Source organism: Aquarana catesbeiana, linkage group LG01, assembly GCF_042186555.1.
Source record: "Aquarana catesbeiana isolate 2022-GZ linkage group LG01, ASM4218655v1, whole genome shotgun sequence".
Classification (NCBI taxonomy): Eukaryota; Metazoa; Chordata; class Amphibia; order Anura; family Ranidae; genus Aquarana; species Aquarana catesbeiana.
The window spans coordinates 308,338,078-308,410,166 of NC_133324.1; positions in this window are offsets into that span (position 1 = coordinate 308,338,078).

Sequence of the window (72,089 nt, forward strand, 5' to 3'; positions counted from 1 at the left end):
TGCAGTATAAAAAAAAAACCTGCATTGTCAGACAGCTAAGACAAACCATTTTGAAGCATTGCTCTATTTCTATGTTATTTACTTTACAGTGCTACTAATGACATCATTGTGCTAAATGAATCTCACAAAGGGTAACAGAGAAACAAAGAAAGCTGAATGCTTGGATAAGCCTCAGAGTTTGCTTCTTGTGCAGACAGTGACTGAGCTCTGTGAAATCTGGAATATATAATAAATATAGACATTATAATAAGATTTGGCTCGGCTGTGACTAGCAGCTCAGTAAATGCACAGTGGAACTGTTCAACTGTGCCTGGCCCTCACTGAAAGTGAATGAATAATTCAGCAGCCGCCCACGCTGCCTGCAGGTGAAGAAATGAGAGCAAGAAGCAAGGACTTGTGAGGTGCTGCTTTGCCCAAAAAAATGAAGAGTCAGATGCACTCGAGAGACTGCAGTAAAGGATAAAACACAGTTCATAAGAAAGTGGTGTGGGGCTTATATATTTATACTGAGCAAGGAATTTGTTTAAGAAACCTGCTAGGACAGAAATATGGAAGCTTCTATTGGCAACTTTTATTTTTGAACGTGCATGCATTGGGGTTGTAATCCATAGTTTTCCTTCACTACCTGATGATACACTGACAGTAAAGTGCTGTGATACCGGATAAGCACATGCTTCCTACGGGTCACTGACTAGCAGTACAAAAAAGGAACAAAGCCTTGCATCCTACATGGTGAAACTGTTGTACACAGTGGTAGCTACCAGATTTCTACCCTCAGATTTCTGCTGATCATGGACTAAATAAGTTTGAATTCCCCTACTCATAAAGCTGTTGAGTTTCTGTAAAGGTTCCAGTAGACAGGAAATGGCAGTCAGAAGGTCCAATCACTAAGAAAATGTTAGAATGATTGTGACATAAAGATATAAACTTGTGCCATGCATGAACGCTCATACGCTGAAGCTGGAACCGGTGTTATCTGAGCAAATTAATAACAAACAAAATCTAGTCCAACCAATTAATCCTTCCACAAGAAAAGTTGACCAGATTATGGAGATGCACGTATGGAGATGCATAAACCTCATCAATACACATTATCATTTCCTGATCAGACTAGAATTGATCAGATGCTTATCAGAACAGATCCTATCTCTACATGTACAAAACTGTGCTTTGCCCATGCAGGTGGATGTATTCCCGACTCCCCAACAGCACATGCTCAAATTTCCTTCTCTTCCTTAGTGCACCATCCAGCCTCCGGGACACAGATACATAAGCTCTGAGTCACTAAAGTCAGAATTTACACCGAGCTGAAGTCTCTCTCTTTTCCATAAGACTGCATTGGACCAGTCACCAAAGACCACTATCATATTAAAGGAAATTGGACTAACTTACATGCTCCACTTCATCCAAAAGCAAAAAGAGCATTTTTGTTGAGTATTTTATTTGCTCCTGAAAACCAATGAAGGAATGAAGCAGGGGACAATAATATCGGCAAAGGACAGGTTTACTTTAAGCCTTTCATGCTCTGAAGTGTATTCAAAACATAATATTTAATAGACGCTAGAAGTGCAGTAATGATGATGATGATTTTTTTTTTTTTTGGCAGTAATGATAATGATTTTTATTTTTTATTTTCATGAATTGCTATTTTTTTTTATTTCCAAGACTCTGCCAATGTATGTATGAAAATCAGAGATAACCATAAAGAAATGTTTGTTTAATATCTTTTTTTGATGGTCTGAGCCACCTGCCGGCTTCTTATAAAGGATTTTAAAGGAGCTAGGAACACCAGACACAATGAACACTGCACCAGCCGCAGGCAGTATAAAGTTAATTTTCTTCACAACAGAGGTACATGCTTACATTTACTTTACTGCTGCAGAAAAACCCTGTTTTCTTTATTTTAAAGAAAACCAGTTACAATTGGGCTCACTCAAGAATATGAATATCCTGGCTTAAAATACTATATGTGTGCAAACTTACTAATAAAAGAGGTATATTTAGCTATTTATTTAGCCATTTAGTCTGAGTTTGATGCTTCAGTCATAAGATCAGCATTACAGCATGGCAACTAACATTTTTAAAAGAGTCTTTATATTTTAAGTAGTACAGTAGCATGAATTTGTTATAATGCAAACATGGTTGTTGACATTATTGACCTTACAAAAATACTATTTACCTGACTTGCCACTGATTTTGGTACTTTAGAACTGGTCAGCAATGGGAGCCGCCACATTCCCTCAGTATATGTTTTAAATGGTGTCACTGGTTCTTCCTGTTCTCCTCCAGCAGTGGTGAGGAGTCGACCTTACAGCTGCACTGAATGGCATTTAGTTAATGTAATGTGAGCACCATGCAGTGCAGTAACACTCTAATCGTTTCCTTTTATGGTGATGCTTCCTCCAGGAGAGCAAGTCCATGACAGCCTCAGAAGCAGTGGTTGGATTAATGCTGTTCAATGTCAGATTGATGTTAAAGGCTTTTTTTTTACTTTTTTAAAACAAACATGTTATACTTACCTGCTCTGTATAATGGTTTTGCACAGAGCAGCCCCGATCCTCCTCTTCTTGGGTCCCCCGTCGGTACTCCTGGCTCCTTCTTCTTGCAGAGTGCCCTACAGCAAGAAGCTTGCTATGGGGACACCCAAGAAGGCTCACTCCTGAGCCACTGCTCTGTGTGTCCATTCACACATGGAGCACAGCTCTGCCCAGCTCTTTCCTCATTGGTTCACTGGCTCTGATTGACAGTAGCAGGAGCCAATGGCTATCGTTGTTGTCTCAGCCAATAAGGAAGGATAGACCCGGGAAAGACAGCGTTCTTGTGCACATCGCTGGATGAGGATGGGGCTCTGGTAAGTTTTAGTGGGGGGGGGGGGAGCTGGGAGCACTGCTGAACATGGAAAATCAGGACTAGTGATAGGTGAATCTGCCCAGATTCATAGAAGGTTCATCAAATCCCCTTTAAATTAATAAAAACCCAAAACTTGATAGCAAATTTCATTTAAGTTTTTAGGAAAGGGTGATTCTTAATATTAAATTCTGGCCATTATCAGGGCTAATAGGCAGGCTTTGTCCAGTAAGGAAAAATAGCAAAAATATTTTTTAAAACACTGTACAGCAGAGTAAGGGTCTTGTAAATGTAACTTCGAGGGTGACAAGGTGAAAAACAATCTTTACATGCTTGAGAGATGCCTTAAAACCGTGTGGGGTTATTGAATAGTATGACTGTCAGCAAGTTCATGATCTAGAATTACATAATTTTTATGTGTAATTGATTTTTTTATCTTTTATATTTAGCTTGGGTTAAATACAGCAACAGCACCCTAATCTGTTTAATTGTAATTTGAAAAACAAAAAATACTTTTTAGGCAATTTTGACTGTGGCACCTGATTTTATAGCAAAAAGTAATATGCCTGAATTGGCCAGTGAATGTAACAGCCAAAATGATCTAAAAGCTATAGGAAAGTTAAATTTTAAAAGTGGACTCCACTTTCACAAAAAAAAAAAATACAAAAATGTAATATAGAATATATATTTGCTACACAAGACATTTTGTAATTTAATGTTTTCAAAAAATACATCTCTATTTCATTCTGAAGTCACTGTAACTTTTTGAAAAATGTTCAAAAGGTTCAATGCAATATGTCAGCCTCTAAGACAGCACAATGGCTGTAGGGCTTAGCACACACAGTACAAGACTCTGAGAAGTGACACTGCCACCACTGCTCCTCTTTTCAGAAATGAGAGGATTAGAGGTATGTTGGTCATCAGAGGGAATCCTACCAAATGTGAGCTTCCTATGTGGCACCTCCTCAAAATTCCACATTCTGGGCTTATGTTGGGATCGTGAACCCTCACTTTGATGACCCATATCCTGGGCGGTCATTTGAATATTTGAAGAGGAAACAAACTGTTTCCACAAACTGCCAGCATTAGAGGACCCTGAGTCCTTGGTGTTGTGGACAACCTCACCCCACCCACTTACAAAGTGGTAAAACAACCTCACCCCATCCACTTGGAAGTGGTAAAACACTTCCCTTGAAGTCTGCCTTCCTCACCGCCAGCATCCCAACACTTCTCCTATTCTTCCTCTGCCTCCTACTGCCTCACAGGAATGGAGGCAGTAGGCAAAGGATCCTCCTGGCCCCAAGCCAGCAGCAAGTCTTACTCTTCTGTGCCTAAGTGCTTGGTTTTTCACGCTATGAAGTTTTTGCTCCAGGATGAACACAGGATGGATTGTACCCCTAATCCCTGCCTTGCCACAACTCACCATATTGGTGTCCTGATTGATAAGTGAATGGTGAAAAGAACCCCAGCTCCCCACAGCCTGTCCTCTTACTATAATCGCACAAGTATTTATTAATGGCAAGACTCTGCTTGTGTAGCCTCTGCAGCATGGCCAGCATTACTTTTCTTTTGTTTACAAACTATTTTTATTTGTGAATAAATAAAACTCACAAGTAACCCAAGAGGGTCATTATTATACAGTCAGTTACAAAAGAAATTATGAAGCTAAAGTTAACAGCATTAATGCTAGCCTATAATTGAAGGCATTAAGTCAGAACATCATCTGTGCAAAACATACCACAAAAAAATGAATAGTAGAGGCATGGATAATTATAAGATACATACAGATCTGCTACAAGGGTAATTATTATAATAATAAATGACTAGAAGCTTTCCAAGCATTACACTTAGCATCACAGAGGTGCATAGTATCAAACAGGGTAGGATGTATTCTCCCCATCAGCATTACAGAGTCAACCATGTCTATAACAAGGGAAAATGGAATGACAGTGGACTATCATTGAAGGGCTATATCCAAAACTGTGTCAACACAAAGGGTATGGATACATTTTCCCTCCTGGCATATAGCCCCAGGGACCAACTTAAACAGCAAGCACATCTTACCTCTTACTCAATAATTTCTACAATGTGCTACATTGTCCACACAAGTGTGACCAAAATGAGGTGCAGTCAGTTTTCCCTAAGCTTAGTGGTTAATTACTCCTGCCTGTCTCTAGAAGAAGCTTCATCACAATAGAGTTGGAGGGTCAACCATGGAAGTGATGAATATGTATCTGCTCTCAGCCAATCCCTGATAGTGGCACCCAGAAGGTGGCTGAGGGAGAAGATAAATGTTTGTGAGGCTTGTTCAGAGTGTTCTTGTCCTGGGGCTGCTACCCCTGGGATGCAGCCTGTGTATTGGAATTGCTATTTTGTCTTCAGCATGTGCTGGGCTGAGGGCCAGAAGGTTATCTGATTGGGAGACATTTGCTGGAGGGTATCACCTGCAGAGACTGGTCTTGAGAAGGACCATTTCTTCCTCACTGGAGAGTGTTGTATGGAGGCTGGGTTGCAGACAGCTGTCCTTGGACTTTGTAAGACTTTGATTAGGGATCCCAGGTGTGCTTGAGCTTGGTGATCTAAGTGCCAGGGGTTGCTGTAAAGACTGGGACTACTAATGTATAATGTTCCAGAACAGTTGGTCATTGACTTCTGCCCCAATCAAGGGCTGTTGCAAGAGAATTTTGGCTAAAGTTTGTCCCCCTGCTAATTTCTCATGACATTTTGGAGTATCCTGCAACCTATACCCCTCGCCTACACCCTGCATTACATCCATAAAAAGACATTTACGTTTAAACTTATTTTTTACACTGTTTATTTTTTATTTTATTTTTTTTTTCAGATATACAGGTACATCCTAAGAGCTGAAAGTGATTAAATAAGGATATGAAATGAGGATCATGTCAATGTGCATCTCTTATGGGAAGCTTGCAAAGCACTAATTTTAGATCTCTGGCTGGAGAGCCTTTTTAAATATTGCAAAGTTGTTAAAAAAATCAGTTTAACTAAATAAAAATTCTATTGTCACAATACATGAATGGTGAACTTGCCAGCAATGAAAATGGGATACCAGAGTGCTAAAAGTAAAATTTCCAATGAAATTTACAATGAAACATAAATGGCCCTTACAAAGTGCTATATACTTTTAGATATCTAATGTTACAGGATATATAATTGTCAACACACAATTCAGAATGTTGATCCAATGAGAAATCCATAGGTGGTAGAATTAACAATTGCTTCGAGAGGGAATGAATGAGCAAAATATGGCCTATTATAGTGAAAGGTTGAACTTGATTGACCCGTTTTTTTAAACTTTAACAACTTTATTTTCACAGCATGTTTTCCTTTGCTTTCAGTGCTATGGCAGATTCAAGCTATATTTCTCTTTTAGCTTTTTACAGTACCTTTATGTATATGTACTTGAAAACACTGTTGTAGCTGTGACTCCTCAATAGACTTTTTTATCAAGCACATCAGGAACTCAAACAATCTCTATTATTGTTTTTAAAGAAAAGGATCGCAATAACTGTTTAATTGAATTTTCTCGGTTAAGAAAACTGGAAAGCCTCTCAATAAAAAGTCTTTCAGAATTGCCTCCCATTTTCACTAGCACCAAGCTGTATTAAATAGAAACAAGACACTGAAAAATGTTTTAAAATACAAAAATTAATTTATTTAACTATGTATGTGTGTGTACAGATTGCAAGGAAAATTACAGCCCTCCATAATCTTTCTATAAACAGTCAGGTTGTGATCTGTCAGATCAATTGAATTTACCAACATTGGTGTAATGTGAGGGTGTACCTGATTAGATTTAATTTTAGGGGCCCATTCACATCTATATGTTGCAGTATTGCAAAGCACGCCAAGCAGTACATTGTGGTACCATTAATTTTCAACTGTATCCCTATGCACTAGAAGAACAAAAATTAGTCAACTGGTCTTGTTTTCTAATGTTAATATCATTTCACCACCGGTGGGGAAATATTCTGGCATTACTAAAGAAGTTCAGCTGAATGTAATTAACTACTACTAGGTTGACCAGGATAAATGTAAACCTTTACTGACATAGTAACAAACAGAGAAACAACAATACCGAGTATGGGTATGTAGCACCACCCCCGCAAGGGTGGCTGGTAACTGACTCCCCTATTCCTGCCCAGCTAGGTAACATGCATTTTCTACTTGCATCCACACAAAAGAAATCAGTCCCTGGGCTTGTTTTTGTTGTTTTTATTAGAGATAACAACTTGGATGGGGAAGAGGGGTTATGGGATGCCCAACTTGACTGAAACAACAGATGTGGACAACTTCCTTCCTATGTACAGAAAAAAGATCCTGGACTGTTCACCTTCCTGGACACAATCAGTGTTTAAGGATCAGTGGAAAAAGTCCCTTGCAGACTAGAAGCTCTCAGTTCCTTTTGGAAAATAGCACAAAATGTTGCAAACCTGCATGCAGGAGTATCTCCTTTCCGCTTTAGAACTGCTCCCAGCTCCTCTACCTGCAGGTGCCACCAGCCCTCCTGGCTGCTTGTCTACCAGCCCACCTAGCTGCTCTGAAGATCTCCCAGGACAGGGAATAAAAGAGTTAAGCATAGCACTGTCCTTTGAAAGCTTGCTACATGTGGCAGTCTCTTACATTGTGAACCCCTGGGCGTGCTCATGCACTCACTCTGTCCTCCTTGCTCCCTGCTGCTCTTATACAAGATTCCTTCTCAAACTGGATACTGAAATGATTCTTCCCAGCCAGCCCAAGCCCATCCTGGAGGCAAAGGGTCCCCTAGACCCAGCCTTCTCAGCACCCCATCTTCCACCTGACTCCCCCTGCTAGCTAGCCTCTGCCATATTTAAGGGCTCATCCATCCACCCTGCCAGGACATTTTGCCTGGGGATTGGTCAGACTCCCCTAAATATGAAGATCAGGACCTCCTGGCCTCGGCCCACTAACCTCCAGAAGCTTCTACGAGCTCCTAGATCCAGGGGGAGGTACCACAGACCTGCATCTGTAGAGCCATCTAGTCTGACCTGCAGTAACCCCACCCAAATTCAGACTAACACTAGTAACACACTAGAGGGTGCTACAGGTACATAGAAGGACATATCAATCTGCATAAATGTCAAACGATGTGAACCCCAGGGTGGAGGGGATTCTTAGGTTTTTTTACTTTCAACTAGATAATAGCAATCTCACTGTTTGTATTACTGGCAAAGGACCAACTGAAATCGTAGCAATAATACAGTACAGTTTCACGTTACTGAGTCTCTGAACCAATATGTAGTATTAATAGTTAGAGTTATAAATACATTACTTATGTCCAGAGAAAATTATTAAAAGGAGAAGTTGGGACTTTAAATGAAGCACCTGGGGAAAACGTGTAATTAACATCCCTGTTAATTGCAAAAAAGAAAGGGGTTTGGAACTTTGAATGAGGCACAGGAGAGGAACCGGATATGAAGTCAAAAACATTTATTAGACAAGTAAACACAACATGACATGTCCAATATAATAAATGCTACCATGTGGGTGGTTTGCTGGTATAATAACCATGGACCAATGCTAAACATCTATAAAACAAGGTAAAAACATTACACTGTACAGTATATGATATCATGAACCAATATTGCTCCATATAAAGGACCATTGGAAAGGCACAAATACATAGCGTAAATTACGTCATATGTTGAAAACTTATATGTATGCATCTTTGAAAGTTCAACACGTTTCGGGGATTGTTCCTCCTCATCAGGAGCAGGTGCATATGACATATCTGTAAAGAAAATATGTCTAAAAAACCAATATGGTCTAATATTAACCCCAATGACGGGGAAAAGAAAAGAGCAAGAGAAGCTAGGAGGAAGGAAAATATCTATCCCCCTACTTACATGGAGGCTCAGGGTAATAACATGCGGTACTAGGTGGATGAGAACCATCTCGAGTGTCTGTCCTGGGAGCTGTGGTGGTAAGGACCTCCAGGATAGAGCAAGCCCACAGCTTCCCATAGAGATGAGGACGTCCATGCTGTCGTCACTGATGGTGCACAATAATGACTCCAAAGTGTCTATAAAATAATAAATATGTGTAACTGTAGCGGAATAAATTGTGAATAACTACAATTTGTAGACCTGTCATAAATGGTGACTGAGACAGGAGCGAGTGTATATGAGAGACTATGGGTACACCAGACCGCAAGATAAAGAGCAAGGCGCCTACCAAACAGCCCCAGAATAAGAGAGAAATAGATAGTGTAAGCCAAGAAAAACAGAGTGACTGCAAGAACCACTGTAATAAAAGTAAGGTCCCAAACAGATACCTGTGTAGTTCCAAAAAAAAGAGATATCTGGTACAGAATAGGTGTGCAGCAACCCCACAGACAACAACAAATGATCAGCAGGACTGACTGATCTAAATTGGGATATTTGTAGGCATCTGGCCCGAATCAGGGTCCATCCCCAGCAACACGCTGTTGTGATTCGAAGGGAGGAGCACTCCCGCCAGAGCGGAAACCACCACCCGCAATGGCGTGCAGAGGTTCCCCAGGAACCAGCCAAAATGTGAAATGAACACACCGACGCTGCAGCGCCCACGAGGGCTTCACACGCCCAGCGTGATGTGTGGCTCCGATGCGCAGTAGGCCAGGCCCGCCCAGACCAATGCATGTTCGTGACAACGAGGGGAAAGGGGGGGCACATTGCAGCTCCCGGGCAAGACAGATGGAGAGACAGCCCCACCAAAATGAATCGCCTGTAGGTGAACAAGGGAGTAACAAGGACTAGTAGAAGTATGTTAATAAGGTAGATGTTAACTTGTAAATATCTGGATAGATGGAAGCTGGAGACCAGGTCTAAAACTAAAAGTAGTGGTATTATGATACCAACATTCCGGCCATTCATCTCTAGTATGTATATGATTAAAAGGAGAAGTTGGGACTTTAAATTGTAGTCACTCTGTTTTTCTTGGCTTACACTATCTATTCCTCTCTCAATCTGGGGCTACTGTTTGGTAGGCTCCATGTACACATATCTTTTCACTTACTCTGCACCTTGCTCTTTATCTTGCGGTCTAGTGTACCCATAGTCTCTCATATACACTTGCTGCTATGTCTCATTCACCATTTATGATAGGTCTACAAATGATGGTTGTTCACCATTTATTCCACTACAGCTACACATATTTATTAGTTTATAGACACTTTGGAGTCATTATTATGCAACATCAGCGACAACAGCATGGACATCCTCATCTCTATGGTTTGCTGTGGGCTTGCTCTATCCTGGGGGTCATTACCACCACAACTCCTGGGACAGACACTCAAGATGGTTCTCATCCACCTAGTACCACATGTTGATATCCTGGGCCTCCATGTAAGTAGGGGGATGGATATTTTCACTCCTCCTGGCTTCTCTTGCGCTTTTCTTTTCCCGTCATTGTGGTTAATATTAGCCCATATTTTTTTTAGATATATTTTCTTTACAGATATGTCGTATGCACCTGCTCTTGATGAGGGGGAACAATCCCCGAAATGCGTCAAGCTTTCAACGATGCATCCATATATGTTTTCAACATACAATGTAATTTACGCTATGTATATGTGCCTTTCCAATGGTCCTTTATATGGAGCAATATTGGTTCATGATACTGTGTCATGTTTTTACCTTGTTTTATAGATGTTTAGCATTGGTCCATGGTTATTATATCAGCAAACCACCCACATGGTAGCATCCATTATATTGAACATGCCATGTTTTGTATACCTGTCTAATAAATGTTTTTGACTTCATATCTGGTTCCTCTCATGTGCCTCATTCAAAGTCCCAAACACCTTTCTTTTTTGCATGTCCAGAGAAAAAGTATAACCCTTGAACAACTGCAAATGGTAATGTCAGGTAGATTCAGGACAAAATAGGAACTCTGCAGTATGGGGTTTCCTAAAGTGAGGCTTTCTTGACTTTTCCCGCAGTTGCTTCCTAGAAGGTCCCAATCACGTGTAGTGACTGCAGAGCGTTACATTTTCAGCATGTTTTTTGCCGTGTTTTTGGAGCAGCACCATTCATTTCAATGGGTTGCTCTCTGCTACAAAAACGTGCCAAAGTAGCTCCTGTGCCTTTTTTTGAAGCAGTCTTTGGCGCATTTTTGCAAACCACAGTTTTGAGCATTTTGCATTGTTGGAATACATTATTCATGTATTTTTGTACAACAACTACAGATATTTCTCATTCGTTCATTGACAGACACAGCCTTCTTTATTCAGAACGGTAGGGTTATATCATCTCTGCAGGAGTAGGACTAGGCAGAACAAAAAACCAACCCCTGGCTACGCCCATGGGCTGTCCTCCGTCAGTATATAACCCCCTCCCTGCTCTAGGTATTCAGTTTTTTTCTGCCTAGTCAGGAGTAAGGACCTACTTCCCTGCTGGGATCTCTAGTCCTGGGAATTTTTTGTTGTTTCTCTTTCCTGGATTTTTTCCGGTGAGATCTACAATCAACTGCCGGGCTGGGCGATGGGCTGGACGCTTGATCCAGTGGTCATCCCAGTCTGGCCGGTGAGTGCACGCAGACCACAGCTACGCGATAGGTCAGCCGCGACATAGCCCCACTGGACAGGGGCTGGCCCTGCGAGTTAAACGCCTCACAAGGTCACATACGACCGGGTCTCGGCCTGTGTCGCAGCATTCCTTATGGCCGACAGCCCCCCACTTCAGTGGTGAGGAGGATCTGTCTGGGAGCGTTACCCGCATTTTTCGCTGGAGAGGTAAGTAAGGGGTCCCCTCCTCTTTCCCTGGAGTGGTGTGGGGAGTGGGTACTCCCTGGGGTGGTCAGTCCTTCTCCACTCCCCTCCCCCCTTCCTTCCCCCCTTCCTCCCCCCCATCCTGGGTGAGGCCCAGGCTCCCGGCCTAGGGGCTTTGCGACAGGGTTCCCCTTTTCCACCATCGGGTTGTTACGGGGGCATCTAGAGTTGGGCCTGGGAGGTGGTGACTGCCGTAATTTAGGCCGCAACTTTGTGGCCTACCAGGTGGGGGCCGCTCTTGCGGCCGGTGGCTTTGCGGCCTACTGCGGCCTGCGGACAAAAATTTAGGCTGCGGCTTTGCGGCCTACCGCACTCACGGCCGGCGGCCAAAAATTTAGCCCGTGACCTTTGCGGGCTATTGGGCCCAGTTTTTGTACTATTGGGCAGGCTTCTGTGGCCTCCTGGATCGACGCCCCTGTGATGGGCCCCGGTATGTGCCCCCATGGGGGGCCCCGATATTTGAGGGGCCTGTGCCCTGGTTTTTGCCCCTGTGAGCAGCCCTGGTTTTTGCCTGTGAGGGGCCCCCGGTCTGTGCCCCCTGTTAGGGGCTATGTTTTGTGCCCCCTATAAAGGGGCCTTGGTCTGTGCCCCCTGTGAGGGGCCTCGGTCAACATCACATATGAGGACATCGGGCAGGGGTTCCAGTTGGTGGCCCCCTCCCCCTGTATTTTTTGGGTAGCGCTTAGGCATATAGCCTAGTATATGGCACCCCTGCCCTCCCCTCTGCCCTCTGTCTCCTATCTGGCTCTGAGGACATGGCCCACCTTGTGGGGTGGTGACCACGCTCCCTATCTTGTCAGGGAGTGAGGATGACTGCTGTAGGGGAACCTTTCAAGGATTCAACGGTGGCTGCGGCGGAGAGCCGATACCTCATAAGCCGTCCTGCACGGCGAAAGCATTCCCTTTTCCCTCTTATCTTGACAATTTTGTCCTTGAAGACTGGGAGGGTCTAGCGTGAATTTGTGTTTCTAGAAAAAGAAAAAAACCCTTGCTGTAAGGTACCCATTTGGGAATTCCCCTGCCTTTGCTGCATTGCCGGGCCTATGGTCTACGCACTGCAGTATGTCAGCTATGCCTCTTGGCCATAGTTCCCCTGGTTGCTGAGCTTCTAGGTCTCCTCAGTGGTGCTTAGACAGGTATTTTGGGGGCTACCCTGGATGTCAATACTTCCAAAGGGGGTCTACTGCCGGACCACTGGCTGTTCTCCACGGGGGGATGTGCAAGCTGCAGAGTGTGGTTGTCACGGTTCCTGTGTCAGGAACAGTTTAAGGCCCTGACCTGCCTTGTGTGGGTACAGAAGGTCCGGATGGAGTCCGTTAGCACAGAGATAGCACCCCTTCATCATAGGGACCTTCTGGTTTCTATCGACATCACGAATGCTTGTTTACACATTCCGTTATGTACCCGACTCCAGCACTTCCTCTGTTTTGCTGTGGGTGCGGCGCATGATCAGTGCATAGTCTGGCCACCACTCCTCAGGTATTCGCGAGGTATTGGCCCTGGATCGGGCGTGGTTGCTTCTGTTGAGGTTTGCGGTCCAGGCTGCCTGGACGATCTTCTTCTGCCACTCCTCAGCTACCCCGAGGGGCAATGTAGTTTCTATACAGACCTTGACTGATTTCAGTAGGCATCTATACTATCTGAAGTCTGCCTGGGCCCTTCCAGAACGTCGGATTATCTAAGCCCGAGCTTCAGCTCTGGCCAGCGTGTTTTCTTCTTTTGGACAAACTCCAGAAGTTTCATGCCATGTTTTTTATTTTTCTATCCAGCAGATAGACCCTCTGCGGACCTGCATGTGGGTGTTGGGTCTGAGAGTTTCTACCTTTTTTGAAACAATTCCATTTGCACAGTTCCATACAAGCTTCCTTCAGGGAGATCCTGGCATGAGACAAATGCCCAAGGTCTCGGGACAATCGGATTCGGCTGAGATAGAAAACCAGGGTTCCCTGGTCTGGTGTCTCCCTCTCCGGTTCTTCAACGGGATAAATCCATTCTCCCCTTGCATTAAACAGGGTGACCACCAATGCCAGTCGATCCAGGTAGGATGTCCTGGGACTGAGCTCTGCCCTGAGTCATTTTACGCTGGTGGAATCCGGACTACCAGGTACTATCCTGGAACTTTGAGCGATCAGGCTAAGTTTGGATCATGGACAGATCAACTTCGGAGGCTCCCGGTACAGTTCTAGTCGGACAAGGCAACCATGATGGCTTATGCCCTTCACCAGGGCAGGTCAAATAGGCTGTGGCGGCCCTGGCTGTTGCCAGTATTCCCTGGTTGGCAGAACTTTCATCTGGCCCTTTTCCGGTGTATGCATTCCAGGAGTGGAATGCTGACAGGTGGATACCTCAGTTGGCGAGGGTCATGTTTCTTCGGGTTTGTTCCCGCTGGGACACTCATGAGGTAGTTTTCTTGGTGTTCTGCTTCAACTGGACAGTACCAGGGTTTCTGGTAAATTCACGGCTTGCTCTGGCAGCTCTGGTGGCCCATGGGGCCAGTGACATTTCCGTATGCTTTTCCTCCTCTCCAGCTTCTGTTGTGGCTTTTATGCAGGATCATGGCTGCGGGGGTTCCGGTCATTCTATTATCACTGGATGGGTCCAGTCGGTCTGGGTACGCCGACCGGGTGCGTTCCTTGTCGACTACCTCTCAAGAAGGATCTATGGTCCCAAGGCCGTTCTTCCATCCTGCCTTAAAGTCACTGGTTTTAACAACCTGGCTGTGTTAAGCCAAGTGCAGCAGTTCTGACACTGTTGATGGCTAGGGAGTCCATCTTCTAGGAGATTTTAACCTCCAGGTGTGGAGAGCACATATATCCTGGTGTAATTCACCAGGAATTCATCCTTGTTCTTTCTAGGTGGCTAGAATTCCGACCGCCATTTACGGGGGGTTTAGCTGGAATGCGCCTCGAGTACCTTTGAGGGCCAGGTGTTAGGCTGGGTGGTCGTCTTCAGCATCCCCTGGTTTCGCGCTCCCTGATGTGTACCTCTTTTCAAGGGGTTAGACGTCTGTTGCCACCGGTGCATTTTTTTTATACCGCCGTGGGATCTGAACTTGGTGTTTTCGGTTCTCCAGTAGCCGCTCTCTCCCTCTCTCAAAATATCGGGAGATTCCACTGCTTACTCTGTCTCGGAAGGTTGCCTCTTGGTGGCTTTCACCTCTGCTCACAGGGTGTCAAAAAGGGTGGCGTTATCTTGTCGTTCACCTTACCCAGGTTTAGGCGGTGCTTCGCCCTTTTCTATAGTTCTGTCCCTGGGTTTCCATTTGAACAAAGACATTGTGTTTCCTTGCTTGTGTCTCTGGCACATCCCAAGGAATTTGCCTTATCTGGATGTGGACCTTCTTCTGGATGACTCTAGGCTATTCTGTCAGGAATCGGGTTACTACTTTCCCTTTTACGGGGCATTCTTCTCGGGTGCCTAGGGCGTCTTGGGCCTTCTGTCTTCAGGCGTTTGTGGCGCATTTTTTCACAAGTTCTACAAAGTGGATGGGTTGGCATCTGTGGGTGCCCTTTTTGGCCACAAGATTTTTGTAGGCTGCTGTTAAGAGGGTCTAATCCCATTTGAAGAGGTATCGTTCAGGTTGGGTTTCAGCTTGTCCTGGGTGAAGCTCCTGTTACCTGATTGGCTTTGTGTTAGCCTTGGGATTTTTTTGCTGTCCCAGCCCTCATGTTCAGCACTGCTTTGGGACGTCACTACCGTTCTGAATAAAGAAGGCTGTGTCTGTCAATGAACGAATGAGAAAATAGGATTTTTTACTTACCGTAAAATCTGTTTCTCCGAGTTCATTGACAGACACAGCACCCACCCCTCTATGGAGTCTTTTGATACTTCTATTACTGCTTGCTACTAAACTGAATACCTAGAGCATGGTGGGGGTCATATACTGACGGAGAACAGCCCATGGGCGTAGCCAGGGGTAGGGATGAGCTGAACACCCCCCTGTTCGGTTTGCACCAGAACATGCGAACGGGAAAAAAGTTCATTCGAACACGCAAACACCGTTAAAGTCTATGGGACACGAAAATGAATAATCAAAAGTGCAAATTTTAAAGGCTTATATGCAAGTTATTGTCATAAAAAGTTTTTGGGGACCTGGGTCCTGCCCCAGGGGACATGGATCAATGCAAAAAAGTTTTAAAAACGGAAGTTTTTTTGGGAGCAGTGATTTTAATAATGCTTAAAGTAAAACAATAAAAGTGTAATATCCCTTTAAATTTCGTACCTGGGGAGTGTCTATAGTATGCCTGTAAAGGGGCGCATGTTTCCTGTGTTTAGAACAGTCTGACAGCAAAATGACATTTCAAAGGAAAAAAAGTCATTTAAAACTACTCGCGGCTATTAATGCATTGCCGGTCCGACAATACACATAGAAGTTCATTGATAAAAACGGCATGGGAATTCCCCACAGGGGAACCTCGAACCAAAATTTTAAAAAAAAAATGACATGGGGGGTCCCCCTAAACTCCATACCAGGCCCTTCAGGTCTGGTATGGATATTAAGGGGAACCACGGCCAAAATTAAAAAAAAAATGATGTGGGAGGTCCCCCTAAATTCCATACCAGACCCTTCAGATCTGGTATGGATTTTAAGGGGAACCCCGCGCCAAAATTAAAAAAAAAAAGGCGTGGGGTCCCCCCAAAAATCCATACTAGACCCTTATCTGAGTACGCAACCTGGCAGGCCACAGGAAAAGAGGGGGGACGAGAGAGCAGCCCCCCCTCCTGAACCATACCAGGCCACATGCCCCCAAAACACCTTGTCCCCATGTTGATGAGAACAAGGGCCTCATCCCCACAACCCTGGCCGGTGGTTGTGGGGGTCTGCAGGCAGGGGGGCTTATTGGAATCTGGAAGCCCCCTTTAACAAGGGGACCCCCAGATCCCGGCCCTCCCCCCTGTGTGAAATGGTAAGGGGGTACAAAAGTACCCCTACCATTTCACTAAAAAACTCAAAAATGTTAAAAATGACAAGAGACAGTTTTTGACAATTCCTTTATTTAAATGCTTCTTCTTTCTTCTTTCTTCTATCTTCTATCTTCCTTCGGTTTCTTCCTCCATCTTCTTCTTCTTCTGGTTCTTCTGGCTCTTCTGGTTCTTTCTCCAGTGTTCTCGTCCAGCATCTCCTCCGCGGCGTCTTCTTCCCTTCTTCTCCTTGGGCCGCTCCGCATCCATTTTACGGTAAGTAAAAAATCCTAATATTCTTCAGCCAGTAGATGGCAGTTTATAAGTTTGTAGCTGCTCTATGTTAAAATCTATGTCTTTTTTCTGTATAATAAAGTTTCCTGCCTGCAGTTAAGCAGCAAATCCCATGTAGACTGTGCACCATCTGTTCTGTTAGGCTATATACAGAATTTCTAACATGCATATGTTTTGTTGTGCAACAAAAAGCCCATTTCTTTTGCAGGTTTGGGGTGACATTAACAATAATGGCATCCAAATGCGAGTTGTGCATTTTTCAATGATTTTCATGCATTCCAGAATTACAGGCCTTATTGAGTTATTCTGCCGGTGATTCTAAAATGCCAAGATGTGAAAGGGGCCTTAGTATTGCTTTTTAATTCCTAAACTAGAAAGCTAGATAGATTCTATTTTCAAACTTAGAACAGCAGAACAATAAACATCAATATTAGTCAATCAATAGCTGTCCTTCCTCTGAATCCCAAAACTCCCTCTGCTGGGTAATTATCCAACATTTGAATCTTCAAACAAATAATATTAGCTTTTATAGAGTTTTAAGCTGCTAGCTACAGTGGTGCTAATTAAGGCTATAGGAGGACATATGCTGTAATTTAAGTGGCTTACATATATCTCTTCAGAAAATGGCACGCAAAAAAGAGAATTCTAAAAACTGAATCCGTAAAAAGAATTTATTTGAGGTTTTCTCTGGGGCATCACAGGAACTGTCTGGGGAGCAGGGTAATACTAATAGGATATGTTGGGTTGGTGGTCCTGAGTGGAGATATTTCACTATTTATACATCAATCAGTGATGCATGCTGGACATTATATAGCCACATTCTCCCCATTCAAAGCTGTACTCACAGAGCATGACAGAGGTAAGTGCTCTAGCTCCAATTTCCTTTGCAGCTCTGTGACCAAAGCCAAGAGTAGGGATGAGCTTCGTGTTCGAATCGAACGCACGTTCGACTCGAACATCGCCTGTTCGGTCGTTCGCCAAATTACGAACAATATGGGCCGTTCGCGCCAAATTCGAGTGGCGCGTCATGGCCTATAATTCACTGCGGCATCGCAGTGCATTATTGGCTGATGATTGGCCAAGCATGCACTATGACCCGCATGCTTGGCCAATCACAGCGCCGTCTGTACAGAGAGCCGTAATTGGCCAAAGCCAGGGTGGCTTTGGCCAATTATGGCTCAGGGGGTTTAGTAAACGCCCCACACTATATAAGGCCGCCTGCACGGCGGCCCTGTGTAGTGTGTTCTGGCGTTGAGAGAGAGATAGATAGACAGAGAGACAGTGTCATTTGATTTAAGTTAGATAGAGTAGGCAGGCGAGTCAGTTAGCTGCACTTACAGTGTATTGTGTATATATATATATATATATATATATATATATATATACTGTATTCAGTTTAGCTAGATCCGTTCCTGTTATTCTCTTCCTACTACTGACAGGCAGGCAGGTGTTTTTACAGTATTTACAGCTACCTGAAGAAAATTGCTGGTTTTCTTCTGATCCTATTAGTCCTATTAGCTACAGTATTTACAGTTAGTGTAGTGCATCCTCTGCACAGTGTGTACCTAAAGCTACCTGAAGAAAATTAGTGTTCTTCTTATCCTACTAGTACAGTACCGCAGGCAGCTGCAGTATTTACAAGTTAGTGTAGTGCGTCCTCTGCACAGTGTGGACCTAAAGCTACCTGAAGAAAATTAGTGGTGTTCTTCTGATCCTATTAATACAGTACCACAGGCAGCTGTATTATTTACAAGTTAGTGTAGTGCGTCCTCTGCACAGTGTGCACCTAAAGCTACCTGAAGAAAATGAGTGGTGTTCTTCTGATCCTATTAGTACAGTACCTCAGGCAGCTGTAGTATTTACAAGTTAGTGTAGTGCGTCCCCTGCACAGTGTGCACTTAAAGCTACCTGAAGAAAATGAGTGGTGTTCTTCTGATCCTATTAGTACAGTACCGCAGGCAGCTGCAGTATTTACAAGTTAGTGTAGTGCGTCCTCTGCACAGTGTGCACCTAAAGCTACCTGAAGAAAATTAGTGGTGTTCTTCTGATCCTATTAGTACAGTACCACAGGCAGCTGTAGTATTTACAAGTTAGTGTAGTGCGTCCTCTGCACAGTGTGCACCTAAAGCTACCTGAAGAAAATTAGTGGTGTTCTGATCCTATTAGTACAGTACCGCTGGCAGCTGCAGTATTTACAATTTAGTGTAGTGCGTCCCCTGCACAGTGTGCACCTAAAGCTACCTGAAGAAAATTAGTGGTGTTCTTCTGATCCTATTAGTACAGTACCGCAGGCAGCTGCAGTATTTACAAGTTAGTGTAGTGCGTTTTCTGCACAGTGTGCACCTAAAGCTACCTGAAGAAAATAAGTGGTGTTCCTCTGATCCTATTAGTACAGTACCGCAGGCAGCTGCAGTATTTACAAGTTAGTGTAGTGCGTCCTCTAAACATTGTGCACCTAAAGCTACCTGAAGAAAATTAGTGGTGTTCTTCTGATCCTATTAGTACAGTACCACAGGCAGCTGTAGTATTTACACGTTAGTGTAGTGTATCCTCTGCACAGTGTGCACCTAAAGCTACCTGAAGAAAATTAGTGGTGTTCGTCTGATCCTATTAGTACAGTACCGCAAGCGGCTGCAGTATTTACAAGTTAGTGTAGTGCGTTCTTTGCACAGTGTGCACCTAAAGCTACCTGAAGAAAATTAGTGGTGTTCTTCTGATCCTATTAGTAAAGTACCGCAGGCAGCTACAGTATTTACAATTTAGTGTAGTGCGTCCCCTGCACAGTGTGCACCTAAAGCTACCTGAAGAAAATTAGTGGTGTTCTTCTGATCCTATTAATACCACAGGCAGGCAGCTACAGTATTTACAGTTAGTGTAGTGCGTCCTCTGCACAGTGTGCACCTAAAGCTACCTGAAGACAATTGCTGTTGTTCTGCTCCTATTAATACCACAGGCAGGCAGCTACAGTATTTACAGTTAGTGTACTGTGTCCTCTGCACAGTGTGCACCTAAAGCTACCTGAATAAAATTGGTGGTGTTCTTCTTATCCTATTAATACCACAGGCAGGCAGCTACAGTATTTACAGTTAGTGTACTGTGTCCTCTGCACAGTGTGCACCTAAAGCTACCTGAAGAAAATTAGTGGTGTTCTTCTGATCCTATTAATACTACTGCAGGCAGCTACAGTATTTACAGTTAGTGTAGTGCGTCCTCTGCACAGTGTGCACCTAAAGCTACCTGGAGACAATTGCTGTTGTTCTGCTCCTATTAATACCACAGGCAGGCAGCTACAGCATTTACAGTTAGTGTACTGTGTCCTCTGCACAGTGTGCACCTAAAGCTACCTAAAGAAAATTAGTGGTGTTCTTCTGATCCTATTAATACCACAGGCAGGCAGCTACAGCATTTACAGTTAGTGTAGTGCATCCTCTGCACAGTGTGCACCTAAAGCTACCTGGAGACAAATGCTGTTGTTCTGCTCCTATTAATACCACAGGCAGGCAGCTACAGTATTTACAGTTAGTGTAGTACGTCCTCTGCACAGTGTGCACCTAAAGCTACCTGGAGACAATTGCTGTTGTTCTGCTCCTATTAATACCGCAGGCAGGCAGCTACAGTATTTACAGTTAGTTTACTGTGTCCTCTGCACAGTGTGCACCTAAAGCTACCTGAATGAAATTGGTGGTGTTCTTCTGATCCTATATTAATACCACAAGCAGGCAGCTACAGTATTTACAGTTAGTGTACTGTGTCCTCTGCACAGTGTGCACCTAAAGCTACCTGAAGAAAATTGGTGGTGTTCTTCTGATCCTATTAGTACAGTACCGCAGGCAGCTGCAGTATTTACAAGTTAGTGTAGTGCGTCCTCTGCACAGTGTGAACCTAAAGCTACCTGAATAAAATTGGTGGTGTTCTTCTGATCCTATTAATACCACAGGCAGGCAGCTACAGTATTTACAGTTAGTGTAGGGCGTCCTCTGCACAGTGTGCACCTAAAGCTACCTGGAGACAATTTCTGTTGTTCTGCTCCTATTAATACCACAGGCAGCTACAGTATTTACAGTTAGTGTACTGTGTCCTCTGCACAGTGTGCACCTAAAGCTACCTGAATGAAATTGGTGGTGTTCTTCTGATCCTATATTAATACCACAAGCAGGCAGCTACAGTATTTACAGTTAGTGTACTGTGTCCTCTGCACAGTGTGCACCTAAAGCTACCTGAAGAAAATTGGTGGTGTTCTTCTGATCCTATTCATACCACAGGCAGGCAGCTAAAGTATTTACAGTTAGTGTAGGGCGTCCTCTGCACAGTGTGCACCTAAAGCTACCTGGAGACAATTTCTGTTGTTCTGCTCCTATTAATACCACAGGCAGCTACAGTATTTACAGTTAGTGTACTGGGTCCTCTGCACAGTGTGCACCTAAAGCTACCTGAATGAAATTGGTGGTGTTCTTCTGATCCTATTAATACCACAGGCAGGCAGCTACAGTATTTACCGTTAGTGTACTGTGTCCTCTGCACAGTGTGCACCTAAAGCTACCTTAATAAAATTGGTGGTGTTCTTCTGATCCTATTCATACCACAGGCAGGCATCTACAGTATTTACAGTTAGTGTACTGCATCCTCTGCACAGTGTGCACCTAAAGCTACCTGAAGAAAATTGCTGTTGTTCTGCTCCTTTTAATACCACAGGCAGGCATCTACAGTATTTACAGTTAGTGTACTGTGTCCTCTGCACAGTGTGCACCTAAAGCTACCTGAATAAAATTGGTGGTGTTCTTCTGATCCTATTAATACCACAGGCAGGCAGCTACAGTATTTACAGTTAGTGTACTGCGTCCTCTGCACAGTGTACACCTAAAGCTACCTGAAGACAATTGCTGTTGTTCTGCTCTTATTAATACCACAGGCAGGCAGCTACAGTATTTACAGTTAGTGTTCTGCGTCCTCTGCACAGTGTGCACCTAAAGCTACCTGAAGACAATTGCTGTTGTTCTGCTCCTATTAATACCACAGGCAGGCAGTTACAGTATTTACAGTTAGTGTACTGCGTCCTCTGCACAGTGTGCACCTACAGCTACCTGAAGACAATTGCTGGTGTTCTCATACTAATAATACTACAGGCAGGCAGTTAAATCTGCTAGCTTCAGTATCAGTATATACATACATCCCAGCTTTGTGCAGCTACATCTACATACATTAGTATGTCTGGAAGGCCAGCAAGGAGAGGCAGACAGTCACAAGCCAATAAAAGAGGGCAAGCAGGTTCTGTGTCTAGAGGCAACAGTGCTGGTCGTGGAGATGGTGCATCCTCATCAGTACGTGGCCGTGGGACACGCTTGTCCTTTTTTTTGGCAGCTGGCCTGGTAGAGTGGATGACCAAGCCGTCCTCATCCTCTCTCACCCAGGCTCAGGGTACTTTGTCTGGCAAAGCAGCTGCCTCTTCCCTCGGCTCAAAGGCATCAGTCACTCCTTCCCTAGCCCCACCATGTCCTCCTGAGGAGTCCCCCGAACTGTTTGACCACAGTGTTGGGTACATGCTCCAGGCGGATGCCCAGCGTTTTGAAAGCTCTGATGATGGTACCCAGCTAGAGGAAGGCAGTAACGTGAGCCCAGAGAGAGGGGGTGCCCAAGAAGGACAGCAATCTGGCAGTCATGTTCCTCCAGCTGCAGCATACTGCCAGCTTTGCTCCAGTGATGAGGAGGGAGGGGATGATGAGGTCACTGACTCCACGTGGGTGCCTGATAGGAGAGAGGAGGAGGAGGAGGCACATCACCAACGAGGCAGGATGGCCTCCAGGGGCCAGCTTATGGGCAGCACACTGACTGCATCACACCACAGAGCTCCGCATGTGCAGGGCACTGCTGTCTCTGCGCGTTATTCCAAAAGTTCTTTGGTGTGGGCCTTTTTTGAGACGAGTGTATCAGATCCCACCGCTGCTATTTGCAACATATGTCTCAAGCGTATCTCTCGTGGCCAAAACATCTCCCGCTTGGGCACCACATGCTTGACCAGACATATGTTGACCTGCCATGCAGTTCATTGGCAAGCGTACCTAAAAGAACAAAGAGGACCTCTCTTGATCCTCATCAGCTGGGATCTTCAACCCCACTATACCTTCAGTCCTCTCTGAGACCTGCACTGAGAGGAATGAAGGTGTAGAATTAGGTGTGTCACAGCCAAGTACTTGAGGGCAATCTGCTATCAGTACACCAACGTCAGATTGTACCAGGCAAATTTCCCTGCCCCAGCTGCTGCACCACCAAAAGAAGTTCGCTCCCAGCCATCCACATGCCCAGCGGTTAAATGCTAGCTTGGCTAAATTGCTAGCACTTCAACTGCTGCCTTTTCAGTTGGTAGACTCTGCCCCCTTCCGTGAGTTTGTGGAATATGCGGTTCCTCAGTGGCAGGTACCCAAATGCCACTTTTTCTCATGGAAGGCAATTCCGGCTCTCTACCGGCATGTGGAAGGCAATGTCTTGGCCTCGCTGGACAGGGCGGTCAGCGATAAGGTGCATATTACCGCTGACTCATGTTCCAGCAGGCATGAACAGGGACGTTACCTATCTTTAACCGTGCACTGGGTGACTCTTCTGGCAGCTGGGAAGGATGCTGGACAGGGTGCAGTAGTGTTGGAGGTTGTTCTGCCACCACGCCTCCAAAATACTACTAGTAGTGATTCTGCCACACCTCTCTCCTCCAACCCCTCCTCTTCTTCTTCCTCCATGGACTCTTCCTGTGCTGATTTGACTTCGGAACCAGCGGTGCTCCATAAGCGTTCAAGGGGCTATGCAAGCATGCAGGCCAAAAGATGCCATGCGGTGCTTGAGCTGGTGTGCTTGGCGGACAGGAGCCACACTGGGGCAGAGATTCTGTCAGCTCTGCAGGGGCAGGTTCAGAGGTGGTTGACACCATGCCAGCTTAAGGCAGGTATGGTGGTTTGCGACAATGGCATCAACCTCCTCTCCGCCCTCCGACAGGGACAACTGACCCATGTGCCCTGTTTGGCTCACGTCCTTAACTTGGTGGTACAGCGGTTCTTGGGCAGGTACCCAGGCTTATGGGATGTCCTGAGGCAGGCCAGGAAAGTCTGTGTGCATTTCCGCAGGTCATATAATGCCAGTGCTCGGCTGGCTGACCTCCAAAGGGAATTTAACCTGCCAAAAACCGCCTAATCTGTAACATGTCCACCAGGTGAAACTTAATGCTGACCATGCTGCAGCGGCTGCACACGCAGCAGAGGGCCTTCAATGAGTACCTGTGCGACTATGGCACCAGGACAGGGTCAGGGGGGCTTGTTTTTTTTCCCCACGCCAGTGGGCCATGATCAGGGATGCATGCACTGTCCTGTCACCATTTAAGGAGGCCACGAGGATGGTGAGCAGTGACAGTGCATGCATCAGTGACACTGTCCCCCTTGTCCACCTGTTGGAGCACACGCTGCGTGGAATAATGGACAGGGCACCTGAGGCAGAACAGAGGCAGGAAGAGGAGGACTTCCTTAGCTTTCAAGGCCCCCTTTATCCAGACAGTGTTCCTGCGTGCCCGCCGATCACACAGGAAGAGGAAGAGGAGGAGGAGGAAGAGGAGGATTGTGTCAGCATGGAGGTGGAGCCTGGCACTCAGCATCAGCAGCAGTCTTTAAGGGATCATTTACAGTCCCAAGAAACCCATGGACTTGTACATGGCTGGGGAGAGGTGGCTGCGGATCATGTTGTCCTTAGTGAACCAGAGGACTCCGGACCGAATGCCTCAGCAAACCTACGCTGCATGGCCTCCCTGATCCTGCAAAGCCTGCGGAAGGATCCTCGTATTTGTGGTATCAAGGAGAGAGATCAATACTGGCTGGCAACCCTCCTTGATCCACGTTACAAGGGTAAGGTTGCGGACCTTATTTTGCCATCGCAGAGGGAGCAGAGGATGAAACATCTTCGGGAGGCCTTGCATAAAGGTCTGTGCAACGCGTTCTCAGAGACTGGGAGGTTACAAACTCTTGTTCCTGGACAACGTGTTGCTGAGGCTTCGGTCAGTCAAAGAAGGAGCAGTGGAGAAGATGGCTGTCTGACCGATGCGTTCAGATCATTTTTTAGTCTGCAGCCCCAAGGTATGATCGGTTCCAGCAACCATCGCCAGCGTCTGTTTTACATGGTGCAGGAATACCTAGGGGCAAGATCTCACTTGAACACCTTTCCCACCAAAAATCCTCTGGGTTACTGGGTCTTGAGGATGGATCACTGGCCAGAGCTTGCAGAGTATGCAATTGAGCTACTGGCCTGTCCTGCATCCAGCGTTCTTTCGGAACGCACATTCAGTGCTGCTGGAGGTTTTGTAACCGATCACAGGGTGCGCCTGTCCACCGACTTGGTTGATTGACTGACCTTCATAAAAATGAATCAGTCTTGGATCACCACCAACTACCAAGCACCTGATGCTGATGTAACCGAATATTTTTTTTTGAAATGTCAGATCCCTTCAAGACTGCCTATGCTGATGCTGAGACTATCCTGTTATGCTGAGTGACTATCCTCTTCCTCCTCATCATGCTGATAGCTTGTAAGAATATTTTTGGTTCTGGGCACCGCCACCAGTGGCTAAGGCCCAGTTTTTCAGCCCCTGTTTAACAGCGGCATGTAATTACAATTTTTGATGCAATATTTTGCAAGGAGGGTTCATTGCTGCACTTAACTAGAGTATTTGTGAGGGGTTGCAGTGTTGTGGCACCAGTGCATAAGGCCCAATTTTTCAGCCCCTGTTTAACAGGGGTGTGTAATTACAATTTTTGATGCAATACTTTGCAGCAGGGCTCGTTCCTGCGCTCCAACTAGAGTATCTGTGAGGGGTTGCAGTGTTCTGGCACCAGCACCAGTGCCTAAGGACAATTTTTCAGCCCCTGTTTAACAGGGGCGTGTAATTACAATTTTTGATGCAATACTTTGCAGCAGGGCTCGTTCCTGTGCTCCAACTAGAGTATCTGTGAGGGGTTGCAGTGTTGTGGCACCAGCACCAGTGCCTAAGGCCTAATTTTTCAGCCCCTGTTTAACAGGGGTGTGTAATTACAATTTTTGATGCAATATTTTGCAAGGAGGGTTAATTGCTGCACTCAACTAGAGTATTTGTGAGGGGTTGCAGTGTTGTGGCACCAGCACCAGTGCCTAAGGCCCAATTTTTCAGCCCCTGTTTAACAGGGGCGTGTAATTACAATTTTTTAAACAATACTTTTCAGCAGGGCTCGTTCCTGCGCTCCAGGTAAAAAAGAGAGAGAGGAGCGCCACTAAGTAAAATCATTTATTCACCAATATAAAAACAAAGTATCAACTTACATTTAGGAGCGGTATATAGAACAGACAGATGTGATTCCTGATAGAAGAGGGGGAAGGGAACAGTCAGTGATTCCCCGGGGATGCCTCCAAACACAACGCAGTCTGGCGGGGAGGCCAGGACGGTACACAGCCTTTCTCTGCGGGAGGACAGAGCGGCAGCCCAGGAAGCCGCTGGCAATGTTGTCAATGAGGAGAAAAAACACAACGCATTTCTGAGCATGCGCAGGGTCTGTACGGCACATGTGCGCTCCTTAATCAAGTGTAAAGTAGGGAAAACAGTGAAGAGCTATTTATAGCAGATCAAAGGTAATGGGTGGACGTTCACAGCTGATTGTATCACAGCTGATTGTATCAATGCAGATAATGGGTGGACGTTCACAGCTGATTGTATCAATGCCGGAGTGTCAATATATGAACCACGGACAATAGAAATGTTATATAACAAGGCCAGAGCACATATCTGTATCTTTATAAGCAAGCTGGATGTCTGATAAAAGAAAGCTGGGGAAAAAAATTATTACTAGAGAACTATATATCTAAAAAGGGTGAATGATTAAAAGAAGATATGTCTCAAGAGTATATATATGCATATATATCAGAGCATTTATGATAAACTATCATAGAAGTATTATAAAAATATATTATGAAGACATGATCACAAGGTAAATTGGGTAATGAAAAAAAGGGGGGGGGTTTCAAAAAATGTAAAAGTTAATTAAAAATTGCATGAAAAGAATTATTCTATGACAATGTAAAAAATAAAAATTAAATAATAAAAAAATGGATGATAAAAGAAAAAGGATATATATATATATATATATATATATATATATATATATATATATATATATATATATATATGTAGAGAAATATATAAAAAAAAAATTGGAAAAATAATAATGAAAAAATAATAAAAAAAAATAAATAAAAAATAATGAAAAAAATGGATGTCACACCCCTGAATGATTGGTGCGACAATTAAAACAAAAGGTAAAATATATTGGATTGCGACTTATGGAGCACCCATAATCGCATACAAATGATATGTGCAAGAAATGCTTGAATAACATTATTAGATAGCCAATGGTAAGTAAACCAGCTAAACAAAGGTAAATGCAAGAGAAACCATCCTGAATATATATAGGAAGGTGTTGATTTCCAGTTCCTCGCATACATGATCGCATTTGTATGCGATTTGTTTGTATATATTGTTTGTATGTATTTGTTTGCATGAAAATGATATATGCAACAATGCGTGAATAACATTATTACCAAATAGCCGATAGTGGGCAGGCAAGCTAAACCAAGACAAATAAAACAGAAACCATTCTATACTAATGAAAAAATAATGAAAAAATAATGAAAAAATGGAAACAAAAATAAAAATAAAGGATTATTGCTATACATGATACATACAATATGCTGAATGTCAAACCACTGAATGATTGGTGCGACAATTAAAACAAAAGGTTAAATATATTGGATTGCGACTTATGGAGCACCCATAATCGCATACAAATGATATGTGCAAGAAATGCGTGAATAACATTATTAGATAGCCAATGGTAAGTAAACCAGCTAAACAAAGGTAAATGCCAGAGAAACCATTCTGAATATATATAGGAAGGTGTTGATTTCCAGTTCCACGCATACATGATCGCATTTGTATGCGATTTGTTTGTATATATTGTTTGTATGTATTTGTTTGCATGAAAATGATATATGCAACAATGCGTGAATAACATTATTACCAAATAGCCGAAAGTGGGCAGGCAAGCTAAACCAAGACAAATAAAACAGAAACCATTCTGAATGTTTAGAGGATAGTGTTAATTTCCAGTTCCTCATTGAGTCCATTAGGGGCAAGCGTGTCAAGGGTGTAAATGCAGAATGTTTCGCGCTCGCACAAACGCGAGAAACGCTCGGCTTCAGACAGATCTTTTGGTATGGACTCAATGACCCAAACTTGTAGGCCTCTAGTGGAGCGAGCATGATATTTTAAAAAGTGACGTGGTACACTGTGTTTGTCGCTACCTAATTCAACCAAACGACGGTGCTTACCAAAGCGCTGTCTTAATGGGCAAATGGTCCGGCCTACATACAAAAGTTTACAAGGGTATATAAGGCAATACACTACGTAGTCGCTGGAACAGTTGTGGAATTTGTCGAAAGTGAAGAGTCTACCTTTATGGTTAAAACTTTTTTGGCCATGGTTCACAAAGCCACAGGTTAAGCACAATGGTTTATTACACCTATACATTCCCACTAAGGGAATGAGACAAAGAGAATTATCTTTGGTTTTACATTTTAACTTACTGGGTGCTATTTTATTTTTCAAAGTAGGGGCCCTTCTGTAGGTGACTTTGGGTCTTTGGCGCAGGGAGGTGTTCAAGTGGGGGTCTTGTTTAAGGATATTCCAATGTTTGGAAAGTATATGTTCCATCTTTCTGTGTTGGCTATGAAAACCCATAATAAAGCGTACCTCCGGTTCTTCCGGGGGTTTGGTAATCTTGGGTTTCTTGCCCGGCAAGTACTGATTGTAGGCCTGTTCTATCAATGATGTAGGATAACCTTTCTCTAGAAACTTGTTTTTGAGGTGCGTACTTTGAGTGACATAATCGCAAGTTCTAGTGCAGTTCTGCCTGAGCCTGCAGAACTGCCCTTTCGGGATATTGTTCTTCCATAGAGGGTGGTGGCAGCTGTCATAGTGCAAATAAGAGTTTCCAGCAGTGGCCTTGGTGTAGTTACGAGAAAAAATATGATCACCTTCATGATTGAGTTCTAAATCAAGGAAAGCTAAGCTATCCCTGTTCCAGACTGCTGTAAAGGAAAGGCCCAGGTCATTGGTGTTACAATGGGCGACAAAGTCATCGATCCGGGAGGGGGACCAAAAAAGACTATGTGCTTGGCAAAGGGGTTGTTATTCCAGATGAATAAATTTTCCCAATGACCCATGGTCAGATTGGCATAAGACGGGGCAAAATTCGCGCCCATGGCAGTGCCATGGGTCTGTAGATAAAACTGATCTTCAAAGTGGAAATAATTGTGGGTGAGGCAAAATGACGTCGCTTCCAAAATGAAAGCAGCCTGTCTAGTATTGAGCATAGGGTCTGTTAATAGAAAGTTCTGTACAGCCAATAAACTCACCTCATGTGGGATAGACGTATATAACGAATTAACGTCAAGGGATAACCAGGAGTAATTTTCGGTCCATTTATAGGGAGACAAGAGTTCCATTAAGTGTGTAGAGTCACGTATGTAGGACTGTAAGACTTGGGCCAAGGGTTGCAAGAAGGAGTCTATATATAGCGAGAATCTGCTAGTGATGCTATTCATGGAGGCCACAATTGGTCTACCAGGTGGATTTTTTGCATCTTTATGTAATTTGGGCAAATGATAGAAATAAGGCGTGCTGTAAAAGTATTTACGTATAAAAGCGGCTTCCTTTTTGTCAAGAACATGATCATTAATGGCGTGTGTGATAAGGAGATCAGCTTCTGTGCGAAAGGAGGGTAGGGGGTCGCAAGACAATTTTTTATAGGTTTTACTGTCAGAGAGTAGCCTCATGGCTTCAGCTACATATGTGGATTTGCCTAAGATAACGATCCCCCCCGCCCTTATCGGCTTGTTTGATGACCAGCTCTGGATTATTCAAGAATTGTTTCAAGGACAATAATTCTCCGGAGGTTAGATTGTGTTTGCTGCATTTTTTGGCTGGTTTTTGGCAAAGTATTTGAAAATCAGCAAACACAACCCTATAGAAGGCCTCCAGATAAGGTCCCTTCGATTGGGTGGGATAAAAGGAAGACTTAGGTTTTAAAGAAGTGTGTACTACTGGGGGAGATGTTTGAAGGTGCTGCGTGTACAACTCATAATTAGGGTCTACATCCAATAAATCATCAGCCTCTACTGGATCATTATAAACACTAGAAGGGCTATCCATCTCTACCTCCAAGTTGGTGTCAGCTGAAATAGGGGGAAGCGATATCGGGGGTTCAATGCATTTTTTGGATTGTATCTGGAAGAACCTTTTTAAATTAAGGTTTCTGATGAACGTATTTAGATCCTTAAATAGCTGGAACGAGTTGGGTTGTGTAGTGGGAGAGAAAGTGAGGCCTCTACAAAGCAAAGAGGTGTCCTCTTTAGTTAATACATGAGACGATAATCTGCGCTCCAACTAGAGTATCTGTGAGGGGTTGCAGTGTTGTGGCACCAGCACTGGTGCCTAAGGCCCAATTTTTCAGCCCCTGTTTAACAGGGGCATCAATTTTTGATGCAATACTTTGCAGCAGAACTCGTTCCTGCACTCCAACTAGAGTATCTGTGAGGGGTTGCAGTGTTGTGGCACCAGCACCAGTGCCTAAGGCCCAATTTTTCAGCCCCTGTTTAACAGGGGCGTGTAATTACAATTTTTGATGCAATATTTTGCAGGTGGGCTCATTTCTGCGCTCCAACTAGGGTATCTGTGAGGGGTTGCAGTGTTGTGGCACCAGTGCCTAAGGCCACATTTTTCTGCCCCTGTTCAACAGGGACATGTAATTACAATCCTTGATCTAATATTTCACAGCAGGGTCCGTTTCTGCGCCCACCAAGAGTAACTGTGAGGACATACAGTTTTTGTGGCACCAGCGCCACCACCACCACCACCAAAGGCCCAATTTTTATGCCCCTGTTCAATAGTGGCATGTAATTACAATTCTTGATCTAATATTTCACAGCAGGGCCCGTTTCTGCGCCCACCAAGAGTAACTGTGAGGACTTACAGTGTTGTGGCAACACCACCACCACCAAAGGCCCAATTTTTATGCCCCTGTTCAATAGGGGCATGTAATTACAATTCTTGATCTAATATTTCACAGCAAAGCCCATTCCTGCACCCACCAAGAGTAACTGTGAGGGCTTACAGTGTTGTGGCAACACCAACACCTAAGGCCCCAATTTCTGCAGAATATATAAGGCAGGCCCCTACTTTCAAACATCCAACTTACAAACGACTCCTACTTGCAAACAGAAGGAAACAACAGGAAGTGAGATGAAATCTACCCCTAGGAAGGGAAATTCTCTCCTGTAAGAGTTAATATAGGAAAAACGTGTCTCCTCTCCACTGATGCTTTATCACCAATCCTTCTTTCACTAAAAACCCCAAATTGTCAAAAAACATTTGTCATTGGGACAGAAAGTGAGATAAAATCTTCTGAAGAGGTGCACAGACAGCAAAACAAATGTCACAGGGGTGATAAACCTTCCCTATGTTTTCCAAAAAGCTTAAAAATAGATTTTTTGGCTGGAGCTACACTTTAAAAATGTACCAGTTCAAAATTACAAACAGATTCTACTTAACAACAAACCTACAGTCCCTGTCTTGTTTGCACCGCCTGTATACTGCTGTTCAGAGGGCCTGGGGCCCGACGTCTTTCCTTTTTTTAATTTGGGTGTGGGGTTCTCCTAATATCCATACAAGACCCAAAGGGCCTGGTAATGGACTGGGGGGGGTATCCATGCCGTTTGTCTCACTGATTTTCATCCATATTACCGGGACCGGACATTACATTAAAGCCCTAAGCAGTTCTAAATGACTTTTATTACTTTAAAAATGTGATTTTGTGCAGGGACTGTTCTAAGCACGGGAAACACGCACCACTTTACAGGCATACTCTAGACACCCCCCCAGGTACGATATTTAAAGGAATATGTAACTTTTTTTTTTTTTACTTTAAGCATCATTAAAATCACTGCTCCCAAAAAAACAGCCATTTTTAAAACTTTTTTTGCGTTGATACATGTACCCTGGGGCAGGACCTGGGCCCCCAAACCCTTTTTAGGACAACACAATGCAAATTAGCCTTTAAAATTAGCACTTTTGGTTTTGAACGAGACCCATAGACTTCAACGGGGTTCTAACGTTCGTACAAATTTGGTCCGTTTGCAGGTTCTGGTGCGAACCGAACCGGGGGGGCGTTCGGCTCATCCCTAGCCAAGAGTCACAAAGGAGTTGAAACTGTAACATGTGAAAAGGTATCTCACAATAAATCAGGTCCTTCATGAAGCCACAACCTTTCACCATGCCCTCCAATCACTGCAGCAGTATGACACATATTACATGGTACATTTTCTTTTGCCTACACAGACCAGTCCCTAATAAGAAATGGCTAATTGATTGCATTTGGTCCCCAAACCATGGGTTCCATCCTCCTCTGACCATATAAATGGAGTTAATAAAACTCCTACCTCCAGCACCAATGCCTTATAAAATTTGTAAAGTTACCAGTTAGAGTGGAAATAGCAGGACCTGGATAAAGGGGAAGGCTGTAGTTCAGGTGTCCACCAGCAGGTGTCCTGCAGCAGCCAGCAGATCCCAGAAATTAGACTCCACCTAATGCTGGCTGCTGGGAGGGTATTTTATTGCTCTTCTACTATTCTTCTAAAAAAAACTTCAGTCTTTTTCCTCCTCGTCAAATTCTACGTGCTAATTATCCTGAGACTGATTTCTGCCTGATTCTGCTCTTGCATTTTACCTATATCCTGTGCCCTGCTGCCTTGTACCTGTTCCCCTTGTTCCTAATTCCAGTTCTGGCTCCCTTCCTGTCTTTTCCTTCCACCTCCAGTTTTACCCTGTTGATCTGTGTTCCCCATTTTGTATGTATTTGGTTTATGGTTCACTTATATCTTCATGTTTGCTGTGTTTCCTGTTTGTTGGTGTTTGGAAAGGTTTTATTTTACAGTTAATAAACTCAGTTTAACTTCTTCACAACCATGCTATAGCCGAATGATGGAAACAGTTTGGTCGCACATTGCTGGAAGGGTGTCATATGACGTCCTCCCATGATTGTGCTTCCCGCACGCCCCAGTGGCACGCATTGGCAGTGATCTGTGATGGGGTACAATCACAGTGACTCTTTACCATGTGACCATCTGTGTCCAATCACAGCTGACCACAGTGTAAACAGCATTTGCCAGTTATCGGCAATTCTCTCCTGACGTGCGCAAGGAAAAGAATCCACACAGGGGATCCTCATGCAGCCATCCCATCAGGGGACATCGACACTGATAATCAGGGCACTGATCATCAGTGTCCTGATTATCAGTCCAGCCCCAACAGTGCCCACCAGTGCTGCCAATCATTGTCCATCAGTGCTGCCTGTCAGCGCCTATCAGTGCTGCCTGTCAGCACCTATCAGTGATGCCTATCTGTGCCGCCTATCATTGCCACCTATCAATGCCACTTATTAGTGCCACCTATCAGTGGCCATTAGTGCCACCTATCAGTGCCCATCATTGCTGTCTATCAGTGCCCATCAGTGTAGCCTCATCACTGGCTCCTCATCAGTGCCCATCAGTGACGCCTCATCGGTGCGCATCAGTGCAGCCTATCAGTGCAGCTTATCAGTGCCCTTCAGTGTAGCCTAATCAGCGCACATCAGTGAAGAAGAAAAATTACTTATTTACAAAATTTTATAACAGAAACTAAGAAAAACGTCTTTTTTTTCAAAATTTTCAGTCTTTTTTCATATGTTTAGCAAAAAATATAAAACCCAGTGGCGAATTAATACCATCAAAAGAAAGTTCTATCTGTCGCAAAAAAAGATACAAATTTTGTTTGGGTACAGTGTTGCATGACCGCGCAATTGTCATTCAAAGTGCGACAGCACTGAAAGCTGAAAATTGGCCTGGGCAAGAAGGGGGTGAAAGTGTCCAGTAGGCAAGTGATTAATCTGGTTTTGGTTTTCTGAGTGCAGCATCACAGAACTGGTCATCCCTGCTGCTGGATGCTTGCATTCGGTATCCCTGACAGGGAATTTGTAAATCTCTATAATGGTAAATAAGACATACTGTAAATATTTATGGTGAGCAAGGTTGTATCAATGACCTTCTTACTTCTTCATGTGGCAAACCTTTGTTAGAGGCAGGATAGGGTGAGCCACTTGCCTAATATATACAGTATCTAAAAAGGAAGTTGAAAATGTTTTACTTGGATTTAAAGTGGCAACCTTGAAAGTGTTGTAGATAGTCCTGAATATAATAACTAATTCCTGCGGTAAATAATTTGCAATACATAAAAAAAGCCATAAATATGTGAGTTCTACCAAGGGTCAGGCTTTGAGGAAGGGGTAACAATTAGAAATGGGTGGAAACCAGTGGCCAGGTGACAGGAACTCACTCAGAAGTTGCTAATGGTACACAAATAACCTCTGTTAAATCTGAGGTTACTGCTTTTGCAACAAATAAACATGAAAACCACAGAAAAATCTTTGTAAAAAAACATAGCTATGCAATAGCTTTACTACCACTGCCAAGCATGTACAACATTAAAGGGTAAGTCCAGTTTTGTGGGAAAATAGCAAATAAAAAAAATAATATTGCATATATCATTGCTACACAAGCCATATTGTAATTGAATGTTATTAAAAATTTCCTTTTCAATCTGCAGCACTGTAACTTTCTGTAAAACTCAATGCAGTTGTCAGGAACGGGGCATCAGCCATTGGGGTTGGACATGTTGCTTGGCTAATACACGTGTGTATGGGCATAAGCATAAAAGACAGATTGCTCATTTGCTCGCATGTATGAGCATGCACACATGCACAAAGCAGCCTATTTAAACTTGAATCCTGCACTGGTCCTGTGCTGTATGGTCTTCTGCCTTATCCTGGTAATCCAGTCTTGATGTGCATCTATGATGCTGTTACTAACCTGGCTTCCGCCCTGATCTTGCTCTTGGATTATCCCTACCTGCTCATGTTTGCTGTCTGCCTCTGCTACTGACCCTGGCCTGGATTACTGACCCTGCTTCTGCCTAGTAATTATTTACCTTGCTGTCCGATTGTTAACGACCTCTGCCTGTTCCTGACTCTAACTCTGTGTACATCCTGGTGTATGCCATCCACTGAACATGGTGCTATCACAGTGCATCACCAACTGTATCTCTGCTCATCAAATACCAGCAACCTTAAGTTCCTGTTCACTCCGGCTACACCTTGGCCTTTCTTTTTTCCCTGCAGTCTCTGTCTCACTATCCAGAGATGCTTGGACAGGAACTGTGCAAGAGACCACCCTTGTCATCTCAGGCTCCACATACAGGTACGTGACAGTACCCTACAGCCAAATGGAGCCTCAAAGGGGGGCCTCACCTATGGACATTCTTTGTCAGCAACTAACAGCACTTACCCAAGCTGTCAAAGGGCTCCTGGAGGGTTACTTCCAGCCAGAGAGCTACCTTGAATCAATGTCTCTGATTCCATCCACTCCTCAGATGGCTACATCTTCCACTTCAGAAAGCACTGTTTCTGCACCTATGGCGGTGGTTCCTCCATCTGAACCTCAAGCCCTGACACAGGAAAATTCACTGGAGATTTCAGCAAGTTCTGTGCTTTTCGAAACACTTGCCAGCTTTACTTTACACTGCAAACACAGATTTTTGCGATAGAAAGAAAGGGGTACAACGTTTCATTGGCTTCGCAAACTTCTACAGGAAGTTCATTAGGGGAATTTCAGACATTATTGCACGGATCACCCAACTCAAACATGTCAGATTCCAGTGGACTGTGGAAGCACAATCTGTATTTGACAAGTTAAAGGGTCTTTTTACAACTGCACCTATCCTGAAACGCTCAAATCCTACCCTGGCATATACTGTGGAAGTAGATGCATCAGAGAATGCTGTGGGAGCCATCCTATCACAATGTCAAGGACCCAAATCTCTGATGCACCCAGTGGTATTCTTTTCTAGAAAATTAAGTGCAGCTGAGAAAATTACGATGTTGGGGATCAGGAACTTCTGTCAATTAAGTCAGCATGGGAAGAATGGTGCTACCTACTGGAGGGAGTGGCCCACCCAATATAAATTTTTACAGACCACAAGAACTTACCTCAGGGTGACAAGATGTCTGAGGCCTCGACAGGCAAGGTGGGCATTCTTTTTCACTTGTTTTAATTTTCATATTATGTACTGGCCTAGCTCTAAGAATGGTAAACCTGACACTCTTTCCCTCATGTTCTCTGAGTCTGAAGACCCAGTGCAACCAGATACCATTCTGCCAACCAGAAACTTCCTGTTGATGCAACCTGACCTATGTCTCACATTCGGCAAACATCAGTGGAAGATCCTTTGCAAAAAAGCATGAATCTGCAAGAGAAGGATGGCCTTTTCTGGCACGAAGGAAAAAAGTTCATACCACAAGACCTTCGTACAAGCATCTTGAAGATATGCTATGATTATCCTCTGGCCAGACACTTTGGGGAATATAAGACTTAGAACCTGGAGGACTGCAAGAGGTATGTTAACTCTTGTACTACCTGCATCCAAAACAAGGGCAGTAAGAATAAAGACTGGGGCTTACTAAAGTCACTACCCATTGCTGAGAGGCCTTGGGACATGATCTCAATGGATTTTGTTTTCAATCTTCCCTTTTCTGAAGCTTTTTCAGCAATCTTTTTGATTGTAGATCGCCTTTCTAAGATGGCTCACTTGTTCCTATGAAGGGGACGCCATCGGCAGCCGAAACAACTGGAGTCTTTGTGAATGAAGTTCACGCTAAGAAACTGGTGCAATCCTTCCGGCATACTCATCCTGAAAAAGCAGCCCAGATGGGCATCCGAAGGCTGTCCGTAAGGGGGGGGGGGGCAGTGTCAGGAATGTGGCACCAGCTGTCTGGCTAGGACATGTTGTTTGGTTAATACATGTGTTCATAGGCGTAAACCCAGCCATAGAAGGTAGATTGCTCATGTGCCTACATTTATAAGCATGCGCGCATGCACACGGGCACTGCTGACAAGGGGCCTATTTAAACTTGAATCCTGCACTGATCCTGTGCTGTATGGTCTTCAGCCAATACTATCAAGACCTTGTGATCCACTATTGATGTGCATCTGTGATCCTGTTACTGACCCTGCTTCCGCTCAGACCTTGCTCTTGGATTATCCCTATTTGCTCATGTTTGCTGTCTGACTCTGCTACTGATCCTGGCCTGGACTACTGACCCTACTTCTGCCTAGTAATTTTGTACCTTGTTGCCCAATTGTTGCAGACCTCTGCCTGTTCCTGACTCTGTGTATGCCATCCACTGAACTTAGTGCTATCACAGTGCATCACAAGCTGTATCTCTGCTCATCAAATACCCTCAAGTTTCTGTTCACCGTGGCCACACCTTGGCACTTGCGCCTTTCTTTTGCCCCTGCAGTCTCTGTCCCACTGTCCAGGGATGCTCGAAACTCGAACTGGGCGAGAGGCCACCCTCAGTATCTCAGGCTCCGCAGGACGTCATCATAGGTATGTGACAGCAATATGGCAACCTGGAGGTGTTCCATACATGCTTGTGTTATTGGCTCACTAATTTTCCCAGAAGTCTACACTAAGATACAAGTCAGATTTTAGGCAACTCCTACAACAGACATTTCATTTTTGGTGAGTTGCTCTCAAAGGATAAATCACTTCAAAAGGGATGCTGATACAATAGCCTTCCTCATTACAACCCTACAGAAAAAGATCTGTAACAAAGTTTGTTAAAATCCTTGCACTGTACATTGATAATTCAGAGGGGATTGTTTTTTTTCCTAAACAAAAGTGGAGTTACTCTTTAGATCAAAAATCTATGCCAAAAATGTTTACTTATATATGTTGGTATATAAATACAGATATACAGTGGGGACGGAAAGTATTCAGACCCCCTTAAATTTTTCACTCTTTGTTATATTGCAGCCATTTGCTAAAATCATTTAAGTTAATTTTTTTCCTCATTAATGTACACACAGCACCCCATATTGACAGAAAAACACAGAATTGTTGACATTTTTGCAGATTTATTAAAAAAAGAAAAACTGAAATATCACACGGTCCTAAGTATTCAGACCCTTTGCTCAGTATTTAGTAGAAGCGCCCTTTTGATCTAATACAGCCATGAGTCTTTTTGGGAAAGATGCAACAAGTTTTTCACACCTGAATTTGGGGATCCTCTGCCATTCCTCCTTGCAGATCCTCTGCAGTTCTGTCAGGTTAGATGGTAAACCTTGGTGGACAGCCATTTTTAGGTCTCTCCAGAGATGCTCAATTGGGTTTAAGTCAGGGCTCTGGCTGGGCCATTTAAGAACAGTCACGGAGTCGTTGTGAAGCCACTCCTTCGTTATTAGGGTCACTGTGTGCTTAGGGTCATTGTCTTGTTGGAAGGTAAACCTTAGGCCCAGTCTGAGGTCCTGAGCACTCTAGAGAAAGTTTTCATCCATGATATCCCTGTACTTGGCCGCATTCATCTTTCTCTCAATTGCAACCAGTCGTCCTGTCCCTGCAGCTGAAAAACACCCCCACAGCATGATGCTGCCACCACCATGCTTCACGGTTGGGACTGTATTGGACAGGTGATGAGCAGTGCCTGGTTTTCTCCATACATACCGCTTAGAATTAAGGCCAAAAAGTTCTATCTTGGTCTCATCAGACCAGAGAATCTTATTTCTCACCATCTTGGAGTCCTTCAGGTGTTTTTTAGCAAACTCCATGCGGACTTTCATGTGTCTTGCACTGAGGAGAGGCTTCCGTCGGGCCACTCTGCCATAATGCCATGACTGGTGGAGGGCTGCAGTGATGGTTGACTTTCTACAACTTTCTCCCATCTCCTGACTGCATCTCTGGAGCTCAGACACAGTGATCTTTGGGTTCTTCTTTAACTCTCTCACCAAGGCTCTTCTCCCCCAATAGCTCAGTTTGGCCAGACGGCCAGCTCTAGAAAGGCTTCTGGTCATCCCAAACGTCTTCCATTTAAGGATTATGGAGGACACTGTGCTCTTAGGACCTTAAGTGCAGCAGAAATTTTTTTGTAACCTTGGCCAGTTCTGTGCCTTGCCACAATTCTGTCTCTTGAGTGCTTCAGGCAGTTCCTTTGACCTCATGATTCTCATTTGCTCTGACATGCACTGTGAGCTGTAAGGTCTTATATAGACAGGTGTGTGGCTTTCCTAATCAAGTCCAATCAGTATAATCAAACACAGCTGGACTCAAATGAAGATGTAAAACCATCTCAAGGATGATCAGAAGAAACAGACAGCACCTGAGTTAAATATATGAGTGTCACAGCAAAAGGGTCTGAACACTTAGGACCATGTGATATTTCAGTTTTTCTTTTTTAATAAATCTGCAAAAATGTCAACAATTCTGTGTTTTTCTGTCAATATGGGGTGTACATTAATGAGGAAAAAAAATGAACTTAAATGATTTTAGCAAATGGCTGCAATATAACAAAGAGTGACAAATTTAAGGGGGTCTGAATACTTTCCGTCCCCACTGTATATAAAATAAAGTTAACTTATGTTAACACTGTTAGTTTATTTCTTTATCTTAGACATCACAACAACTATACCAATTATACTGTCAGTTTGCTAAACTCGTCACATAATTTCATTACTGGAGGATTATTTATTTTATTTATTTTATACTGATAAATATATATTGAAAATGTTCCCAGAAAATGGCCTGGTAAAATAGTATTCATTCAGAAATAAATATCAGAATATTGAATCCAGCATTGTCCCAGTTTTTTAAGACTTAAATTAAAAAAGTAAATGTGAGGTCAACTCAGAGCTTGTGAAACTATGCAGCAAACCAGTTACATGTCTGATGACTAATTTGCTTAGAATCGTTAATAAGAGGATTCTTTATCGAGCCTTTAAGGACTTTGAGTCTATTGAGGCTCCACAGTGATAAGCAATTTATTTTAATCACTATATAGCTAGCAGGAAATTTGATATAAATACACAAAAAACGCGACAGAAAAAGTAACTAAATATATTTGGTGATTATTTACATGCCAATTTTAATTCTAAAAGGATTTCACATAATAAAAATGGTTATATGCTTCAGATAAACATGTTAGCAGAGAAAACATAAGTCACGTACAATAATCTAGCTGGAGACAAAGTTTATTGTTTGGCAGAAGCACATTTTCACGGATCAAAGAGTAATTTTACTCCCAGCAGCTGGTTTAATTACTCCTGCTTAAAAATGTTTCTGTAATCTTAGACTATGCATACATTATTCTAAAGATTAGTACTAGCACTATATTTATATTACCATATATGATTAAGCTATGTACCTTAGAAGATCGCAAGCAATATTAAACTGCATATAAAACCTGGCACTAAGCACTATATGTCTTTCTGAACACATATCTCCCTCAGGTTTAATTTAGCATGATTAGTTATTTTACTACTACGATGCATATAATACAGTAAATAACCAAAACCATTAGTACAAACTACTGCTTGACTTAGATGATACGTCCTGTTTTCCTTGATGCCTGTAAACAATTTAAAGAAAATTTATGTGATTGATTTTATTAGAAATAATGCTGGCTCCAGAATTGTTTTTCTTGCTCGTGCAGCTAAAGTACCACGTTTAAAACAGACTTGTCATTTTGGGGGTAATGCCAACTCTATGCTATCAGGTTATGGCAGTACACAAACAAGATGGGAGGCGAATGATAAAAATAAGTTTAAAGGAGGTAGCACAGCTTTAAGTTTGTGGTACCTGATAAGTTTATGATACCTACTAGAACATCCAGATCCTTCTCCATATTTGACTCACCCAATTTTAATCTAAGTATATTCAGGAATAGGGATGAGCCGAACACCCCCCGGTTCGGTTCGCACCAGAACCTGCGAACGGACCGAAAATTCGCACGAACGTTAGAACCCCATTGACGTCTATGGGACTCGAACGTTCGAAATCAAAAGTGCTCATTTTAAAGGCTAATTTGCATGGTATTGTCCTAAAAAGGATTTGGGGACCGTGTCCTACCCCAGGGGACATGTATCAATGCAAAAAAAACTTTTAAAAACGGCCGTTTTTTCGGGAGCAGTGATTTTAATGATGGTTAAAGTAAAAAAAAAAAAAAAGTGAAATATTCCTTTAAATATCGTACCTGGGGGGTGTCTATAGTATGCCTGTAAAGTGGCGCGTGTTTCCCGTGTTTAGAACAGTCCCTGCACCAAATGTCATTTTTAAAGGAAAAAATCTCATTTAAAACTGCGTGCGGGTTAAATGTACTGTCGGGTCATGGCAATATGGATGAAAATCAGTGAGACAAACGGCATGGGTACCCCCCAGTCCATTACCAGGCCCTTTGGGTCTTGTATGGATATTAAGGGGAACCCCGCACCCAAATTAAAATAAGGAAAGGTGTGGGGCCACAAGGCTCTATATACTCTGAACAGAAGTATACAGGCGGTGCAAACAAGACAGGGACTGTAGGTTTGTTGTTAAGTAGAATCTGTTTGTCATTTTGAACGGGTACATTTTTAACGTGTTTAGCTCCAGCCAAAAAATCTTTTTTAAGCTTTTTGGAAAACATAGGGAAGGGTTATCACCCCTGTGACATTTGTTTTGCTGTCTTTCCTCATCTTTAGAAGATTTCACCTCACTTTTTGTCCCAATGACAAATGTTTTTTGACAATTTGGGGTTTTTTTGTGGAACAAGGATTGGAAAGCATCAGTGGAAAGGAGAAATGTTTTTCCCATATTAACTCTTACAGGAGAGAATTTCCCTTCCTAGGGGTAGATTTCATCTCACTTCCTGTTGTCTCCTTCCGTTTGCAAGTAGGAGTCGTTTGTAAGTTAGATGTTTGAAAGTAGGGGCCTGCCCTATATACTCAGCATAAATTTGGCCCTTAGGTGTTGTTGTGGCCACAACAATGTAAGCCCTCACAGGGCCTCTGCTGTGAAATATTAGATCAAGAATTGTAATTACATGCCCCTGTTGAACAGGGGCAGAAAAACTGGGCCTTTGGTGGTGGTGGTGGTGGTGCTGGTGCCACAACACTGTAAGTCCTCACTCCCTCTTGGTGGGTGCAGAAATGGTCCCTGCTGTGAAATATTAGATCAAGAATTGTAATTACATGCCCCTGTTGAACAGGGGCAGAAAAATTGGGCCTTTGGTGGTGGTGGTGGTGGTGGTGGTGCTGGTGCCACAACACTGCAACCCCTCACAGACACTCTAGTTGGAACGCAGGAACGAGCCCTGCTGCAAAGTATTGCATCAAAAATTGTAATTACACGCCCCTGTTAAACAGGGGCAGAAAAATTGGGCCTTAGGCACTGGTGCTGGTCCTACAACACTGCAACCCCTCACAGACACTCTAGTTGGAACGCAGGAACGAGCCCTGCTGCAAAGCATTGCATCAAAAATTGTAATTACACACCCCTGTTAAACAGGGGCAGAAAAATTGGGCCTTAGGCACTGGTGCTGGTGCTACAACACTGCAACCCCTCACAGACACTCTAGTTGGAACGCAGGAACGAGCCCTGCTGCAAAGTATTGCATCAAAAATTGTAATTACACGCCCCTGTTAAACAGGGGCAGAAAAATTGGGCCTTAGGCACTGGTGCTGGTCCTACAACACTGTAACCCCTCACAGACACTCTAGTTGGAACGCAGGAACAAGCCCTGCTGCAAAGTATTGCATCAAAAATTGTAATTACACGCCCCTGTTAAACAGGGGCAGAAAAATTGGGCCTTAGGCACTGGTGCTGGTGCTACAACACTGCAACCCCTCACAGACACTCTAGTTGGAACGCAGGAACGAGCCCTGCTGCAAAGTATTGCATCAAAAATTGTAATTACACGCCCCTGTTAAACAGGGGCAGAAAAATTGGGCCTTAGGCACTGGTGCTGGTGCCACAACACTGCAACCCTTCACAGACACTCTAGTTGGAACGCAGGAACGAGCCCTGCTGCAAAGTATTGCATCAAAAATTGTAATCACACGCCCCTGTTAAACAGGGGCTGAAAAATTGTGCCTTAGGCATTGGTGGTGGCGCCCAGAACCAAAAATGTTCTTTCAAGCTATCAGCGTGATGATTGAGGAGGAAGAGGATAATTACTCAGGGATAGTCACTCAGCATCAGCATAGGCAGTCTTTGAAGGGATCTGAGATTTAAAAAAAAATTATTCGGTTACATCAGCATCAGGTGCTTGGTAGCTGGTGGTGATCCAAGACTGATTCATTTTTATGAAGGTCAGTCGATCGACCGAGTCGGTGGACAGACGCACCCTGTGATTGGTTACAAAGCCTCCAGCAGCACTGAATGTGCGTTCCGAAAGAACGCTGGATGCAGGACAGGCCAGTAGCTCAATTGCATACTGTGCAAGCTCTGGCCAGTGATCCATCCTCAAGACCCAGTAACCCAGAGGATTTTCGGTGGGAAAGGTGTCCAAGTCTGATCTTGCCCCTAGGTATTCCTGCACCATGTAAAACAGACGCTGGCGATGGTTGCTGGAACCGATCATACCTTGGGGCTGCGGACCAAAAAATTGTCTGAACGCATCGGTCAGACGGCCACCTTCTCCACCGCTCCTTCTTTGACTGACCGAAGCCTCAGCAACACGTTGTCCAGAAACAGGAGTTTGTAACCTCCCAGTCTCTGGGAACGCGTTGCACAGACCTTTCTGCAAGGCCTCCCGAAGATGTTTCATCCTCTGCTCCCTCTGCAATGGCAAGATAAGGTCCGCAACCTTACCCTTGTAACGTGGATCAAGGAGGGTTGCCAGCCAGTATTGGTCCTTCTCCTTGATACCACGAATACGAGGATCCTTACGCAGGCTTTGCAGGATCAGGGAGGCCATGCAGCGTAGGTTTGCTGAGGCATTCGGTCCGGAGTCCTCTGGGTCACTAAGGACGACATGGTCCGCAGCCACCTCCTCCCAGCCACGTACAAGTCCATGTGTTTCTTGGGACTGATCCCTTAAAGACTGCTGCTGATGCTGAGTGCCAGGCTCCACCTCCATGCTGACACAATCTTCCTCCTCCTCCTCCTCCTCCTCGTCCTCTTCCTGTGTGATCGGCGGGCATGCAGAAACACTGTCTGGATAAAGGGGGCCTTGAGAGCTAAGGAAGTCCTCCTCTTCCTGCCTCTGTTCTGCCTCAAGTGCCCCGTCCATTATTCCACGCAGCGTGTGCTCCAACAGGTGGACAAGGGGGACAGTGTCACTGATGCATGCACTGTCACTGCTCACCATCCTTGTGGCCTCCTCAAATGGTGACAGGACAGTGCATGCATCCCTGATCATGGCCCACTGGCATGGGGAAAAAAAAACCAAGCTCCCCTGACCCTGTCCTGGTGCCATAGTCGCACAGGTACTCATTGATGGCCCTCTGCTGCGTGTGCAGCCGCTGCAGCATGGCCAACGTTGAGTTCCACCTGGTGGGCATGTCACAGATTAGGCGGTTCTTGGGCAGGTTAAACTCCTTTTGGAGGTCCGTCAGCCGAGCACTGGCATTATATGACCGGCGGAAATGCACACAGACTTTCCTGGCCTGCCTCAGGACATCCTGTAAGCCCGGGTACCTGCCCAAGAACCGCTGCACCACCAAGTTAAGGACATGAGCCAAACAGGGCACATGGGTCATTTGTCCCTGTCGGAGGGCAGAGAGGAGGTTGGTGCCATTGTCGCAAACCACCATTCCTGCCTTAAGTTGGCGTGGCGTCAACCACCTCTGAACCTGCCCCTGCAGAGCTGACAGAACCTCTGCCCCAGTGTGGCTCCTGTCCCCCAAGCACACCAGCTCAAGCACCGCATGGCATCTTTTGGCCTGCGTACTTGCGTAGCCCCTTGAATGGCTACGGAGCATCGGTGGTTCCGAGGACAAAGCACAGGAAGAGTCCATGGAGGAAGAAGAAGAGGAGGGGGTGGAGGAGAGAGGTGTGTCACAATCATTAGCATTTTGGAGGCGTGGTGGCGGAACAACCTCCAACACTACTGCACCTTGTCCTGCATCCTTCCCAGCTGCCAGCAGAGTCACCCAATGCGCCGTGAAACTTAAGTAACGTCCCTGTCCATGCCTGCTGGACCATGAGTCAGCGGTAATATGCACCTTACCGCTGACCGCCCTGTCCAGCGAGGCATGGACATTGCCTTCCACATGCCGGTAGAGAGCCGGAATCGCCTTCCGTGAGAAAAAGTGGCGTTTAGGTACCTGCCACTGAGGAACCGCACATTCCACAAACTCACGGAAGGGGGCAGAGTCTACCAACTGAAAAGGCAGCAGTTGAAGTGCTAGCAATTTTGCCAAGCTAGCATTCAACCGCTGCGCATGTGGATGGCTGGGAGCAAACTTCTTTCGGCGGTGCAGCAGCTGGGGCAGGGAAATTTGCCTGGTACAATCTGATGTTGGTGTACCAAAAGCATATTGCCCACTAGTACTTGGCTGTGACACACCTAATTCTACACCTTCATTCCTCTCAGTGCAGGTCTCAGAGAGGACTGAAGGTATAGTGGGGTTGGAGATCTCAGCTGATGAGGAGCAAGGAGAGGTCCTCTTTGTTCTTTGGTGTGGGTCTTTTAGATACGCTTGCCAACGAACTGCATGGCAGGTCAACATATGTCTGGTCAAGCATGTGGTACCCAAGCGAGAGATGTTTTGGCCACGCGAGATACGCTTGAGACATATGTTGCAAATAGCAGCGGTGCGATCTGATGCACTCGTCTCAAAAAAGGCCCACACCAAAGAACTTTTTGAATAACGCGCAGAGACTGCAGTGCCCTGCACATGTGGAGCTTTGGGGTGTGATGCAGTCAATGTGCTGCCCTTAGGCTGGCCCCTGGAGGGCATCCTGCCTCGTTGGTGATGTGTCGCCTCCTCCTCCTCCTCCTCTCTCCTATCAGGCACCCACGTTGAGTCAGTGACCTCATCATCCCCTCCCTCCTCATCACTGGAGCAAACCTGGCAGTATGCTGCAGCAGGGGGAGCATGACTGCCAGATTGCTGTCCTTCTTGGGCACCCCCTCTGTCTGCGCTCATGTTACTGCCTTCATTGAGTTCAGTATCATCATTAGAGCCTTCCAAACGCTGGGCATCCTCCTGGAGCATGTGCCCAACACTGTGGTCAAACAGTTCGAGGGACTCCTCAGGAGGACATGGTGGGGCTAGGGAAGGAGTCACTGATGACATTGAGCCGAGGGAAGAGGCCGCTGCTTTGCCAGACAAAGTACCCTGGGCATGGGTGAGAGAGGATGAGGAGGATGAGGACGGCTTGGTCATCCACTCGACCAAGTCTTCCGCATGTTGTGGCTCAACACGGCCAGCTGCCGAAAAAAAGCCCAATCGTGTCCCACGGCCACATGCTGATGAGGATGCGCCGTCTCCATGACCAGCACTAGACACAGAGCCTGCTTGCCCTCTCTTATTGGCTTGTGACTGTCTGCCTCTCCTTCTTGGCCTTCCAGACATACTAATGGCCTGTAGCTGCACTAAGCTGGGATATGTATATATATATATATATATATGTACTGATACTGCAGCTAGCAAAATCAACTGCCTGCCTGTAGTATGAGAACACCACCAACCTTTTACAGGTAGCTTTAGCTGAACACTGTGAGGTGGACGCACCCCACTAACTTGTAGGTTTAGCTGAACACTGTGAGCAGGACGCACCCCACTAACTTGTAGGTTTAGCTGAACACTGTGAGGTGGACGCACCACACTAACTTGTAGGTTTAGCTGAACACTGTGAGCAGGACGCACCACACTAACTTGTAGGTTTAGCTGAACACTGTGAGCAGGACGCACCCCACTAACTTGTAGGTTTAGCTGAACACTGTGAGCAGGACGCACCCCACTAACTTGTAGGTTTAGCTGAACACTGTGAGCAGGACGCACTGCACTAACTGTAAATAGTCTAGCTGCCTGACTGTGGTACTAATAGGATCAAAAGAACACCATTAATTTTCTTCAGGTAGCTGTATATACTGTAACAAGACAAGCCTGCCTGTCAGTAAGAAGATAACAGGAACGGATCTAGCTGAACACTGTGAGCAGGATGCACTGCACTAACTTGTAGGTTTAGCTGAACACTGTGAGGTGGACGCACCACACTAACTTGTAGGTTTAGCTGAACACTGTGAGCAGGACGCACCCCGCTAACTTGTAGGTTTAGCTGAACACTGTGAGCAGGACGCACTGCACTAACTGTAAATAGTCTAGCTGCCTGACTGTGGTACTAATAGGATCAAAAGAACACCAGTAATTTTCTTCAGGTAGCTGTATATACTGTAACAAGACAAGCCTGCCTGTCAGTAGGAAGATAACAGGAACGGATCTAGCTGAACACTGTGAGCAGGACGCACTGCACTAACTTGTAGGTTTAGCTGAACACTGTGAGGTGGACACACCACACTAACTTGTAGGTTTAGCTGAACACTGTGAGCAGGACGCACCCCACTAACTTGTAGGTTTAGCTGAACACTGTGAGCAGGACGCACTGCACTAACTGTAAATAGTCTAGCTGCCTGACTGTGGTACTAATAGGATCAAAAGAACACCGGTAATTTTCTTCAGGTAGCTGTATATACTGTAACAAGACAAGCCTGCCTGTCAGTAAGAAGATAACAGGAACGGATCTAGCTGAACACTGTGAGGTGGATGCACCACACTAACTTGTAGGTTTAGCTGAACACTGTGAGCAGGACGCACCCCACTAACTTGTAAGTTTAGCTGAACACTGTGAGCAGGATGCACTGCACTAACTGTAAATAGTCTAGCTGCCTGACTGTGGTACTAATAGGATCAAAAGAACACCAGTAATTTTCTTCAGGTAGCTGTATATACTGTAACAAGACAAGCCTGCCTGTCAATAAGAAGATAACAGGAACGGATCTAGCTGAACACTGTGAACAGGACGCACTGCACTAACTTGTAGGTTTAGCTGAACACTGTGAGGTGGACGCACCACACTAACTTGTAGGTTTAGCTGAACACTGTGAGCAGGACGCACCCCACTAACTTGTAGGTTTAGCTGAACACTGTGAGCAGGATGCACCGCACTAACTTGAAGGTTTAGCTGAACACTGAGCAGGACGCACCCCACTAACTTTTGTAGGTTTAGCTGAACACTGTGAGCAGGACGCACTGCACTAACTGTAAATAGTCTAGCTGCCTGACTGTGGTACTAATAGGATCAAAAGAACACCAGTAATTTTCTTCAGGTAGCTGTATATACTGTAACAAGACAAGCCTGCCTGTCAGTAAGAAGATAACAGGAACGGATCTAGCTGAACACTGTGAGCAGGACGCACCGCACTAACTTGAAGGTTTAGCTGAACACTGAGCAGGACGCACCCCACTAACTTTTGTAGGTTTAGCTGAACACTGTGAGCAGGATGCACTGCACTAACTGTAAATAGTCTAGCTGCCTGACTATGGTACTAATAGGATCAAAAGAACACCAGTAATTTTGTTCAGGTAGCTGTATATACTGTAACAAGACAAGCCTGCCTGTCAGTAGGAAGATAACAGGAACGGATCTAGCTGAACACTGTGAGCAGGACGCACTGCACTAACTTGTAGGTTTAGCTGAACACTGTGAGGTGGACGCACCACACTAACTTGTAGGTTTAGCTGAACACTGTGAGCAGGACGCACCCCACTAACTTGTAGGTTTAGCTGAACACTGTGAGCAGGACGCACTGCACTAACTGTAAATAGTCTAGCTGCCTGAATGTGGTACTAATAGGATCAAAAGAACACCAGTAATTTTCTTCAGATAGCTGTATATACTGTAACAAGACAAGCCTGCCTGTCAGTAAGAAGATAACAGGAACGGATCTAGCTGATCACTGTGAGGTGGATGCACCACACTAACTTGTAGGTTTAGCTAAACACTGTGAGCAGGACGCACTGCACTAACTGTAAATAGTCTAGCTGCCTGACTGTGGTACTAATAGGATCAAAAGAACACCAGTAATTTTCTTCAGGTAGCTGTATATACTGTAACAAGACAAGCCTGCCTGTCAGTAAGAAGATAACAGGAATGGATCTAGCTGAACACTGTGAGCAGGACGCACTGCACTAACTGTAAATAGTCTAGCTGCCTGACTGTGGTACTAATAGGATCAAAGGAACACCAGTAATTTTCTTCAGGTAGCTGTAAATACTGTAACAAGACAAGCCTGCCTGTCAGTAGGAAGATAACAAGAACGGATCTAGCTAAACTGAATACAGTGTATATATATATATGCAACACCTGGGATGCATATATATACACAATACACTGTAAGTGCAGCTAACTGACTGACTGTTCTGCCTAATCTATCTAACTCAAATCAAATGTCACTCTCTGTCTCTCTCTCTCTCAATGAACGCCGGAACACACACTACACAGGGCCGCCGTGCAGGCGGCCTTATATAGTGTGGGGCGTGTACTAAATCCCCTGAGCCATAATTGGCCAAAGCCTCCTTGGCTTTGGCCAATTACGGCTCTCTGTTCAGGCGGCGCTGTGATTGGCCAAGCATGCGGGTCATAGTGCATGCTTGGCCAATCATCAGCCAGCAATGCACTGCGATGCCGCAGTGAATTATGGGCCGTGATGCGCCACACGAATTTGGTGCGAACGGCCCATATCGTTCGCAATTCGACTAACGATCGAACAGCCGATGTTCGAGTCGAACATGGGTTCGACTCGAACACGAAGCTCATCCCTAGTCAGGAAGGTAATTTAGTGGGACTTTATGGGTGCCAGGAAAATAGATTTAGACAAACATTGAGGTAAAAAATATAAATCACATTTTATTAGACATAAACAAGGTTTAAAAATTATGCTGGCTCGACATAATATAAAAACACACAGCAGTACATATTAAAATAAGTTAGGAATAAGCAGTCACTCAGCACTGTAATCCCTACATGTTTCGCCCGTTAGGGCTTCCTCAGGGGATGTATGTTGAGGGACCAGAATGGATATGTCAATGCATGAAATAAAGTACAATTAGAAGCCATCAAAATATTCACAATAAATGTGTTTAGAGAAAAAGAAGAAGACATTAACGATTGTCCAAAGCTAAATTGTTATGCTGCCAAATGGTGAATAGTTACCTGTTGTAAGAATCAAGCCAGATGTAGGAGAACGGACTTTGCACTGTGCTAAGAGGGGTTGATCTGTGTGGACCCAAGTGAAGGCCGTGGGATCTGTGTTTGTCATATGAAGGAAACGTAAGAGTAGAATAATCATAGAAAAAAGGGGGGTGGGGGTTTATTGGAAAGTAAGGGAGAGATAGGAAAGGGGGGAGGGGAAGGTGGGAGAAAAGAGAAAGAGGGGTGTGGGGGAGAGAGGGGAGGGCGAGAAGGGGGTAGGTGAGGGGGAAAAAGAGTGGGGAGAGGGGAATATGTGTTGGAAATGTGAAAACCCCCATGGGGTGGTAGGTAAGGTGGAGACATGCTAAGACAAAAAAAGTGAGAAAGTGATAATGAAAATAAGATGGGCTGGGAGGGAAAAAATACTTACAAGGAACCCAGCTAAGTCTAAAAGAGAGCAAGGGCTGCCAGGTAAAGATAGGACTACAGTAAATATCTATTGCATTCAAATGCTGAGTGTGAGAAAAAGAATGTAAGGAGAAGACGCACAGCCATAATAAGGTTAACAATGAAAATTGCAAATGCTATTAGCAGGCAAATATATTGGTTGTCCATATAATAGACAACCAAAGTCCTTTTTACAGATCATCTAACTCACTTTAAAAGCAAGGAGTGGGGGAGGTTTGAAGACGGTAACAGGTGTTTGAGAGATATACTTGGCATACTGAGCGTTACTACTTAACAAGCACAAAGAGCAAAACAGTTGAGGCAAAGTTACAGTAAGATCCTAAGTTTACCTTATGTGAGTAGATATGCCTGAAGTGGCAGCCTGTCCGTGATCTGACATAATGTGTAGTGAAGTGTTTTAATATGCGTGCGTGCAGGTCATGTGTCCGCCCGCATCCAATGAGACAAGGGAGGCGGGGGAGTGGCGCGAAAGACAGGTGAGGAGGAGGGTAGAAAACTACACTACCCATAAGGCGGTACGAGATGTGTAGGGATAGGGAGGTGCGGGCGCTTGAGCAGCTGACATAGCCCAATTAAGTGGGCCCGCCTCTGTCCTCCGTCTCCGTTCACATGATCGTAAAGGCTGAAGTGACTAATGGTTCTGAAGTAGCCAAAATAGTGAATTTATGCTGTGGGATGTTAGTAGTGGACTGGATCACGCGGGTAAAGGATAGGAAAAAGCAGAGTAAATGGATAAGTACAGCGCTAGACCAATCACCTCACTGGTATGGGAATGTTAAACACTGATAACAATGATTTTAGAAATGACATAAGGCAACTCTGATGGAAATAGTGGTTGGGAGGGCAGATAGCAAATGGACAATCGACAGGCATTAATTATACAGTATGTAAACAGCACAAATTATTCTTCAAGAATACATAGACAGGGGTTCATACTATATTACAATACATATATCAATATAGGAAAAATATAAACAATGGTATTGCATTTAAGTTTTAATCTAACTAGATTGTATCATACATTTATAGCCTCCAAATGCATAACTTTATGTAGCGCTACCCCCATAGTAGCTGCTGAAAATGTGCCAGTAATTGTCCCGCAGCCAGGCACACAATCTCACCCACTCTTTGACTCAATGACAAGTCCAGGGGTGTTATTTTTGGTGTTTTTTTAATTTTTGGGGTAACTTGGATAGGGTTGGGGAATTAAAGGGGAGTTAAAGGGGATACTCCAAAAAAGAACTATGTACAAGATGAGGACAGTAAACTTCCTTTGTAGAACTAAAGCAAAAGTCCTTGCAAAAACAGATAATGGACTTGGCTTTGAAGTAGAAGTATCTAAGGGCACAAAAGCCTTCTTCTTTGAGCAATTACAGCAAAGTAATTTCACAGAGGAATTAAATAGATTGAGCTATTCAGGACACCAGCCGATGTCTCCTTTACACAACACACAGCAGACTCTCTAGCATCAGAGGGGTGGTATCAAGGACACATGTGCATTCGCCACTGGTGCCAAATGGCCTATAAAAGTGTAGCAGCGGCACTAGTAGGTTGCTGTCTGATCTGCAGCTATTACCCTGGATCCTGTTCTTGTTCCTATGTTTGACTCCTGTGATTGATCCAGCTTGTCCTGCGTACACTTGAACTCTACCCGCTCTGACCTTGGCTTGCCTGTAGACTCCCCTTACCTCTTACTCATCTGCGTCAGATATAATATAAATGCATATCAGTATCCATATCATTCATGTATTTGTTAACAATCAACAATATCAAAGTTAGTTCAATATATATATATTCCAACTGTGCATTATTGAACTCACAGCAATGCATGGCGGAACATCGAGTGCATTAATTGTCTGTGGGGCAGACACAGGGACTAAAGCTCCTTCAAAATCAACAGCAAAAAGACTAAACAAGCCAAAATGTAACTATGTATATACCATACCTGGCTGATGCCATAGGAAGCTGAAAATCACTGAAGCAGATACTGCTACTACAGTGATCTCCCAGATGCCATGCTGAGCAGCTGGCCTGATGTACTGTGAATACTCAGGGGATGGGGTGCTCAGCATGGACACTATTTACCAAATTTTTTGCATTTTCTGAATTAATACACAGCATTCTCTGATTGGATAAGGTGGAGAGGTGGACTGTGATGTCATGGGGATTTTCATTTAAAAATCTAATAGTGTATAGCCAGCTTAAAGGGGTTGTAAAGGTAAAAATTTTTTCACCTTAATGCATTCTATGCATTAAGGTGAAAAAACTTTTGACAGTACCGCCGCCCCCAGCCCCCCCGTTTTACTTACCTGACGCCTCGAATCTTCGCTGCTCGTCCTTGTCATCTTCATTGCAGCTCAGCCTGGTCGCTGATTGGCTGCAGTGGATGGATTGAAAGCAGTGCAGCCATTGGCTCGCGCTGCTGTCAATCACATCCGATGATGCGGCGTGCCGGGGGGCGGGGCTGAGTGATACAGCGAGCGGCTATAGCCGCCGGCTGTATCACGGGAGCGCGCCCGCAAGCACTCACCACCATGCGAGGGAGCTCGCATTAAGGTGGTAAATGCTTGCGGGGAGGAGCTGAAACAGCCGCCGAGGGACCCCAGAAGGCCAGGTTCGGGGCCACTCTGTGCAGAACGAGCTGCACAGTGAAGGTAAGTATAACATGTTTGTTATAAAAAAAAAAAAAAAAAATACCTTTACAACCCCTTTAAGCCACAGAGCTGGCCATCTAACACTGGGAGCTTGCTTACAAGAGGAAAGACTAGAGTAATAACATGACCTTTTTCCTGTTTCTTCTTCACAGGCTGGTCGGTACCTAGACCAGGCTATATTGCTCAACCGTATTTATTTTTTCAAAACCACTATTTATTATGATTTTTTTTATAAATAAGTATAGGTTTTATTACACAGTATATAGACACAAATCATCAGCTTGTGTGTCTAAAGAAAGCAATATATTTTGCCAAAAAAGACTCTATTTTTGACAAGAATTGTGGTATTTAATAGACTGTGTGTAGATATACTGTAGATAGCTCAGAGATCTAGAAGAGAAATCTATTCTTTGCAAAAACAGCCATTTCCCTAAATCAGTGCAACTTTCAGTACACTGACTTTGATAATAGACACAGTACACAGCTCCTAGATCTTAAACATCATATCCTTTTATTAATAAAAAAGTGCAGTTTTTAGGGCATAGAGTTGGCGATTGATTGTCAGCTCTTTTGATTTTAAAGTGGTTGTAAAGCCTCAAGGTTTTTACCTTAATGCATCGTATGCATTATGGTGAAAAGCCTTCTGTGCTATAGGGCCCCCCCCCCAGACCCCCTTTCTCTTACCTGAGCCTGATCCGATCCAGCAATGTGCACGACTGCAGATGCTCCAGCCACTGTCTCTCTCCTCATTAGACAGATTGATAGCCGTTGGCTCCCACTACTGTCAATCAAATCCAGTGACACGGGAGGTGGGGGGGGTGGGGCCCAGCTTTCCATGGGGGCACCCAATGAAGAAGAAGATCAGGGCTGCTTTGTGCAAATCGATTGCCCTGTGCAGGTCAGTATAGGCATGTTTGTTATTTTTATGTAGAAAAAAAAGGGTTTACAACCCCTTTAATAGCAAAGTGAGTAAAGAAAGGTTTATATGTGCTTGTTGTCTGCCAGCTTTCTGCCTGCCTAACACACTAATATAAAATATATTAGCTAGCAGCCTGAAATTTTATTTCAGGGTAGTGCCCACGCATTTCACCACTGCTGTTTGCAGACCAAATGCAGAGAACTATGAAAAGGCTTGCTAATGTTAGAACAAATGCACATGATTTTTAAAAATGGTGAGTCACAGAACCATAAGTAACTTATTCAAATGTGTTCTGCTCAAACAAGCACATTTTACTGACCAGTGGATGCAAGAAAAAGATGGTATCTGCACTTTATGTGCTTTCAGTGTTACTAAATAAGCTTTATTGATCCAGGTGGTTAGGACAAAACCCCTCTGGGATGCTCCTGCATTGATGCATTGCACCCAACAAATGGATAAGGATACAAAAAGAAAAATTCTGAAGGGTCTCATGCAAGTTGTCAGCAGCAAACACCTGTTATACTATACAGTACATCGGTTTTGTTCTTCACTTTGTAATTCACCTAGTTCAACTAATAGCTCATATATCAGATAACTGCGCAAAAGCAAAGAATGTGAAGGAAGGCACATTACGTTTTATCATATACATTCTGTACTGTAATGTAAACATTTCGAGGGTCATTGAAAATAGGTATCATATCCATGAGGACAATTGAACCTTCTACACCCCCATAGTTCCATCCTAAGAAGCAAAGATGCACACTGGCATATGGCAGTGTAGAAATGTAAGATTAAATGGTTTAAACATAAATGCTTGTATCAGCCAAGCATGCTTATTTAATCACAGCCAACCCTGACGCTGGCTTTATCACATGGCAAAATCCAGTCTGGGTAATCACTACTTCCCCTAATACTGGTCAGCCAGGACAGTGTGCAAAGATCACAGCCTGTAAACATCTGACAATATCCTGACAAATTTGACTATTATTAAATTTACCATAATCACCTATTTATTGTGAACACCAGTACAAGACATAAAGCATAGGATAATAATCGAATGTATCATGCAGGGATTACATTTTTTTTTTAAGTTGTATTTCCACTTTTGAAGCCAAATCACAATAACAGCTGTTTTATATTTAATATGTGTTCTCATTCACATAGCATAGCTTAAACAATAATTTAGAAATGCACCTTACCTTTTTAAGTGCTCATTTCTGGGCCTTCCAGCACCGTAAAATCATACTAGTTGCTTAGTTTAGCTTTTTTATGAAGAGAGTGGGCAGTTGTTTTTTCTCTAAATAACCTTGTTTGTACTCAGCAATGAGAGTTGAACACTCTCCTATCAAAAGCTGTCCATATATGGTTCAGTTTTATTCATTCAGCCAACAGGCTAAACAAAAAAAAAACTGAACCGATTCCCCCATCCACACATTCGATGTGGATGTGGGAATCCTCCCAACTGTGTCATTGTATTCTAACGGTGGGATCTCTGCTGCCATCAGAATACACTGATCACAGCTGCAGCCAATTGGAAAATGGAAATTCTTTTTATCAGGACCGTTCATGAGACAGGCTTAACATCTCAATGACAAGAAATACATTTTTCAATTTTTGTGTGAATGGGAACACATAACAAACATATAGTGTTTTTTTTTTTTTGGTTTTTCAAACTTGACTGCAAAAGTGGAAATATGCTTTCATTTTAATATTGAAAACAATTCCTTAAATACTCACATATTCTTTGTCCTTTAATCTGTACTTACTTTTCCATATAAACAGTCTTGGGGTCCTTGTGTTTTTTCAGAAATTGAGTCTTCATTTTGCACTAAAGTCCATTAGCAGATAAACCAGTGTAATTAAAAAAATAATCATAATAACAATAGAACAGTGGAACACAGTATTTTACTACACTGGTAGAAGATGTACAAATATCTTATTATAAGAATCCTGTAAACCTTTTTAAAACCCATAACATTAACATACTGGACAAACTGACATACAGGAAAATTTGTAATTTAATATTCTAAAGAACTGCCGGTATATTTTTGATCTTCGTCCAACTATGATTTTCTAAAATGAAAAACTATCAATACCTTGTAAAAAAATTGTGATTATAGAAGGTTGACTTTTGAAATGAACTTTTGAACTGAAGAATACAAATAGTGGGAAGTGGGTAGGATGCATGTGCAGAACAGGTAAGAATCTGCAATGACGTTTAGTTAAATCCTTGCATTATATTGGATTGACTTGCACAGTGCTTTTTTTATTCAATTCATGAAAAATGAAATACTGTCATCTTTTAAAACAGACCCCAGGAGCTGCGGTACAGATTTATGAACTCTGACTTTCACGCTCTATTGCTATGGTCTGAAGAAGGGCTCCATGTCCTGGTGGACCCATAGTGAAAGCCCTTTTTGAACCATTAAACAGCCATAGGCATTGAAGTGTGAAGAAAAAACTGCTACAAAGCAATCTGTTGTTTAAAGAGGAAAATACAATGTGAGTTGGATAGAAAAAAAAAAGCGTAACATGGTACATTGCAGCTTAGTATTAAAATCACATTTAATGTTTGAGAAACATTTAGTTTGAAATCAACTATACGCAATATAATACATATATATTCATTATATTTATCAGTTCTGTCCTACTTAATTGAATGATTAAGTGCAGAAAATGGAATTATAACGTAATGTCAATAATGGGGCTACAGACCTTCAAAACTGTAGACAAGGGAATATAGTTATTAATGATTTTGTCCATTGAAACAACAAAGAAGGTCATAATGCTTTCTCTTATCTAACACCAGCCAATATGTCCATTTGTTGAAAAGTATGAATACAACATGAAAAATCATATATTTCAGTAGGGAGAACCAAGATATCTGAATCAAAAACTAGCAGTGATGACCTGATCGCCCATCACTAAAAGCTAATGTATTAAGAAAACCAAATAACTTAAACTAACAAGGAATTCTGAGGTTTAAAAAAACCTCCCTTGTGCAGGTGGTATTATTGTGCACTAACACCCTAACTGGAATTGGTAAATATACAGGCGGTAACCTGCAGCTTTAGCAAAAGACAAATCCATAAAATTTTAAGCTGCACTACAATCTAAAAAGGCAATGACCTACTTATGATACATCTCGAATGTTACTGACGCAGAGAAAATAGTTCTATTAGACATTAGAAGAAATACCAGGTTCTAAGATAAGCTTGTTATCCACTGAAATTGCCTGCAGCTTTAGAAGGATTGTCTCCATGTCCAATTTCACTGCAGTATAGGCAAATGCCCCGTGTTCTGCATCTGATCCTCTCTAATTCTGAAAACTTGATTACTGTAATCTGAATATATTCTGCCTGGGGCAGAAATGAAGAGCAAACAGGCTGTGGCTAAAGGGGCAAGACATAAAAGTCTGGTTACAGGTTTTTGATTGTTCCAAAGATAATAGTTTTTGTCTGGGATGAGCAATCCTTCTGGCCAGTGTAATCTAGGGAATAGAGACAATTTATTGGGTCCATAAATTGGTGTGATTCCATAAACTGTAAACTATGCATATGTAGAAATCACCACCTCAGTCATTGATGGTACTGGTATTTTAGCTGTATTAGGTTGACCTCTAAAGTCACACAGTCCTTACACAATTGTCTTACAGGCTTATGGCTGCAAAATAGCATTCAGAATTCAACAGACAGGAGCTTGAAACTCTAGAACAAAACTCAGGATCTCCATCTGGAGAATAGATGTGACATTTCTAACACTCTGTTCCTTAGTAATCAATGAGTAAGGCAAGAGAAAGAAATGAAAGCAATCTTAACACTCCCAACTGATGGGTCCTCCCACTGAATTTACTGGACAAGCAGATCTTTGTCTCAGAGGTTGCTACTGACCCTCCGCAGGCAAAAACTTAGGTGGCCAGCTCATTGTGATTGTGAGAGTTTGCAGCATCGCCACAGGTTCACACTGCTAAAGAATGATGTATGGTTTCCTGATGTAAAAGACAGGCCAAGCTCAGGCTCAATAACCACTGCTGCACTACAGTCCCCAGGAACAGGCAATCAGTGTCTGTGTAGTAAACTGCTGTTAAAGCCAAGAAGCCGGAATCTTGACCAGAAAAATAACCTGTGCTCTTTAATGACCTCCCCTCCTGAAACCTATGAGACATCAAAAGGAACTTTTAAAGGGAGAAATCGACCTGTGTTCTTTAATGATCTCCCCCTCCTGAAACTTATGAGGGATCACAAGAAACTTTTAGAGAGAGAAATCAAGTTGGCCATTAAACATATAAACCCAACAAAAGCACCAAGCCCAGACAGGTTTTTGGGACATTATTATAAAAAAAATGCAGAAATTCTGATCCTCATTTATGTCAACTTTATAATAGTATATGAGATAGTTCAAATATATCTCCACATGAAAATGCAGTGTTCATTCATATCATCCAAAACCAGGAAAGGATCATTGCAATTGTAATAATTACCCCCCTATTTTCCGAATACATCCTAATTCCCTTATAAATGATGATGGAAATTTTAGCCACGGGGATAAATTCATTCTTATTACAGTATACTCATCCAGACCAAGTGAGGTTCATCCTTCTTAGACAGGCTTCACACCACATGAGAAGGGCAATAGATATTATAGCAATTTATGCTAACTGGGACAAAGGGGCAAACACAGATGGTATGCTACTCTCCCTAGACCTCCAGAAGGCCTTTGACTTTATATCCCTGTTTATGTTTAATACATTATGGGTTGAGGACCAAATTCCTATCTTGCAAATCTTATATAGAGAACCCATAACAACTCTAATGCCGCGTATACACGACCGGCAGTAAAGGAACTAATCCGTCTGACATTCCGATCGTGCGTGGGCTTCATTGGACCTTTTCTGTCGAAAAATCTGACAGACCTTAGAAATAGAACATGTTTCAAATCTTTCCAATGGACTCAATTCCTATAGAAAAAAACGTTCGTCTGTATGCTAGTCCGACGGACCGAAAACGACACAAGGGCAGCTATTGGCTACTGGCTATTGAATTTCCTTTTTCTAGTCCGGTCGTGCGTCATCACGTTCGAAACGATCGGACTTTGGTGGGATCATGTGTAGGCAAGTCCGTTTCGTCGGAACTCTGCCGAAAAGTCCTTCGGAGTTCAGTCCGACCAGAAGTCCGCTCGTGTGTACGCGGCATAAGGATCAAAAGCTTTAAATCACATTGCTTTGGGATTTTTCAAGGCACGCGTCAAGGATGCCCTCTGTCTCCAATTCTATTCAAATTGGCACTGGACCACTGGCAATCAAAATGAGAGAATACCCAGGTTCGAGGCCTTATGTGTGGGGAGTAGAAACATAAAATGCTCCTTTTGCAGATGATATTCCTATGATGCTTGTTTCTCCTATCATCTCTATACCTATTTTGTTAAATACCCTACACCAATTTTTTATCCTCTCAGGTCTTACAGTCAATCAATCCAACACCAAGTCTAAATGATGTATTAATATTTCCATTATAGAAGATAACTATAAAGTGCTTTTAAGATGGTACATGGTACCCACAAGACTAGTCTCTTAAGTCTCAGGTGCTTCCCCTGAGAGAATTTTGGCAAGAAGGTTCAGAATATCATATATGGCGGACATGCTTGAAGGTCTATAGGGTCTGGATCTGGGTACACAATTTTATAAATTCTTTAACCCAGACCAACCTTAAAAATGGATTCAGAGGCCATTGGGTTTAACACGGAAGGTGCAGAGTTCAGAATTAGGGGGGGTGTGACCGGATGGTGATGGAGATGAGGAATGAGGAATGAGAGTGTGTGTGTCTCCTCCCGGCCCTATGTTCTCTCTAAACGGATTCCTGGCAACCCCTGGTAGAAGGGAGTAGGCAGCAGCATTGAAAACATTGCAAGCATTGCAAGCTGAAAAAGCTCATTTTCATCTGACTACCTGAGCTTGCCGACCAGGACGGAGCGAACGGAAGAAATCCCGCGGGAAATGCCGCGAGATTACAGGGAGATGATGTGTGGGGTCAGCAGCAGGGTGATGATGTGAGTGAGACGAGCGGAGCCACAAGATACACGGGAAATTGTATAAAGTATGCAGAACGAGCCACACGGTAGCTGATGCAGTGACCCCAGGTGCATCAGAGCACTGGAAGTCCCCCGAGACCTGACTGAGCCCCGAGGCCTGCATGCTGGAGCCCTGTAGCCTGGACTAGAGGAATCTCCGCATGAGTCTGAAGGAATCTGAAGGTTACGGGAGTAAAGGATCAGCATACTGCAACCTGTGTATTGTATATACATAGTAAGTAAAAAGAGAGAGAGGCACACTGAAATAGAGACTGTGTTTACAGGGAAAGATACTTTTTGTTTGAACTATTGCATATTATTGCATAGAAATGTAGAGCAGTATACTGGACACACTGGATGTATTGAACGTATTGTGTATAATTAGACCTACTAACATAGCCTCTATCTTTATTCCCTGGTTGCCTCGGACGTGTGCCAGGTGTTGGGGGAAAGTCTCCTTGATACTTGAGCCTCTCCAAACACAAAAAAAAAAAAGTGTTGGATAGTTGAAGAGCCGATATGTCAGTAAGACGAAAAGGGGATGAGCAGGCTAGCCAGGAGAATGTGGGACTACAATCATTACGGTCCACAAAGGAAAAGGATGAAGATAAGGGGAGTCAGGCAGCAACAACAGCATCTAAATTGGAGAAGTATGATCATATCCCGAATCATACTCCAACTAATGGGGGGCAGCAGTCCCAGGTAAAAACGACATCAGACAGGAAGAGCCAAGGACAATCAGTAGCCGCAGCAGTTAAAAACATAGGTAATAAAACCATGGGAGCGGCAGTAAAAGGGCCTGAGATACAGTAATTTCAGTATCTGCCCCCTGTAGAGGGAGTACCGACATTAAATGATGTAGTGCTGGTGGTTAATGCATGCAAACAGTCACTGGGAGAACTATGTGATCCAATGAAGGATATTAAAGAGGAATTATCTTTGGTACAACAGGATCTCCAAAAAACAGTTGAAAGAACAACGGCTGCGGAAGAGAGGATAAGTCAAATAGAGGATGACCTATACCCAGTAAAACAGGAGGTTAAAATTCTGAAAGATCAAATGAGTAAGTTTGCTGAAAAAATGGATGTAATAGAAAACCGACTCCGTAGGGATAACGTAAGGACTTCCGGAAAAGAGTGAGGGGTCTAACCCAATTGAATTTTTGGAAAAGTGGTTTGTTGAGTTATTTGGAAGAGAGACTTTTTCACAACAGTTTTCAATAGAAAGAGCACATAGAATCCCTTTTAGCCCCCCACCCCCAGGTGGATATCCTAGATAAATGTTATTGAAAATTTTAAATTATAATGATAAGGCAACTTTGTTACGTAAGGCCAGAGAGATGGGAAATGTTTTTTACAATGACGTTAAGATCTCGATATACCCCGATTTTTCACCCGACTTGCAGAAGCGCAGGGCTGAATTTATGGAAATTAAACGCAGACTTCAAAAATGTATTCTTACATACGCACTGCTTTACCCAGCTCAGCTATTAGTGGTAGCGCTGGGAGGGACCCAGTTTTTCGACTCCCCTGCTGGAGCAATAGCATGGTTGGAGGACAAAAAGAATCAGCTGTCGATAAAATGAGGGGAAGAAAGGGAAGGGAGAGGAGGATACTTGGACTGAAGATGGGGATTATTGGGGTTCAAAAATATTAAGTGCACTAATTGGAGGGAGGTGGGAGACACACAGTAAAATAGAGGATTAATGAATGTGTGGGATATTTGCAAAATTACATTTTTTCTGATGATTATAGGGGGGGTGGAGGGGTGGGGAGGGAAGGGGGAGGGTGGGAAGAGTGATACAAGGGTGGGTGAGGAGAGAGTGGGGATGAATGTGCCAGTTACAAAAAAGGCCCCTAGGGTTAACCTAGTAAGGTGTAGGGAGGGAGGGGGAGGATGGTATTTGAGATGGGGGGTGGGGGGGGGGCACAGAAAGGGCAGAATAAAGGTATAATTGACCTGATAGGGAGAGTATAGGAAAAGGATACAATTAATGATAAAACAAATGTTTAAAATACACGTAGGGGAAAAAATGTATATTTATAACACAAAATGGCAAACAAGAATTTTGGAGTACCATGTCACATAAGAGATTGATTATATATATATATAGGAGAATATTTGTTTGTATTTGGCCGTGTTGGGGGTTTTCTTCCTTGGGGTTTATTATGCCCTCTTTTTTTTCTTCTTTTTCTTCTTTATGCAGTCTAGAATACTAAATATAGGTTCCTGGAACAACCGAGGGATGGGTAACCCAGTCAAGAGAGCAGCAGTATTTAGTGCGTTGGAAGCATACGAGCTAAGGCTGGTCTGCCTGCAGGAGACACACCTCACAAAATTCACTAAGTCACAATTTTGAAGTAAGAAATTTAAATGTCAATATCACTTGGTATACTCCTCTTATTCGAGGGGAGTGAGTGTGTTGGTAAGAAGTGAAGTGGAGGGAGATAAGCATAGATGAGTTGGGGCGGTATATTTTTCTTTATTGCGTAATAGAAAATAGGGAGAATGTCCTGGCAAATATTTACTGTATATTCCTCCACCTTTTAAATTAGAAGTCATGTATAGACTAATGGAGTTTATGGTGGGTAAAACGGGGATACCGGTTATAGTAGTGGGAGACTTCAACGAGGTTATGAGCAAAAAATTGGATAGGTTTCCACCAGGAATACAGGTACATAGTATGTCTGAGAGTCGGTTGCACCAATATTTACAAGAAGCAAGGCTATTTGATATGTGGAGAGTGCGGAATCCAGATGCTCGGCAATATTCTTGCTTTTCGAGCTCCTATTCCTCACTCTCCAGGATAGATCTGGCTCTGGGTAATGGGGAAGCATTACAGATAATAAGGGACATAGTATATCAACCGAGGGGGTGTTGGATCATTCATTGATGATGGTCTTTGTGGTCTCTGGAGGGGAAAAGATCCCTTATGCCCTGTACACACGACCGGTTTTGCCGTCGAAATAAACTCCGAAGGTCTCTCAGACGGAACTCCAACAGAATTCCGCTCAAGCAGTCTTGCCTACATACGGTCACACCAAAGTCCGACCATCCAGAACGCGGTGACATGTATGACGGGACTAGAAAAAGGAAGTGCAATAGCCAGTAGCCAATAGCTTCCGTCTCGTACTTGCTTCAGAGCATGCGTCGTTTTTGGTCAGCATACAGACGAGCTGGTCTCCCGATAGGAATTGGTTCCGTCAGAAATATTTAGAACATGTTCCATTTCTAGGTCCATCAGAATTTTCGGGAAAAAAAAGTCGGATGAGGCATACACACGATCAAAATAGATGATGAAAAGCTTCCGTCTGTCTTTTCCTGTCAGACATTCCGCTCGTGTGTACGCGGCATTAGGGTATGGAAGATGAGCCCATTTTGGTTTGAACTAATGGGGAACCCAGGCAAGGTACTATTTAAGTTAAAAGAGTTTGTGGAGTTTAAAGAAGGTAGAGTGACGAGGGGAGTGATGTGGGACGTGCTGAAGGCATTCCTCAGGGGGATACTTATCCAACAGGTGGCAAAAATAAAAAGGGCATCAAGGGAGTGGGAGAACGGGATTAGGAAGGAGCTGGTGAATGCAGAAAGGGAATATGTGGAAGACCCATCCCCAGAGAAACAAAGAGTATGGTTGAATAAACAACAGAAATATAAAGTTGCAGTGACCAGGAAATCAGAGAACAAGCGACTTTTCCAGAAGCAAGTCGCATTTGGGGAGGGGGAAAGTGTAGGACGGATGCTAGCCCACTTGGTGAGAACCAACTCCTCCCCATCTGCAGTCCCCATGATTAGGACAGTAAAGGGAGAAATCTCATCCCTGGTGTCGTGGATTACAGACACATTTAGAGAATACTATGAAAAGCTGTATATGTCACGGGGGGAGGCAGGAGGTGAGGAATTGGATACATTTTTTGGAAATATTGAGATACTGGTCCTTAGAGAAGGGGATAGGGAGGGAATGGAGGCCCCAATAACTCTGGAGGAAATACAGCAAGCTATGGCGGAGATGGCTAATCAGAAATCCCCGGGGCCAGGTAGTCTCCCAGCGAAAATTTATAAATATTATGGAAAGGCACTGCTCCCGGAGTTCCTTAAAGTGTTGAATTGGGCGGAATCGGAGGGGAAATTACCCACCTTGATGACAGAGGCAACAATAATAGTGCTGCATAAAGAGGGGAAAGACCCACTAGATACCACGCCTTATAGACTCTGCTCAGATGCCAAAATATTGGCTAAGGTAATGGCAGCTAGGCTAACCAAAATTATTTCCAAACTTATACATCCAGATCAAACAGGGTTTATCCCCAACAGATCAACTAGCATGAATATCGGGAGGGTATTCCTTAACCTGCAGACACCAACACATAATATGGGAACAAGAGTGGTTATGTCCTTAGATGTGGTTAAAGCCTTTGATAGCCTGGAGTGGGGGTATATCTGGAGGGTATTGGGGGAATTTGGCTTTGGTCCATAGTTCATTAGGTGGATAAAAATAATGTATAATGACCAAGCGCTAAAATCAGAGTTAATAACGATTACTCGGGTGAGATACAACTGGAAGTGGGGGACGAGACAGGGGTGCCCAATGTCACCCCTGCTTTTTGCGCTTGCAATGGAGCCACTGGCTATAGCAATAAGATCAAGCTTAAGCATGAAAGGGTTTTTGAGAGTGTCAGGTGAATAGAGAATCGCATTATATGCAGACGATGTTCTCCTCTTCCTGTAGGATACAGAGCAATTCCTCAGGCAGGTGATGGACATCTTCTGAAAATTTGGAAGACTCTCCGGACTGGTTATAAACTGGAAGAAATCAGCCCTTATGCCAATAGATCTCATTAGGAACCAAATATTGTCAGAGATGCTCCAATTGGAAGTAGTTGAGAAAATGAAATATCTAGGAATATACTTAACAAAAGACACCAACAAGTTTATAACTAATAATATAACACCCCTTCTGGCCAAATTTAAAAGTGAGTTCGAAATTTGGCGTTGACTCCCCCTATCAGTAGCAGGGACATACAATCTGATCAAAATGTTGTGGATGCCACAATTGCTATACCTACTGCATAACTCTCCGATTTTGATACATAAGAAATGGTTCAAAAAAATTGACACATTGTTTAGAGAACTCATTTGGAAAGGAGGCCAGGCTAGGATAAGATTGCAAACTTTACAGTTACCATCAAGGGATGGGGGTATGGCAGTCCCGCACCCCCGGAGCTATTTTTTGACAGCACAACTGCAACACCTAGGGGTTAGTAAAGACCCAGGAGGGGGTATGGGCGTGGGATTAATGATTTTAGGGGTGCCCCATAAGACAGCAGTAGAGGTACTGGAGGCTAATTCTGTTGTCAATAGAAATCCCACAGTAATGCTGGCTATAAAGGTATGGAAATCTGTAAAGTCATTGAGCAGTCATGGAGGTATGACAGAATCCCCCTTGGAATAACAGGAACCTTCAGGAGCTGGTGTCTATAGGAAAGATCAAAGAATGGGAAATAAAGGGGATCGATAGGTTGGCCCAACTATATGAGGGAAGTACCTTAAAAACATTTACAGCTCTGAGAAAAGATTATAGTATACCCAAACAATCATTCTACAAATATTTACAAATCAGACATGCTTTGGATGCCCAGTTTGAGAAACAAGGTCCAGATTGGAATAAAACCCCTATTTTACAAAAATAAGTAGTTTGAGTAAGAGAAGGGGACTTATATCAGAAATATACCCACATATATGCAGCGGAAGTATTGAAGGTCCAGAACTTCTTAAAAGCAGGGGAAAATGAGAAGAAGACCGACCTAGGGGTAATTACAAATGGACAATGGAGGAGGATATTAGAGAGGGGGCACTTGATATCAGTCTCACCCGCACAGAAAGTCTCACATCTGATGCTGATACATAGGGCATATTATACACCTAAGAGTCTATTTCTGTTCGGATGGAGAACAGATGATAGGTGCCCCAGATGTCAGGATACGGGGATCTGCTACATATGGTATGGAGATGCCCGAAACTATTTCGATATTGGACCGGGGTTCTTGATACTATAATTATGATATATGAAACTAAGCTGGAAATGGATCCTAGACTTTGTATCCTGGGCCTGGGAGAGGATATAAGTGGAACAGTAAGTACAACCAAAGTAGATGCCTCTTCCAAGCAAGAAAATTAATAGCACAGAGATGGCAAGCAGAGAAGTCCCCATCAGTAAAAAATTGGGTTAGTATAGTAACAGAAACGGTATGGAGGAAAAAGGTAGTCTATACAAAGAGAAGGAACTTTAAGGAATTTGAAAAAATGTGGAAACCATGGCCGGAGAGGATGGGATACCCTATATAAGGTACAGTGTAGGAGTAATAAAGGAAGGCCTTACAGAAATAAATAATAAGAGGAACAGGGTAATATTAATAAAATATACTAAGATAAAGAATGGGGGGAATGGGGGGTGGGAGAGATAAGAAAGGGAAAAAGGATTGGGAGATAAAAGAGATAATATAATGATATAAGAAAATGTCTCTATTCCGGTTTTTGATATATATTTACTGTATATGTATGTATTTTTGTAAAGTATGCAGAAAATTAATAAAGAATATATAATTAAAAAAAAAAAACTTAAAAATGTCCTTGGCAGGCACTTTGAACCAACCTTTAGAGGAGGCACTGAGAGATACCAAAAATCTTAACTCATCTATATTCCTGGCAGCAAGGATAGCAATTGCTGGATCGTGGAAGTCTTTGTTTATCTCATGCACACTAAGTAACACTAAATTAACCAGTTCCCACCTACCCTATAGACCAATGACAGGAGGACACTGCTCTAGAACCGGGTGGACATCATATGACGTCCTCCCCAGAACGCGCCTCGCACAGGACCCATGGGCCTAGCTGTGGCTCGATCTGTCACTCACTGTGTCCACCTGGCCAATGGCAGGACACTGTACCGGACTGCTTCTGGTACCATGTGATTGCTACGACCAATCACATGACAATTGTACACAATGGACGGCTTCCACTCATGCCATTCATCGCGTACTATTATGTTGCTCGCTGTGATTAGTCACACATCCCGCGTGAGGCTGTCGCTAAGGTACATTGATGATGTCCTGGTACTATAGGAAGGGGCAACTGAAACTCTTGAATAGGGATGAGCTTCGCGTTCAAGTCGAACCCATGTTCGACTCGAACATTGGCTGTTCAATCATTCGCCGAATTGCGAACATTATGGGCCGTTCGCGTCAAATTTGTGTGGCGCGGGGAGGAGGAGCTGACGCCCAAGATGGCTGCTCAGTGAAATAGAGTGGCTGACACGCTGACATGCTGTTAAGCTGAATATAGCAGACGCTAAACACAGGTATCTTTGGGAGATGGTCTCAAGACACAACCAAAAGTTTACCATATCTCTGTACTACAACTTATCTGCCTGGATAACGGAGGGGTGATAGTAAAAACGAAGCGCAATCCTACCTGTGGAGTGCCGGCGAAGAAGCGAAGGCGGACCTGAGCGAGAGCGCGTGGCCGGACGGGTGCCTGGCGGGTCTGCACACACAGTCGGCAGATTCGACAGAGACGGCTCACTGGCAGATACGCGCGCGCATGGTCGAAAGGCTCAACCCGGCAGGGATCAGGAGAAAGCAAAAGGACCGAGGGGTGCCCCCTCAACACGGCTTAGCGGTAAAACCTCCACCAGGTCAGAAAGCGGTTATCAGGAACCGGTAAGACAAAAAATACCTGTCTACAAACAAATGATATGTATGGACTTGCAAGAAATATGCAATAGGGGTATATAAAAAGAAGAAAATTTAGTCTCCCATATTTATCTGGGAATAACGCAGACACGCATGTTATCTCATTGCATCTGACATACTAGAAGATACATAGACTTTTGAACCTGACAGGCTGGATTAGAGCATAGTGCTCAAAGGAACAGAAATACAAACATATAAATATAAAAGACACTAAAGGCAGAGATATTGAGCGGACCACCTATTTTTTTTTTTTTTTTTTTGCTTTTTGCTTTCCCAAGAAAACATCACTGTATTGGGGATAGCCTTGGTAAAGAGAAACCATAAGGTGCAAAATATTGTTATTGTTGGTAACTTTTGGGCCATATAAAATACCCCGTAAAGAAAGAGGAAAAGAAAGGACAAGATAAAGCACAAAAGGGTATAATAATAAGAACAGTATCTCCTCCAGTATGGCGCCCAAAAAAGGTAATAAAACGCCACAACCCCAGAAAAACAAAAAGGATAAAGAGGAAAATAAAAGTAAAAACCCCACTGGGACACAAACCACACAGACATCAGATATTAAGGAGATATTTCAACAACTTCAGCTGCAAGCTCCTCGAGCTCCACAAGGGATTAATACACCACAAGATATCTCAAATATAGCGGAAACATCAGGTATATTTAGTTCATCAGGGGAACTGCAACTGCAACACCCTAGAAACAGCTCATTACTAGATACAACAGGCTCAGCCAGTGATCCAAAGGACATGGAAAAAGAAAAATGGGATATGAGAAAATATATCCAATCCCTCCCAACCAGAGAGGATATGGATCAATACGTGCACAGATTGGAAAATTCATACAAAACGGAAATACAAGAGCTCAAAGAATCCATTAAAACCACACAGGAAAAAACCTCTAGACTATACACAAAAATCTTAAAAGTAGAACAAGAATCAAAGAAGCTAAAGGAAAATGTGCATAAACAAGGAATACAGATAAATCAACTAATAGGCAATCTCGACGAGCAAGAGAACAGAAGCAGGAGATCCAATATTATAATCAGAGGATTAAAGGAAGAGGTGGGCGGTAAAGAGTTAATATCTACACTACAAAAGATCTTTCAAGATCTGACTCAGGAGATAGAAATGAAAGATTTATTAATAGACCGGGCCCATAGAACAGCAGCAAATAGAAGAGTGGATCCCATTAGGCCGAGAGACATTATCTGTAAGATGCATTATGCCCATATAAAGGACAAGATCATGCAAGCTGCCCGACAAAATAACGGTATTCAGTATGAAGGGGCCCCATTGCAATTTTTCCAAGACTTATCCAAATTTACACTGGACCACAGAAGAGCATTAAAACCCCTAGTGGAACAACTGAGGAAAAATAATCTACAGTATAGATGGAAGTTTCCATTTCAACTACAGATACAAAAAGAGGGACTTAATATAGTTTTCAGGGACCTGGAAGATTTACCACAGTTCGTATCAACTCTTAATCTACCGGAAATAGAACTACCGAATTGGCCCGTTTCATATATGCAGTTGTTCAGATAACTCTAATAGAATATACATAATAAATGGGAGTGGAGAATGGGGGGGCTCTGGGTATGACGGGGAGGAGGGAGGGGATGGTGGCCCCCCCCCCTTTTTTTTTTTTGTGACAATATGTGCACACTTAATAGATGATGAGATATAGAGGGGAGGAGGGATGTAATGGGGAACTGATGATAGTGGTATATGTAAACACATTGAAAGACAGATGGTAAACAGATACACTTTAAAACGCATAATTATAACATAGAGTTAGATAGGGGGCGGAGTTCTCCCCCCCCCCCCCTTTTTTTTTTTTTTTTTTTTTTTCTTTTCTTTTTCCCTCACTATAAATAGAATTGCAAACACAAATATACTAGATGTAAATAGGACATTGGTTCAAGATAATACACTTTTTTTTTTTTTTTCTCACTAGAGCAGGTTTTGAGCACAAAATATACAACCACTGTGTACACTCTCATTACACCAATTATTGTATATGGGATACTCTTCCTCTCCCAGATCCCCCATGGATCTGGGGTTTGGTGGGGGGAGGAGGTTTGGGTCCAAAAAGGTAGGGAAAAGGGAAGGAAATTTTTTTTTTTTTTTTCCCCCTCTATTAAAGGTACTTCACTATACACTGGACACGAAATGGAACCTTAGTTGGATGTTTTAATAATATTTCTTGTATTGTGGGCACTAAAGAAGAATTTTTTTTTTTTTTTTCTTCTGTAGTATTTTTTGCATTATGGTAGATTATGAGTATATAGAAATGTATTGATGGGTTATGCACTTCCAGTTTTGTGCACAGTGATGGGGCTGCGGGGGGGGGTTGGGGGGGAGGGTGGGATATAGATGTAAATTATGGCAATAGTTTGTATATTTATCAGCACTGTATTTAGGATCTCATGCACTTATTTTGAGATAAGGATAGACAAGGTTGCTTTTTTCCTCCTTTTTTTTTTTTTTTTTTTTTTTTTTTTTTCTTTTTCCCTCACTATAAATAGATTTGCAAACACAAATATACTAGATGTAAATAGGACATTGGTTCAAGATAATACACTTTTTTTTTTTTTTTCTCACTAGAGTAGGTTTTGAGCACAAAATATACAACCACTGCGTACACTCTCATTACACCAATTATTATATATGGGATACTCTTCCTCTCCCAGATCCCCCATGGATCTGGGGTTTGGTGGGGGGAGGAGGTTTGGGTCCAAAAAGGAAGGGAAAAGGGAAGGAAATTTTTTTTTTTTTTTTTTTTTTCCCCCCTCTATCAAAGGTACTTCACTATACACTGGACACGAAATGGAACCTTAGTTGGATGTTTTAATAATATTTCTTGTATTGTGGACACTAAAGAAGAATTTTTTTTTTTTTTTTTTTTTCTTCTGTAGTATTTTTTGCATTATGGCAGATTATGAGTATATAGAAATGTATTGATGGGTTATGCACTTCCAGTTTTGTGCACAGTGATGGGGTTGCGGGGGGATTGGGGGGGAGGGTGGGATATAGATGTAAATTATGGCAATAGTTTGTATATTTATCAGCACTGTATTTAGGATCTCATGTACTTATTTTGAGATAAGGATAGGCAAGGTTGCTTTTTTCCTCCCCTTTTTTTTTTTTTTTTTTTTGATATAGAGTCTTTTATAGACCATGAAGCTAATATCATTACCATGGTAGGGTATACCACATATTTTATGGATAACGAAGGATGAGAGGAGGTTGGGATGGGGGGACAAGAAATTCCTTTTTTTTTTTTTTTTTTTTTTTTTTTTTGTTATTCAAAATTTTTGGGGAAGGAAGAAAGGGGAAAGGAAGAAAGAAAAAAAGGGGAAGAAAAAATTTTTTTTATTTATTTAATTTTTTTTTTTTTTTTTTTTTTTGTCCAAATTTGTAAAAAAAGGAGGAATTTTTTTTTTTTTTTTTTTTTTTTTTTATTCCTTGTCCCCCATTCCCTCCCATGCCTCGGGGTCTCCTTTCTTCCCCTCTCCTTCCCCCTCCCTCTTCCCTGCCAGTGGGTCGGGGGGGGGCTGGGAGACAGAAGCTTCCTTAAGTGGAATGATCCCCCCCAGACTCCAACACTCAGAGAGAAGATGCATAATATAAAGCATATATAAGAGAGTAATTTAAAAGGTCAGCGTGTCGCCACCGACTGAGTGGCAATAACTGGACGTTAGGCTCCAATCTCCCTAAGTTGAGGGAGCTTACATAAAGTAAGATAGACTGTTTTTTTAGTCATTAGAGTACGAATCGGGGTGTGTGTGTGTGAGTAGATTACATCGATTTTTTTTTTTTTTTCTTTTTTTTCTCTCTCTTTCTCGTCTTTTCCCCTTTTCTTTTTTCCTCCCTCTTTTTTCCTTTTTTTTTTTTTTTTTTGTTTGTTCTCTCTTTCTGTTCGTTCATCTTGGAAATATAATGAATATATGCTCATATAATATTAGGGGCCTTAACTCGGCATCGAAAAGATCTCAGGTTCTATATTCTCTCCACAAACAAAAGGTTGGAATAGCCCTCTTTCAAGAGACGCATTTCCGGACAGATCACATACCTAACCTGCGTAACAAATATTATACTACATGGTTCCATGATTCCTATGGATATTCAAAGGCGAGAGGAGTATCTATTGCAATCCATAGAACAATCCCTTATCAAATACTGGAAGAATGGCGAAACAGGGACGGCAGAGCAATTCTACTGAAGCTCAACATATATGGTAAAAAGTA